This window comes from Antechinus flavipes, chromosome 4, assembly GCF_016432865.1.
Source record: "Antechinus flavipes isolate AdamAnt ecotype Samford, QLD, Australia chromosome 4, AdamAnt_v2, whole genome shotgun sequence".
NCBI lineage: Eukaryota > Metazoa > Chordata > Mammalia > Dasyuromorphia > Dasyuridae > Antechinus > Antechinus flavipes.
The window spans coordinates 113,485,716-113,557,804 of record NC_067401.1 but is presented as its reverse complement, the minus strand read 5'-3'; the positions used below and the strand labels follow the sequence as shown (position 1 = coordinate 113,557,804).

General features: G+C 38.1%; 1 protein-coding gene and 1 long non-coding RNA gene across 3 annotated transcripts in view; both read left to right on the top strand.

Annotated features, from left to right (window-relative positions):
* The window catches only part of LOC127559915 (uncharacterized), a 2,639-nt gene extending 990 nt beyond the window's left edge, over positions 1-1,649 (top strand). For both annotated transcript variants that reach the window (XR_007953227.1, XR_007953228.1), the window contains exon 2: positions 959-1,649. This is a non-coding gene — a long non-coding RNA (uncharacterized LOC127559915). The remainder of the gene's footprint in view (positions 1-958) is intronic.
* Positions 1,650-42,386: 40,737 nt separating this feature from the next.
* Positions 42,387-45,345, top strand: IVL (involucrin). Its single transcript, XM_051994066.1, has 2 exons — positions 42,387-42,489; positions 44,067-45,345. The coding sequence occupies exon 2, from the start codon at positions 44,090-44,092 to the stop codon at positions 45,281-45,283; it is 1,194 nt and encodes a 397-aa protein (XP_051850026.1). The 5' UTR covers positions 42,387-42,489; positions 44,067-44,089; the 3' UTR covers positions 45,284-45,345.
* The last annotated feature ends 26,744 nt before the right edge of the window (positions 45,346-72,089 follow it).

The following is a 72,089-nucleotide window of genomic DNA, read 5'->3' as shown; positions in this document are numbered from 1 at the left end:
GGAAGTAGAAATTCTGACTTCAGCTCTCTCCTATTTTGAGACCAGATGTTCTATACTATTCTATACTATATAGTAGGGTTTTTGTGGTGCTTCCTTGAAGCCAATACTGCAGAAGAACATGGGAGTGAAAGAAGGTGAAGAGGGTTACTCATAGATATCCATTTGCATCGTACTAGAGATTGGACTTGTGATTTTCCTGGTCCAAGGAACTTCTTGCCGAGGAAAATCTCTTCTCTGCAATTCTTAATGAGTTGCAGGGTCTCACATCTACTATGTGTTAGAAGCAAGACTGGAACCCAGGTACTCCTGGGTCGAGATAGATTTTTTTATCTACTATATCATACTGCATCTCTCTGTTTGTATGAAGAATATAATTCTTGAATTATATTCAATTAGTCTGATTTCTCTCCATCCTAGAGAGTTTGCCTCTTCTACCATTATTTGTCTGAGATAAAAAGGCAGTGAGGAGGTGCCATGGTTCAGAGAGTGCCAAGCCTGCAGTCAAGAAGATTCATTTTCCTGAGTTCAAATCTTGCCTCAGCTACTGACTAACCATGTGACCCTGGGCATGTTTGTCTCAGTTACCTCCTCTGTAAACTGAGATGGAGAAGAAAATGGCAAATCGCTCCAGTCAGTATCTTTGTCAAGAAAACTCCAAATGGGGTCACAAAGTACCAGAATGATTGAATAACAAAATTTGAATCTAAAAAGACACATGATGATTCCTTTGATCTATATAGGATTTTTTCCCCCTGAGGCAATTGGGGTTAAGTGACTTGCCCAGGGTCACACAGCTAGGAAGTGTTAAGTATCTGAGTCCAGATTTGAACTCAGGTCCTCCTGACTTCAGGGCTGGTGCTCTATCCACTGCATCACCTAGTTGCCCCTTGGTCTATGTTTTAAAAAACAAGTGAGGTATATATTTATTGAACTCTAAGACTTCTGTATTTTCTTTTAGGTTCTCTGAGCTCCTGCAAAGATGAACTGCCAGCAGAGCCAGCAGCAGTGCCAGCCCCCTCCCAAATGCCAGACCCCCAAATGCCCTCCCAAGAATCCTCCCCAGGTCCCTGCTCCAATTCCTGATCCATGCCCACCCCCAGAGCCTTCCTGCTGTGAACCAAGCAGCGGAGAATGCTGTGGTCCAAGCTCAGGAACCTGCTGTGGGCCCAGCTCTGGAGGATGCTGTAATTCTGGTGCTGGCACAGGGGGTGGCTGTTGCCTATTTTCCCACCGGCCCCGGAGGTTCCCCCGATTCTGGAATACTGGATCCAGCAGCAGCTGCTGTAACAGCGGAGGCAATCAATCAGGCTCTGGGGACTGTTGCTAACCCTGTCCCCTTGTCCCACCCAAGGGGTGGAAGAACCACATTGGCAGAATCTTCAGCATGGAAGAACCAAAAGCCAGCATCCTTGCCCCAATCTGCAGCTTTCCTTCCCACCTCACTCCTCCTGGAGCTGCTGAAATGTTCCAGGAAAGGATTTTCAGCTAAGCTGTATCTATCATGAAGATCCCTAGTTTCCCACGTACCTACCTGCCTTCTAACCTAATAACCCTTTATCTTGCCTCTGTAAACCTGGGCTCTGGATTATTTTAACTCTCAGCTGGCTCTCTCTCTGAAGGATAATAAAATTCAATGCTCCCTGACTGAATCAGTAGTTTCTTGTCTTTCCTTCCCATTCATTCCTCAATCTCTAATTCACCTTTGGTTTTTTTTTTTGGGGGGGGGACCTTTAAGAGAGAACAGACACAGAGAGCAGGTCAAGTATTACTTTGATACTATGGGGATCATGACAGCCACAGTGGGTGTGTGGGCTTGGAGGGGGGGGTAGGGAGTGGAAAGTGTCTCCCCTGCTGGGTCTGTGTAAGGTGGGGTGTGGATCTCGATAATCTACAGTTAGATCTCTATAGTTAGCACCATTTTGGTCCAAACTGATGGGGATTTATCCCCTTCCTGTTCTGTTCCAGCTGTTCCAAAGGGATGCTCTAAAACAGACTGTCCAGGGAAGCTCTAAGAGATTGAGGCTTTTAGGCTTTCTGTTCATAGGGAAGTCAAGTTTCTATCTCTGAAGTGTCTGAACCTTGGGACCACATTTGGGGCCCTGTTTCCTTCCTCCATCCAAACATTTAGTTAACTTTCCTATTCATATTACTTATACTCCAGTCATTGTCATCCTCTTCCTTCTTCTTCCCCAGCCTCTGGCTACCCCAATATATATGGACTGAGAACAAGGTCTCCAGTCACTTAACATTCACCATTTCTCAACCATGCCCCTGTGGGCGAATTCTGTCCCTTTTCCAACTTTAAGTTCGGTATTGTCTCCTCCAGTGGTGAAGGGAAAGAAATGAGCATTTATTCGATGTTCACCATGTGCAAGAACACTGGGCTATGTGTTTTACAAATATTATCTTTCCTATAGGAGAATTATCATGTGTTGATGGAAGGGATTCTTCCATTTATATCCCTGGGACTTAGCACATAGAAAATGCGCTCTTTGTCTTTCTGTCTCTGCCTTTCTCATTTTCTGTTTATATCTACATACAACGCTTAGCCCAAAGATGGGAAATACTGAGGTAAGGCAATAGACTCACTTGAAGAGCTGGAGTTAATATTATATAGATTCACAAACACATACACATTTCTTAGCTTGTTATCAAAGTAATAAATATATTTACTTAGCAAGGGGTTATCCCGAACATAGGTACCACATTATGGATAGGCAAAGTAGTTGACCATGTTCCAAGTGTCATAAGGTATTGAGATGGCACAGTGAATAGTGTGTTAGATGTAGAGTCAAGATCAAATTCTGGCTCAGTCACTTACTTAGCTGTATGTCTCTGGGTAAGTCACTTAACTCCTCTCAGCCTCAGTAAAACTGTTTTGAGATAAAAAGAGAATTCAAGACAATAAAGGAGGTACCTTTTTTTGGTTCTTTTAATTTTCTGAAATAATTTTTATTGAAAAAAATGACATAAACTTTTCCTTATTTTAGAACACCAGGTTAAGAAAGATAGAGGAAAACAAAATGCACACATATACATATACCAGCGTACATACAAATACCTGGTGATTATATCATGTTAATTTCCCTATTTTCAAAAAAAAAGGGGGGGGGATGTTCAAACAGTAAGAAAAAAGCCAAAGACAATCTTTTTTTTCCCTGTAATTATTTTGCTGTAATTGTCTGTTGTTGCTATTGTTTACTTGTGTCTTTGTTACCCTCATGGACCATTGCACCTATTTATCCTCCACTAATTGGGGACATCTGTCAAAGTTCATGTTAATTGTTTTTATTAATAGTATTTATCCATTTCATCCTCTGCCACCCCCCTTTTATTTTTACCTTTAATCTTTCCCAGTCTCGAGGTCTTTTTCAACAAGTCCCATTTTCCCAATATGTTAACAAAATATTTGAACTTCAGCTTTAGTTTTTGGCTTGCTTGAAAGTAAAGTGAAGCTTTTGATCTGATTTTTTCTTGTGCAGCATGATAAATATGGAAATATGTTTAATCTATATCAGATTGCTTTCTGTCTTGGGAATGGGGAGGAAGGAGAGAGAAGAAAAAAAATTTGGAGCACAATATTTTTCAAGGGTGAATGTTGAAAACTACATACATTCTAACAGCATCATCTTTTAGAATTTTAAATAGCTGAGCTGGAATTCTATCACCTCCAATTGCCTTGTTGTTTGTAATGCTTCCTAAGGCCCATTTGATTTTTTTTTCCAGGATGTTGGGGTCTAGATTGGAAATCACACCATCTTGGTTACCCAGTGATGTTAAGATCTTTCTTGTATAGTTCTATTGTATAGTCTTCCTACCTCTTAATCCCTTCTGCTAAATCTGTATCATCTTTACCTTTTATCATCTCCCTTTTTCCATGAAACTTTCCCTTGATATCTCTCATCTTCTTGTAGAGATCTCTTTTTCTTCCCCATTCTATTGTTTTCTTCTATTTCTTTATATTGCTCATTTAAGAAAACCTTTTCATCTCTACTTTCTATTCTGTGAAATTCTACATTCAAAAGGGCTTATCTTTTCTTTTTTCTTTTTCCTTTCCTTCTTCCCTCAACTATTTATAAAGTTTCATCAGATAGCCATTTTGCTTTCTTGTTCTTCTTTCCTTTGGAATATTTTTTGTTGTTGCTACCTCCTTTGCAATATTGTAAATCTGTTCACAGTTCTTCAGGCACTCTGTTTACCAGACCTAATCCCTTAAATTTATGACCTTTACTTTATATTCATAAAGGATGTTATTTAGATCATGTCTTTGTGGTCTGATGGTTTTCCCTACTTTCTTCAATTTAAGTCAGAATTTAGCAATAAGAAGCTCATGATTTGGTTTTAACTGACCTTGTAAGAACTGTTCCACCTTTAGCTGTAAAATATATAATAAATTTGACTTCTATATTGACCATCTGGTGATGTCTATGTCTGGAGTCATCTTTTGGGTTGTTGAAAAAGAGTGTTATTACCAGCAAGTTATCTCAACAAAACTCTATTAGTCTCTGCCCTACTTCATTTTGTACTCCAACATCAAACTTGCCTTCTATTCCAGTTATCTTTTGATTTTCTATTTTAAAATTCCAATCTTCTATGATTTTGGCGGGTGATATTTCTAGAATATTTTTCAGATCTTCATAGAACTGATCAACTTTGGTATCTTCAGTGTCAGTAGTTGGTGCATAGATTTGTGCTACTTTGGTAATGATTGGTTTGCTTTGGATTTGAATCGATGTCATTCAGTTATTTTTGAGATTATACCCCCGCATTGCTTTCCCCCAAATTTTTTATTGACTCTGAGAACTATTCTATTTCTTCTCAGGGATTCTTGTCCACAGTAGTATATGTAGTAATCAGTTGGATTAATTCACCCATTCCTGTCATTTAAATGTTGATATCTAATCTTTCCATCTCCCATTTGATTACATCTAGCTTACCTTGAGCTTATGTTCAAGATTTCTATATAATATTGATTTTACATATTGGATATTCCTTTCCTTATTAGTTACAGCTGAAACTGAGCCTCCTTTAGGCTTTGGCCCCATTGCTTCATTACCACTGGCACTACTTGTACTTCCTACTCTCCCTCTCTCCTCCCATCCTCTTCCTTTTTTTTCCCTATCTATCTCCCCACCCTTTCACCCTCTGTTTTTCTGCAATAGCTTCTTATTATGATCTATTCCTTCTCTGAGTCTATCCTTCTTTCCTATTAAGTCACAGACTTTCTATTCTACTCGATTGGCCTTGCTCACTGCCTGGCCAGGAAGAGTAGACATAAGAACTCAGCTTTCCAACATAGTAAAAGAGGGAATTTCTTGTTTCTGGGGAAAAGGGGTTGGGGAATGGGGGAAAGCACATCATCTTGAATTATTAATGAGAGTTCATGAATATTAATCAAAGCGCTCCTTTTGAATCCTCAGTGAATATCATTCTGTAGCTGACAGTGGAGGAGGTCCTGGATCCAAATTGTGTTCTCTGAGCCATTGGTTAAGCTTTGCTGTAGCAACTTAAAATGCTTTGCTCCTGAAGGTCCTTTGAAGGAAGAGTTCAGAACTGGTATCCTGGAGGAATACTATTTATTTCACAGGGTAAAAATGTATAATGAGAGAATCCAACAAACTTGACATAGTAGAGCCATAATTAAGAATTTTGTGCCTGGAAGCAAATACCCTGTGGAAGGGGGCTCAGAGAACAGTATTCGCTGGTGCAATTGCAAAGGGATATGGTAGGTTCACATGAAGAGTCTGGCACAACTTTCCATTCCTTAAATCTCATACCCTGGGATAAGACAGAATGGGGGAAGGGAAGACCTAATAAGAGACTGTCATGACAATAGAATTCTGGGGGAGGCTGTCTAGGACTCCCTTTATAAAACAGGGATGCAAAGATGATTCAATATCAGGAAAACAATTAGAATAATTAAACATAAGAACAACAAAGATAAGAAAAACACATGATTATTTTAGTAACCATAGGAAAAATTTACAAAATTGGATGTTCACTTTTTATTAAAAAGAAAAGGCATTTATTAGACATTATGCATCAAGAACTGAACTAAGCACTGGGATGCAGATAGAAAAAGCAAATCTATCTAAGATAAGATACAAGTATAGGAATGGGAGCCAGGGCAGTATGTTTTGGTCAGGGAAGTCACAAGAATAGTGAGTGGAGTCATAAAGTAATGGGTTGACATGCCTTTCTAGGAATGGTGATATTGATTTTTACTATTATTCCTAGAGCTAGAGGTAGAAAGGGGTAGTGAGGTGTTGTTCAGGGTTATATAATGTGACTGCTGCTGGAGAGGAGCAGAATAGTTTCTAGACTGGGCTATGAATGGGAAAATTCATTAATCAGAAGCTAAGGGACCCAGGGCAATTTGAATACTTAGCTAAATGATGACAGCTTCGAAGCTCTTTCCAATTTCCAAGTAAATTGCTTGTTGTTGTTGAGTTGTTTCAGTTGTGTTCAACTCTTTATGACCTCATTTGGGATTTCCTTGGCAAAAATACCTGAGTGATTTGCCATTTTTTTCCCAACTCATTTTACAGATGAGGAAACTTCACTGAGGAGAAGTGACTTGCTCAGGGTCACATAACTAGTAAGTGTCTGAGACTGAGTTTGGACTCAGGTCCTTCTCATTCTAGGATCTATGTGCTATCCATTGTACCATCTAGCTGCCCAAGTCTTTTAGGGAAAGACTTTAGAATATAAGATTTCATTCACTTTTGTCTGCTTCCCCAGTTCTTGACAAAGAGTAAACATCTGATAAATTCTTGATGGCTGAATACAGTTTAAGATGAGATAGGACAAGACTATGTTACTTCCATTCATGCTTTCTTTCATTACATCTAGGTGCTGATTAGTATGAACAATGAATCTTGTGAAATAATCACATCATTAAAATTTCATAGCATATTGCATTGGATTGGAACCAGTTACTATAATTTATATAATTAAAACTTGGAATGATGCTAATTTGAAAAATGTAGCTTCTTAAGATTCATTATTCTCAATAATTGAGACCTATTTCTCTGCAGATTATAGATGTTTTGTTTTCCAAATGTGATTGGCAAGAAGGCTAGGTGGTATAGTGGACAGAACACTGGCCCTGGAGTCAAGAGGAATTGAATTCAAATCTGACATCAGATATTTAATGGCTTTGTGACTCTGCTCAAGTCACTTAACTCTGATTGCCTCCCCCCAAAATGTGATTGTCTATTACTTTATATAATTCTATAAAATATCCCCTCAGTAATTTGATGAGCATAGCAGAAAATCCATCATTTAAGTAGAAAACTTTAAAGTTTTTATTATGTTAGCACAGTCCAACTATAGGAAATGAATACTTTTCAATTGTCTCTTCTAATTCGTTTTTAATTGTAGTTAAATGTTTTACATGTTTATAGACAGGAAAATTCTCATGGATTTTATCATATGATTACATGTACACGTACCATGTAATTTCCCCTTTTATCTTTTATCTCTGATTTGATCAGAAATATTCTTCACCATTTTCTAGTCAGGACCACATCCCTAGACCATACTCTTGAGATCCAGATTCTATTTCTGGTCCTTCACTCCACTGTAGCTCTCTAGGTCATTATACTTCTGCCCTTATATTGCTGTTCCCAAGCATCTTCACACTATGCTATTGTTTAAGTATCTCACTCTGCAACCTTTCTATCTCTAGCTCTGGGAACACTTCCATTCTCCAAAAGGAGAATTTTCTGACTTGCCCTGTGTCTTCCCTAAGACATGTAGCCCTGGCTACCACTCTTTTTTTTTTATTAAAGTTTTTTATTTTCAAAACATATGCATGGGTAATTTTTCAATACTGACCCTTGTAAAACCTTGTGCTCTAAATTTTCCCCTCCTTTTCCCCACCCCCTCCCCTAGATAGCAAATAATCCAATATACATTGTACATCTTAAAATATATGTTAAATCCAATATATGTAACATTTATACAATTATCATGCTGCACAAGAAAAATCAGATCAAACAGGAAAAAATGGGAAAGAAAACAACATGCAAACGAACAACAACAAAAGAGTGAAATGCTATGTTGTGATCCACACTCAGTTCCCACAATCCTCTCTCTGGGTTTAGATGGCTGTCTTCATCACAAGATCATTGGAACTGGCCTCAATCATCTCATTGTTGGAAAGAATCACCTCCATTAGAATTGATTGTCATATAACATTGCTGTTGCCATGTACAATGATCTCCTGCTCATTTTACTTACCATTATGTTAAGTCTTTCCAGACCTTTCTAAAGTCATCCTGCTGATTGTTTCTTACAGAACAATAATATTCCATAACATTCATGTAGCATAACTTATTTAGCCATTCTCCAGCTGATGGGCATCTACTCAGTTTCCAATTTCTTGTCTGGCTACCACTCTTGTATATCTGTTGCCACCACTGGACCCAGATGGCTCTGGAGAAGAAAATGAGGCTGGTAACTTCTCATACCTTCCCCCTTACTTAAATCCAATTCACTTGCATGTCATACTATGAGTCCTCTTCAAGAACAAAGGACAAACAACAAAAATAACAACATTTGTGTCCCCACCACTGAACATTGGACCTAATACATAGCAAGTGTTTTATAAGTGCTTTTTCATTCATTTATCTAAATATAGGCAGAAGATATACAAAATGAAAATAAGGTATTTTGGAGGAAGGGATGCACTAGCAGTTAGAAGTTCTAGGGGGAATAAAAGGTCCTAGACTGAAAATAGATTAGACTAAGGAAATTGGAATAAGGATATCCAAAATAAGAAAAGTCACTTAGATTTGGGGCTAATGTGAAGCAAATTTGGTCCAGTGCCTGTTGCTATTCTTCCTGAATACTTATTGTGAAGAATACTGAAAAAGAGAGATTTTAGAGTATCTTACAGTTAAGAAGATTTGCTACAATGAGGGTTACAGGAAAAAAAAGGTGGGCTAAGCTGTTTCAAGATTCTTATCTGGAAAGACTTTGAATTATGTTAATTAAGGCAGAGAGTAATTAGCTAAATGAAACAAAAGATTGCTGCTAATGGGGGAAAAAACTAGGATGAACATGGAGGAGACATAAATCCTACTCGCAAAGGATATTCCTGTGAATCAGTTTTCCCAAATGACTGAGGTGGTCAGAATACATGATCTCGAAAGTACCTTCTAACCATGACATTCTACAAATCTTAAGATCAGGTGAATTTGTATCATTGATACAATTTATTTTGCAATAATGTTCTCAGGTTAAATATTTATATTTATGCAATCCTTTTCTAAATTTCTTTCTCAACTTTTCATATAGCAAGTTTTATATCTGAATGAAAATATGTATCATTTCAGTAGAAAAGGAACTCAATCTTTTTGGACCTCTTAGGCAGTTTGGTGAAGCCTGTAAAATCCTTTAAATATGTAAAACAAACTACCTAGGATTATAAAGGAAATAATTTATGTTGAAATATAGTTACAAAAATTTTAAAAACAATACATTCATGGATTCTAGATTAAGAATTCTTGTTATAGATACTTATATTGACATAAGATTATATCATTTAATATAATCAGTTCAACAAACATCTAATAAGGGTCTCCTATGTACCAGGAACTGTTTCAGGAGCTGGAAATACAGAGACAAAAAAAAAAGTTCAACAAGTTTATACTCTATTGAGGGAATAGAATATGTGTCTGGAAAGTTATAATAAAAGGCATAATAAAATAATATATATAAATATAATATGGTAAATAAATATAGTATAAATAAATATGATACAAAATGTAATAATGGATTGCAGAGACAAAAGATAAGTTTAGGCATGGTCCTTTAGGAATGTTTTAGAAGGGGAAAAACACTTAGAGCTAAGGAAATAGGGGAATGCTTCATAGAAGAATTAAAACTTGATCTGACTTGAAAAGGAAGATAAGATTATGAAAGTCAGAAATGGAGAGAATTACCCTTCCAGGAAGGTGGTCTATGAAAGCATAAAGGACTGGGAGATAAGAGACAGCTAGATAGCACAGTATATACTGATGATGGAGTCAGGAGAACTTGAGTTCAAATTCGGGCTCAGGTATTTAATACTTACCAGCTGTATGATCCTGGGAAAGTCACTTAACCCCAATTATCTAAACAAAAAAGAAACAAGGACTGGGATATTGCAGAGCAATCTAGAAATAACTAATAGCTAATAGCTAGTGATCTAATTTGGCTAAAACACAAACAAAATAAGAAGGAATCATGAAATAAAGCTATAAAAGTAGATTGATGCCAGATTTTGGAAAGTCTTTTATGATAAACTAAAGAGGTTTGTATTTTATGGCAAGTCAAGTCAGTTCCAGTCAAATGAACATCTATTAAGCACCTACTATATGCCAGGCATTATGTAGCAATGACAACATTCAGATCTATGCTACAGAAAGATGATTTTGGTAGTTGTATTAAGAATGGATTAGTGAGGGAGAAACTTCAATTAGGAAGATCAATTAAGAAATTATTGCCAGAGTCCAGGTGAGAAGTGACAAGGGCCTGAATTATGGTGATTGTTGAGAGAAGGGAAAAGAGATGTTCTTGCAGGTAAAATTGGCAAGACATGGCAACTAATTAGAGATGGGATGAGATTCAAAGACACTAGTGTCTAGCACTAACATGACTGGGAGGATGATGAATAGAAATAAAAACAGAACAGAAATCAATAGAAACAGAAATATTTAAAGGACATTTAGAGAGGAAGACATTTAACTTAGTTTGAGATGTACTGAATTTGAAATAATAGGGAGACCTTCAATGAGATATATTCAACACACCGGAAGGGATACAGAGCAAAAGCCCAGGAAGAAAATAAAGGATTCATAAATTCAGAAAACATCTTGGTAGAGATGGAAATGGAACCTATCAGAAGATGAGATTAATAAGGGAGAAAGTATATGAAGAGACAAAAGAACTCAGGACAGTGTCTTGGGGAAAACTCTATTTTCCCCAAAGTTAGGGATCAGGAAGTTGATGACAAAGCAGCAAAATAGATTGATAAAAAGTAATTAGGTGATTAGGATAACCAAGAGACCAAGTGTTATGGAAGCCAAGGGAGGAGATAACATTCAGAAAGAGAAGATGCTCAATAGAACTGAAAAGTGCAGAAAAGTCAAGAAGAATCTGAACTGAGCAAAGATCATAGGATTTAGGATTAAAAGACCTTTGGTAACTAGGGAGACAGTAATCAAAGTACGATTATTGGGTTATGGAATAGATTAGAAGTGGTTGAAGTGTGAATAGTGACAAAGTAGACAAAGCCAATGTGGATTATACCTTTTAGGAGTTTAGAAGTGAAGAGAAGGGTAGATATGATGGAGACCCGAGACAATATTTAAATGTGTTTGTGAGGCATGAAGAAAGTAGGAGATTGAGAGTGAAGTGGGAGGGAGGGAAGGAGAGCAATAAAGAAAATGAGAAAGAGAGAGAGAGAGGGAAACAGAGACAAAAAGAGAGAGTCAAAAACACACACAGAAACAGAGAAACAGAGAGGAAGATCCATACGAGAGAGAGAGAGAGAGAGAGAGAGAGAGAGAGAGAGAGAGAGAGAGAGAGAGAGAGAGAGAGAGAGAGAGATAGAAGGAAAAGAGAAAGGTGAGAAAGAAAGAGATTAATTTAGAAGAGGCAAGTGTTGGGGAGGCAACCAGGTGGCATAGTAATTATAAAGACAGTTCAAATCTAGCTTTAGACACTAACTGGATGACCTTGGACAAGCCAGTAAATCCTGATTGCCAAAAAAGGGGGACAATTGTCACTTTATCTTTAGGAAGAATATGAAAAGAAATCCAGGATTCAATTCAACAAACAGTCTTTATACATTTTTACTTATAATTTTAGTGCTGCTACATTACATTAGTTTCCAAACATAACCTTCCCCTCCCCTTTACTGTCACAAGGAATAGCAAGAAACAGCAATTTTAAAAATCCAGCTGAACATATCATCTGAAAGTACATGCAATAGTTTATACTAATAGTTCCACCTCCACCTCTACAAAAGGAAGGAGTTTTATATTCTCGACTCTTTTCCAGAACTTTATTTCCTTATTCTTTTCATGATCATGTCAAGAAGCATTTATTTAGCCTTGCTATTGCCAAGCTTCAAGTAGTTTACAAACTATAGGATGAGGGGAACTTGTTAATAAGTAGATAGTGGTTAAAAGGAGGTTGTAGTACAAAGGAGGAAGTGGATTAATTGAATTAGGTAAGGATGAGAATGTGAGCAGAGAAAACACAGCTTTTCACCTTGGCAGATAATGATTGTGGGTCCTAAGGAAGAAAAGTGGAAAGTAGGAATCTGCTAAGTATAGAATGAGGGAAATATAGAGAATCTTTGGAAATGCCATTCTCTACAATTCTCCTTTATTACTCTTGAATAATCTAGTAATTTCTTGAGGGACGAGACAATACATCTCTCTCTTCCTCTATTCTACTAGATTGGGGTCCTTGAAGTTAAGGACTATCAGTTGATTTGGAACTTCCTAAGGAAGAAACCGTCTCTTCCCTTAAAGTTCTTGAGTCAGAGGCATGTTCATTGTTCTGCCACCAGATGGCAGCAAGTGAAATGATGAGACACATCTGCCTGGTAATAGGAAGCTTTAAAGGTGATTTCTGACTCTTGAGTCCCCTCAGGTGGCTGGAAAGTAGAAATGAAGACATTGCTTGATGCTAGCTCAAAGTAGACTAAGGGCTACAAAGACAGAGAGAAAAGAAAGATATTGAAAAGGCAGAGGGGTGGGGAGAGTAGAGAAAGAAAAAGAGAAAAAAGAGATGAGAACAAAGATTAGTTTAGAAAGTTAATGTTGCTTATAATGTTGTTACATTTGTTTCCAAACATTACCTCTGTCCTCCCTTGTGAGCTGACTGTTGCAAAGATTATTTAAAAGCAAGAGGAACAAACAGTAGTTCAGCAAAACTAGCCAAGCTCATCAGCTGAAAGTATATGCAATATTTTCTACTAAGTCTTCCTACTTCTGCAAAAGCACAAAAGTTTATTTTCTCAACTCTTTCCTACCCACAACTTTATTTTCATAGCAGAGGAGAGAGACATACACAGAAAGACAGAGAGACAAGAAAGAGAGAGAAAGGAGATAGAAAGAAAAGACAGGCAGGATAGAGAGAAAGAGGAGGGAGGGGAGAGAAAGCAAGGATGGAGGAAAGAGAAATGGGGGAGAGAGACACACAGAAATAGAGATAGACAGTCACACACAGAGAGACAGAGATAGACATACACAGAGACAGAGATGAGAGACAGATACAGAAATACAAAGAGATTCATAGAGAAATGGAGAGACACAGAGATAGAATAAGAAACAGACACACAGAGACAGAGAGAAAAGAGAAAAAAAGCAGAGACAGAGATAGAGAGATATCTAGAAATCCAGAGGAAGGCAGTGAAACAGAGAAATTCTATGATAGAGAAGAAAAGGGTCTTGGGAGACAGAATCATAAGGAATCTCCAGACTTTCTCACCTTATAGACCAGGGGTTTTTTAGCTTATATTTGTGTCTGTCTGGTGAAGACAATTGAATCTTTCTTAGAATGATGTTTTAAACACACATAAAATAAAACACAGAGAATTGCAAAGGAAAATAATTATATTGAAAAATAGCTGATACTAAAAGCTAGAATTTTTGTAGTACTTATAAGTTTGCAAAATGCTTTAAAAATATCATCTCATTTGATTCTCACAGCCCTGGGAGGTAGATGCTATTATTATCTTCATTTTACAGATAAAGAAACTGAGGCTGAGAGAGGTTCAATGATTTGTGTAGGGTCATGCAAATAATAAATTTCAGAGGCAAGATCTAAACTCAAGAAGATAACTTCAGATCTAGCACTTTACTGCAAAATACAATACAATGCTAAAAACGGAGACAGCTAAGTAGTGCAGTTCGTCTAAAGTCAGAAAGACTCATCCATCTGTGTGACCCTGGGCAAGACATTTAACCCTGTTTGCCTCAGTTTCCTCATTTATAAAATGAGCTGGAGAAGGAAATGACAAAACCACTTTGGGATTTACCAAATCCCAAATGGATTCACAAAGAATCAGATTTGACTGAATCACTATCTTAAAGGTCAGATCACGAAGGTAATAGATTATTTGATACCTACTCTTTCAGTCTTCTTACCACTTGCCCTGTGCCAATATCCTGCATGCCCCTTTAAGAAGAAGGCCATTTCTGAGTGCTGGAGTTGGGAAATTCAAGGGAAAGAAATGAGGCTCCTTTCTTGCTGAATTCCATTGTTAAAGAAAAACACAACCACAGACCTTGGAGAACAGACCATTAGCAGAAGTTATAATAAGTTTTCTCTAGAGTTTACTGTGCCAGGAAGTGACATGGTCAGATCTTTGATTTAGGAATATGACTTTGGTTTCTATGTGGAGGGAAGAAGGAAAACACTGGGAGATCAATTATGAAATTTTTGCAATAATCTGGGTGAGAAATGAAAAGGTCTGAACCAGGTGGTGGCTGAGTGAGTAGAGAGAAAGGAATTCATATGAAAGATGTAAAAGTAGATTTGACAGCTGATCAAATATGAAAGGTGAAGGAGAATGAGGAGACAAAGATCATTCTGAACTTGCACACCTGAGTAACTGGAAGGAGGGCAGTGGAGCTCAGGAGAGAACAAGTTTTTTTAAAATGTAAAAGTCAACTGCCTAGACATCAGAGCTGGGAAGCATAGGATGAGGTCCAAGAGATATAGTGTAGAAAGAAGAGGACCCTGGACAGAGCCTTATATTACAATCACAGTCAGCTTGCAAGGTATGGGTGATGATCTAGCCAAGGTCAGTCAGGAAGGAGGACAATGGAGAGACTAAATTCTCAAAAACTCAGAGGGAGATACCAGATTGTAAGGCACTGAAATGTGAGGGAGCAGAAAGGAAAGTAATCGGTAGGAGAAAGAGAAATTTGGAAGGTGGCGATGTTGGGAGGCAATATTCTAGAGGAAATGAGAAGGAATAGGGACAAGGATAGAAAAAGAGGGATTGCTTAGTCTTGATGATGAAAAGGCCCACAACTTTATTAGAATGGAGTAACCTGGGACTATATAATTTACAAAGCACTTTCTTTTAAAAATGTTGTATTGTGTTGTGTTGTGTTGTGTGTGTGTGTGTGTGTGTGTGTGTGTGTGTGTGTGTTGGGAGGATCTAGATCTGTAATTTCACTGTTATGGGGAACTCCTAGTGTAAAAATTTCTTTCATAGATGCAGATAATCAATTCATATTGCTATAAATTTAGAAAGTTGTTTGGGTTGAGACATCAAATTTGAACCCAGGTTTTTCCTGGCCAGAAACTGATATCTAATTGCATGTATGAATATGCCCATTTTACAAATGAGAAAACTGAGGTTTATAAAGGTTATATGATTTATCCATGATCACAAAGTTACTAAAGGATCACAGAATCATAGAATTGCAGTACTGGAAGAGTCCTCTGGGGGCATCTAGCCCAATCTCCTTTCTTTAACATCTCCAAAAAGTGGTGATCCAGTCTTCAATTGGAGAAACCCTCTACCTCTCAAGACATCTCATTTCATTATTGAGCAGCTATAATTTAGGGAAGTTTTTTCTTGGTAATAAGCCAAAAATTGTCTCTCCATAACTTCCAATTACTGTTTGCCCCCCTGAGATTGAGCAGAATAATTTAATTTTTTTCTCAGAAAACTCTTCCGCATTCTGTCTGTCCTTATTAAAATATACTAGATAAAACAGAAAAAAAAATACTGTAGTTTTTGCCTCCTCACATGGCAAAGTAGATAGTACAATCACATTTCTTGTTTACTATGTGCCTTTCCATGTAATCCTAAGCTAACATTTAACTATGCTTTATCATTCTTTCACTTGTATGGATCTCACAGTCCACTTTCAGCACACTTGACCATCATCAGTAGAAGATGATAATTAAATCCATGGGAGCTGATGAAAACATTTAGTGAAGTAGTATATAGAGAAAAGATCAGGACAAAATTCTGAGGGACACCTATGGTTAGAGTGTGTGATCAGGAGGAGGGTTCAGCAAAATTGACAGAGAAGGGGCAGTCAGATAGGGAGAGGAGAACCAGGAGAGAGGTATGCCCTGAAAGAGAATGGAATATCAAGGAAGAGAGGGATATCGACATTGTCAAAGACTGCAGAGTGATCAAGGAGAATGAAGATTGATAAAGGTCATTGGATTTGGCAACTAAGAGATCATTAATAACTACAGAGAGAAATTCCAGTGGAATGATGATAAGTCAGAAAGTGATTTTAAGGGGTTAAAGAGGGTTTGAGAGGACAGAAAATTTTTTTCTTTTTCCGCCAATACTATTTTATTTTTACTATACATGTAAAGGATAGTTTTCAAGATTCATTTTTGTAAAACTTTATGTTCTAAGTTTTTCTCCTTCCCTTCCTAAGCTCCCTCCTTCTCAAGATAGCAAGCAATCTGACATGTTAAATGTACAATTCTTTTAAAATTGTCCATATTTGTCATGTTATGCAAAAAAATCAGATCAAATGGAAAAAATTATGACAAAGAAAAAAACCAAGCAAATAATAACAACAAAAAGGTGAAAATGCTATATTTCAATCCACATTCAGTTTCCATAATTTTCTCTCTCTGGATGCAATGGCATTTTCCATCCCAAATCTATTGGAGTTGCCTTGAATTACCACATTGTTTAGAAGAGCCAAGTCTATCACAAGTGATCATTATATAATCTTGTTCTTACTATGTACAGTGTTCTCTTGGATCTATTTACTTCATTCAGCATAAGGTCATGTGAATCTTTCCTTTCCAGGCTTTTCTGAAATCAACTTGCTCATCATTTTTTACAGAAAAATAATATTCCATTTTTTTCATATACCATAACTTATTCAATCATTCCCTTCAACTGATGGGTACCTGATACTCAATTTCCAGTATAAATAGGCTTTTTAAGGAGTACTTGTGGAGTTCATTTTAAAAATCCCCAATAAAAAACTTTACACTTATCTCTAAATTTCATTTTTAAAAATTAGCTTTGTTTTTTTGAGATAGGTTTTCTTTATCTTACCCAAGATGGAAATGGAAGGGTAGTAGTCATTCTTAGATTCAATCCCAATACTGCTCAGTAGAGAAGATTTCACTTGTCCCATTTTTTTTCCTTCAATCTGAGCTGGTTCATTCTTCTATGGGCAGCCTACGTGGTCTTCATTACTTGGGGTCATCATATTCATGCTGACATCTGATTGTGAGGATATTAAATGCAGTTCAGGACTCCTGACCTCAAGCAATCCACCAGTCTCCATCACTTCCAGTAGCAGAAATGTTCACTACCATAACCAAGAGTTTCAGTTTTTTGTAAGTTGTCAAGCTAGGAAAAATATTGGAAGTTGTAGAGAGTAAAATTAAGGCTCAATGTAAGGAAAAATTTCTGGAAAGTTAAAAACATTGCCATGGTTGAGTCATGTCTGATTTCTTCATGACCCCACTTGAAGTTTTCTTGGCAAAGATACTGAAATTGTTTTCCATTTCCTTTTCCGTTTCATTTTACAGAGGTGGAAACTGAGACAAGTTGGGTGAATTGACTTGCACAGAGTCACACAGCTGGAAAGTGTCAAAGGCTAGATTTGAAATCAGGGAGATGAGTCTTCTTGACCACAGTTTCAGTACTCTGTGCACTATGGTACCACCTAACTGCCTGTGTTTACTTAGTAAGAAATTGAATGGGGGATTTATCTCAAATCTTCTGACTCCCAGACATTACTCTGAGGTAGTTAATTCTTCCTTAGAGGTATTTAAGCAGAGGCTAGATTACCTCCTGTTGAGATGCTTTAGAGTTGATTCACAAACCAGACATGGGAGTGGGCTAGATGAAATAGGAGTTCCCTCCCAGTGCCATGATTCTGTGTCTAAAATGCTATACCAGCTGGTGCGTGTGAACTAAATACATGGATGTATTTCTAAATTATTCAGTTTCCAAATTTAGCTTCAGCCAAGCAAGTATAAAGAAATTACAATCTAAAATCAAGCATTTCCTGTATTGTGATCCCAAATCCATCTTCCTGCACTAAATTCTGTACTAATATAGCAATACAGGGAGGGGTGAGGGTTGGGGTGAGGGGTGGGGAGAAGGAAGTCCAAGGGCCTAGAAATAAGCTCAATCACCAAGCTCTTGGACCTGGCCCAAGTCTTTGCTCTGAAATCTTTTGGGTTGTAAGTATAGGAAAGCAAATGGCATCCTCTTTTACTGCCTTCACTCAAACATCCCTACCCTATTCCTCCTTGCCCTGTTAATGAGGCTCTGTCAGTCACGCAATTAATTAACAAACATCCATTAAAGTCCAGGTCAGACATTGTCTAGTGCTGGGAGTTCAGAGATAAGAAGTTAATATTCTACTGGGGGAGACAGGGTATATGTGTGTATGTACATATTATATATATATATATATATGTTGCATATTTGCATGTATATATATATAATATAATATAATTTTACAGATGATGAAACTGAGGCCAGGAAAATTAAATACTTGCTAAAAGTTACTCAGTTATTAAATTTCCAAGGCAGGATTCAAGAGCAAATATTTGAATCTCCAAGTCCAGTATGCATCTAACTGCCTTTGTGTAAAAACCTTTCTAGAGGCTCATTCACTGCTTCCCAATTCTGGTCAGCCTTTAGAAAGGATATTCTGTAGGAATAAACAGATACATTTAAAAAGAAAAAAAAAAGATCCAAATTGATTTTGTGGGGGAAGGGGTGAATAGCAGGGAGATCAGAAAAGGCTTCAAGTTGATTAAGCTTATTTGTGCCCTTGAACTCATAAGGATTTGGCTGTGGTACTGGAAGGCAGTATGATTCAATTGAAAGATTGGACATTCCTCTAGGGAAGTTAGAGTTAGAGGAGTGTCTAACCCAAGTAGAAACAGCCATATACAAGGATCTTTGCAGATTGCATGACTTAGGCCTAAAATGTAGTGTTATCTATGGGTTTGTTTTTTTTTTTTTTGTATTTTTTCCTTATTTTATTAAATATCTTCCATTTACATTCCAATCTGACTCAGGCTGCAATCAGGAGTTTTAGAGGCCATGTATTTGACAAGTCTGATATGAGGGATGCAGATTCACTTCCAGACTCTTATGTTTACTATGTGTGTGATCTTGGGCAAATCACAGAAGCTCTTCTACAAAAAGGAGAGATGGGAAATTGAATTTCATGCATGAGGCACTGGACCTGGAATCAAATCAGCCCTCAGATACTTACTAGCTATTGACTCTAGGGAAGTCACTTAACCTGTTTGCTTTAGTTTCATCATCTGTAAAATGGGAATAATAATAGCACCTACTTTCCAGAATTGTTGTGAAAATCAAAAGAGAAAATAATTGTAAAGTCCTTAATGAAGCACTTGGTGTATAGGAAACACTATATAAATATTTCCCTGGAAAGGGAAGATAGGGTCAAGTTGTAGACGATTTGAAATGCCTGATATTTAAAGAATAGTTCCCTCAGAATTTGGTGAGTTTAGTGTCTGGGTACCTTCAGGGATTAGCTGAATTCTTCCTACAAGAAGACATGGTCAGTTTAATCTCCTGGATCTCCTGTTAATCACCTAGTCTCCCGGTTCTAATTTGGAAGAGATTTTTTGTCACTAAAGAAGAAGCAAAGAAAACTTCATACTATTTACCTACTAACTTGGAGTACCCTTTCCCTGCACAGCCCTACAAGGTGATGAGGGCATGAAGAATTATAGACAGAAAGAAATGAAGATTCAGTCCCTGGTTTGACTGAGGAGCTGGACTCCCCGAGAGAAGGTTCCAGGCAAATGGAGAACACACAATCCTTCTGCTTAGGGAGGCCTCCCTCTCTGATGAAAGAGTCATAATCCTTGTCATGAGAGAGACTTCTCAGACTGATAATAATAATGATAGTTAACATTTACATATTTTTTGTTTGCTTGAGTCACGTCTGATACTTTGTGACTCCTTGGGGGCTTTCCTAGCAAAGGTACAAAAGTGGGATTTACCACTTCTTTCTCCAGCTCATTTTACAGATGAGGAAACTGAGGTAAATGGAGTTAATGACTTGCCCAAAGTCATACAACTAGTAAGTGTCTGAGGCTGAATTGAACCCAAGTCAGTCTTCCTGACTCTAGGACTAGCACTCCATCCAATAACACCTAGCTGCCCCTGATGATTAATTTGTCCCATTTAAAAGTAATTGCCTGAGATAGAGCACCAGCCTGAAATCAGGAGGACCTGAGTTCAAATTCGACCTCAGATACTTAATACTTTCTAGCTGTGTGACCCTGGGCAAATCACTTAACCCCAATTGTTTCAGTAAAAATAAAATAAAATAAAACAAAGTAATTGCTTTTGTTAAGTAAAAGTATTTCGTTATGGAATTGATCAGAAGTAATAATGAACAGAGCCTGTATACCTACAACAATTAATCAAAGCTACTGTGTAAGTGCTCTGACAAATTTCTCTATCAAATTTGACCTGTAAGGGCCTTTCTATTTATAATATTTTATGAATCTATGTATGAATTTGGAATAATTTGGCATTTTGACCTCATCTGCATCTCTACTTCCTAATACTCAGGAGTCTTCACATCTTCTTGGAGGTATTGCTGCAAATGAAATTTGTTTCACTCTGGAAATTCCAAATAAGAGCCAAATTTCACAGTTAGCCTCACCAGGCCTGGTGGCACATACAGCTCCCAGGGAGAAGCTGACTTTGACACATCTCTTGGACTCAGAATTTCTGAGCTTCAGTGAGCAGTGAGCTGATTGGGTGTTTTTACTAAGTTCAGAATTAAAACAGTGAAGCCCTCCAGGAGAAAGGGATGTCTTCAGGTTGCCTAAGGAGAGGTGAACTAGTCTAAATTGGAAACTGGGTTAAATTTCCCAAATTGTTTAATAGTGGGAACAATCCCATGAGTAAACCCTATTCTTTTAGTCTAGAAGAAATGTGGAAAAGTAGCTTTTTTAAAATTAAAATTAAAAAATCATAAAGTCAAAATGCTCTTTCTCTTCTTCTTCCTCCTCTTCATTCTTGTCCTCCTCCTCTCTCTTTCTTCCCCTCGCTTTTTTCCTCTCCTCTCTGTCTCTCTGTTTCTGTCTGTCTCTCTCACTGTCTTTCTCATTCACACACACACACACACACACACACACACACACACACACACACAGAGCCTCCCTTTCCCTCCTTCTTCATTCCCTTTTTAGCTAGTTAACTCTCCATGTCAGAGAAGTAGCATCATCTTGACTTCATGGAGTTTTTTCTGGGGGGAGGATCTCAGACTATACCCCAGACACATTGTTAATGCTAGGCTCCTAAGGCCATAGAATTAAGTGCCAGGAGGAACAGAGAGCCATTACAACAGTCCTTACAATAATAGGGACAGAAGACAATGCTTTGATTCCCTATCTTTGGAGTTTTGGAGAATTTATTCTTAGAAGCAGAATTGAGTTTAGCCATTCATGGTCGCTGCCTTCCTATTGCTCAACACCCCCTTCCTCCCCCCCCCTTCCCCCCAGCTGGGAAGTGAACCTGTGGCCTCCAGAACAAGGGCTGGGCTAGGATAATGGTAAGGAATGCTTAGAATGTGAATAATGTCTCTCTGGGAGGCTGAGTCTGAGACTGGAAGGTTAGAAACCCTTGATCTACCTGCCTTCTTCCTGGTCTGTGGTCAGTGACAAGGGTCAGTCATTTAAAAAAAAAACCAAAACCATTTATTAAGCTCTTCAGAGCCCCATTCTTCCAGAAGCGCTACTTCCCCCAGCTTCTTGTTTTTCCACACACTGTCATCCATTGTGCATTTTGAATGCAGCTCAAAAACTTCAGCCCTGGTTCCAGAAAAGTTCATTTGACTTTAGTATATTTTAGTCTGAGTAAGGAGTGGGGGAAATAGGGTAAGGAGGAGAGGTAAAAGAAAGCTTTGTTTTTGCTTTCATGTATAAAATGTTCATAAAGTAAGAACTGGAAGAGATTTCAGAGGTCATCCAGTCCGATCTTCTTCTTTTACAAATAAAGAAACTAATACCATTAGTAGGTCTGTGCCCCCCAAAAGATCATGAAAAATGGAAAAGGACCCTTTACAAAAATATTTAAAGCAGCCTTTTTTTGCGGTGGCAAAGAACTGGAAATTGAAGGAATGCTCATCGATTGTGGAATAGCTGAACAGAATGTGATATATGATTGTGATGAAATACAATTGCTGTATAAGAAATGACGGGCAGGCAGATTTCAGATAAACCTGTAAAGACATAAATGAACTGATACAAAGTGAAGTGTGCAGAAGCAGGAGAACAGCATACACAGTAGTAGCAATATTGTGCTGAAGTTTTTTGTGGGTAGGTGGCTGGTCATGGGGTAGTTCCTGTTGGACAATGAAATTGCAGTGTATAGTCTCCTGGCTTCCAAATAGTGGTAGTAGAAGGGTCATGGGGTGGTCAGCACGCATAGCAGGAGGAGAAGCAGCAAGAGCAAGAGGAGGGGTGGTGACATAAGCAGCAGCAAAGGGAACCAGGCAGAGGTAGCAGCAGGGGAGGAGCAGGGACTCCTGGCAGCTTTGAGCCCTGGGAGGTGCCAGAGCTGTGGGCCATAGAGGATGCAGGACTGCAACTTCCTCCTCCATATCTAGCCCATTTCCCCTAAGGAAACTTAACTGGTGTGGATTGGGGCAGGGGAAGTATATTTTCCTCTCAGAAAGTGAGTTGGGTCAAGAGGGAGAAGCCTGGATGGATTGAACTGGGTTGCCTTGTTTCTTCACCATTGGAATTTCTACATGCCTCTTTGGGGAATTGGATGGGGAGGGATGGTTAGGTTGCCAAGGAGAGATCTAATCCTTATGGGAAAAAAATCACTGGGTACTTGTCATTTTCAATACTTATTTTGCCTTCTGGATCCAATTAATGACAAATATGGAGGTACCACTGTATAAACTATATCAAGTCGTTTACTGTCTTAGGGAGAGATGAAGGAGAAATTTAAAATTCATTTAAAAAATGAATGTTAACAATTTTCCTTACATATAATTGGAAAAAATAAAATACTATAAAAAAACAAATGATGAAACTATTTTAAATGAGTAATCTTGGATCACATAGTTAATAAATGTCTGAGGCAGGTTTCAAACCAAGTGTTCCAAACTCCAAGTCCAGCATTCTATCCACTTTATCACACTGTCTTTATTTTCCTAAAGGAAGGGAGAAGAGGAAAGACTTGAGGAATATGGGGAATTTTAATGGAGAGTGATTTTTGAGTCTCTTGGACAACAAGGAGATCAATAAGTCAATACTTAAATTAATTCAGACTACTCACTTGAAGGTCAAGTTCTGCAGCCGAAATTTAAATGCTTTTGATATACAATGAGAAGACAGTATTCATTGGAAAACACTCTGATACTGGGAGGATTGAAGGCAATCAAATGACCAAAAAATTATTTTATGGAGATAGAAAAAATAACCCAAAATTCATTTGGAAGAACAAAAGTTCATATACATCAAAGGAGTTAATGAAAAAAAATTTGGTCTAGCAATATCAGATCTCAAACTATATTATAAAGCAGAATTATTGAAATTATCTAGTACTGGCAGGACACAGTAGTAAATAACTATAGTAATGTGATATTTGCTAAATCCAGAGATCCTAGCCTTTGGGATAAAAATCAACTATTTGACAAAAACTGCTGGGAATTTGGAAAACAATAGAGTACACATAAGATATAGACCCACATCTCACACTCCATGCCAAGATAAGACCAAAACAAGTATATGATTTAGACTAAAGGGTTATACCATAAGGTAATTTAAAAGAGAAAGGAATAGTTTACTTGCCAGATCTTGGAGAAGGAAAGAATTCACGACCAAACAAGACATTTAGAACATTACAAAATGTAATATAGGTAATTTTGATTATATGAAGTTTAAAAGCTTTTTCACAAAGCCAAATGCTACCAAGATTAGAAGGAAAGCAGAAAGCTAGGAAATAATCTGGAAACAATCAACAAGTATCTGATAAAGACCTCATTTTTCAAATACATAGAGGATTGAATCAAATTTGTTAAGAATACAAACCATTCCCCAACTGGAGGCAGTTTTCAGATGAAGAAATCAAAGTTATCTAAAATCATATGAAGAAAAGTTCTAAATAATATTTGATTAAAAAAATGAAAATTAAAACAACTCTGAGGTACCACCTCATATCCATAAGATTGACTAATAGGACACACAAAAAAGGAAAACAATAAATGTGGAGAGGACATAGGAAAATCGGGCCACTAATACATTATTAGTAGAGTTGTGAACTGATCTAACCATTCTGGAGAGCAACTTGGAACTATGCCTCAAAGGCAATCAAATTGTATACCCTTTGATCCAACAATACCACTACTAAGTCTGTATCCCAAAGAGATCATAAAAAAAAGGGAAAAATAAAATATATGGAAAAATATTTATAGCAGCCCTTTTGGTGGTGGCAAAATGTTGGAAATTAAGGGAATGCCCGTCAATTGGAGAACAGCTGGACAAATTATGGTATATAAATTTAATGGAATATTATTGTGCAATAAGAAATGATGAGTAGGCAGATTTCAGAAAAATATGGAAAGATTTGTATGAATTGATGCAAAATGATACAAAATGAAATGAGCAGAACCAAGAAAACATCGTACATAAGGGCAGCAATAGTATATAATGATTAACTGTGAATGTCTTAGCTCTCCTCAGCAACACAATAATCTTAAACAAGTACAAAGGACTCATGTTGGAAAATGCTGTCCATATCCAGGTAAAGAATGGATGGAGTCTAAATGCAAATTGAAACATAATTTTTCAGTTACTTTATTTTTCCATGATTTTTCCTTTGATTTGTTTCTTCTTTCACACTTGTGACTAATATGGAAACATGTTCTACATAATTATATATAATCTATATCAAATGGCTTACCATTTTAGGAAGAAGGGATGGGATGGAAGGAGAAAAATTTGGAACTAAAAATCTTGTAAAAATGAATGTTAAAATTGTCTTGAAATATAGTTGGGAAAAATAAAATGTTATTAAAAATGAAAAACAAAAAAGGCCATCCAGAGACAAAGTTCCAAAATGAGATTCATTGGGTGTTCAGGGAACCCAAGAACAAACTAAGGCTGCCTAAGCTCCCACCTCTTCTCTTTCTTTCAGATTCCCTCAGACCACAGATGAGTAATCATTGTCTAAAATACTGTCAACTAGTCAAGTGCCCAGACCCCAAATTATGAAGCCTATGTGTGGTGTTCAAATATGTTGAGCCCAAGTGGCTTCCAGGTGTGTGGAGCCAAAGTTATGGGCCATCTAAATATTTGAAGTTGAATTGTGTGTGTCTAAGCATGTGGAGTATAGGTACCCAGAATACCAGATGAAATCCCCAGAGTCCTGAACCAAGATACCTGTGCCATAGAACTAGAAAAAATAACAACAAAATTTATTTGGAAGAACAAAAGGTCAAGAATATCAATATCAAGAACACTGGTCAGCAGAATTCTAAGACAGGGATATGATAAAGACGGAAATGGCAAACTATTCCAGCAACTTTTGCCAAGAAAACTCTATGTCCATGTCCATGGGATCACAAATAGTCAGATCTAGCTGTCCTATGGCAAGAATTTTACTGGCTTAGAATCTGAAATATGATTAGGCTAACTAGATATAATGGGCCATATGAATTTTGGTTGACATACTCAGAGGCAAAATGGATAACAAGAAGATAAGTGGGATGAACTAAAAATAAAAATACCATATCTATGCTCTATAGCCAGGTCATAGGGTCAAAGAATGTTAGAGACAGAAAAAATCTCGGGGACAATAAGATATAGAACTGTTTTTTTAATTGTTTTGTGTGTGTGTGTGTGAAGCAAATGGGGTTAAGTGACTTGCCCAGGATCACAGCTAGTGTCTGAAACCAGATTTGAATTCAGGAATTACTGACTGACTTATTCCTCTCTCCAGTAAGCCGCCTACCTACCCCCAAAAGGACCATAAAGATAATTTAATCCAATATCTTCATTTGACAGCACTGAAATTTGAGGTCTAGAGACTCATCCAAGTTACTCATCCAAGGTGACATAGGTAAGAAAAAGAAAAATGAAGGTTTTGAACTGAAATGATAGGATCATAGATTTGGAGGTAGAGGGAACTTGAGAGGCTATCTAGTTAGACCCTTTCATTATATAGATGAGATCCTCTAAAGCTAAATTCAGCCCCTTCATTGTACAGAGAAAAAAATTGAGGCTTATATTGTGAAGTTACTTAGCAAGAGTTTCAGTGCTGATTAGTAGGAGAATGGAGACTAAAATCTTGGTCTCCTAACTAGAAGAACCTTCCTAACTCACAGGGCTGAAGAGTGCCGATTACTTATGCTCTGGACTTTATTGATTCAGATGATTCAGAAGTAACATTGGTGGTTCATGGTTTGTTCAGTCATTTTGGTCATATCTAATTCTTTATAATGCCATTTGGGGTTTCTTTGGTAAAGATAGTGGAGTGGTTTGCTATTTCCTTCTCCAGCTCATTTTACAGATGGGAAAACTGAGGCAAACAGTTTTAGTGGACTTGCTGAGGGTCACATAGCTAATAAATATCTGAAGTCACATTTGAACTCAGGTCTTCCTGACTCTAGATCTATCTGATGTGCCACCTAGCTGCCATTGCCTCTTAAAGGAAAATTTAGTTTTTGGCATTAAGTAATTTACAGTGGATTACATTATAATCCTATAACTAAACTATAACTAAAATGAGGCAGAAAGGGATTGAGTGACTTGACCAGGGACATACAACTAGTAAGGTTTGAAAATGACTTTAACTGAAGTTTTCCTGTCTCCAGGCTCATCACTCTATTCATTGTACCACTTAGCTGCTTAAAAAGGGATTCCATATTCCTCTCCTCTAAAGGGAGACTGAGCCAGATATTTATTCTGGCCCTTTCATTAACCAGTGAAAGAGCTAAAGAAAGCAATAAACTAAGGGATATTTTTTTTTATAGAACAATCAAGACTTGGGGAATGAATATGGGATATAGGAGAATGCTCTCATGGAATAAAAGAAATTCAAGAATTACTCCCATCATTCAAGAATTATGGCCCAAGAAGAACTAGAGAAAATTATAAAATGCAAAATGGATCATTTTGATTATATTAAATTTAAAAGTTTTTGTACAAACAAAACCAATGTAGACAAGATTAGAAGGGAAGCAGAAAATTGGGAAAATTTTTTATATCCAAGGATTCTGATAAAGGCCTCATTTTAAAAAAATATATAGAGAATTGACTCAAATTTAATACAAGCAAGCCATTCCAATTGATAAATGGTCAAAGGAAATGAACAGACACAGATGTAGAAATTAAAACCATTTATAGTAATATGGAAAAATGCTCTAAATCACTGTTGATCAGAGAAATGCAAATTAAGACAACTCTGAGGTATCACTACACATCTCTCAGATTGGCTAAGATGACAGGAAAAGATAATGATAAATGTTAGAGGGAAAACTGGGACACTAATACATTGTTGGTGGAGTTGCAAAGTGATCCAACCATTCTGTAGAACAATTTGTAACTATGCCCAAAGAGCTATCAAATTGTGCATACCCTTTCATCCAGCAGAGGAAACTGCTGGCCAGAAACTGTTTCACCTTTATTTTTGTATAGTGGACATAGTACCTGAGACAAATCAGTGAACCCTAGAGCTACTGATGACTCAGCAAAGAACATTTTTGCCATCAAAATCTTTCCCACTGTTAAATGATTCAACATCAGAAGCTGACATGATTTTATCAGTGGAAATGGTATTTTAAAAGGTATGTTATTATTTGTTCTGCCCCTGCATGCCAACCACTATGGGAATTTTCTACATGATTTGCACTTGAAATCTTCCATGTGTGTTATTGCTCTCATTAGTAGGTGAGCCCCTCTAAAGCAAGGATGGTTTTAGTTTTCAATTTGTAAATCCAGTGCTTTGTAAATCATTAAGTGTTTAATAAATACTCATTTGAATGAATAATAGTTGACTAATAAATTAAATTGAAAACTCAGGGTTGGGTTCTAACTGTCTTGGTTGTCTATGGTTATCTTGAAGTATTTGAAGACACGATGTGGAAGAGGCGTTTCATTTGTTCTATTGGGCCCCAGTGGACAAAACTAGAGGATGGAATGTACAGAAGTTGCAAGAAGGCAGATTTTGGCTGGATGTGAAGAAAATCCCTAGATCTTTTCTCCAACTCCAAGTAGATCAGACTATCTGAGGAGGCTTCTTGTCAATCCTCGAGAGCTTCAGTCATAGTTAGATGGGTCAGGGTTGTGGCAGAGAAGCTCTCTGTTGCAGTATGGAGGGACAATGCAGGTGACTTCTAAGGTCTTTCCCAGCTCTAGGAATCCATGATGCTGGTATTCTGGAGTGACTCTCATGATGGAGTAGAACAGAACACCTTGGACTGAGGAACTGGAATCTTTTTGTTTGATAGGAGGTTGTCCATGGAAGGAGGTGTCCATTTAGTGCTGAAAGGCTTTGGTTGGTACCTTAGCCAGTGCTAAGCTGCAGTCTCGCCATACCTTGCCTTCCCTTGCTATACTCTGGTTTGTTCTTGCTCTTGTTGCTTTCTTTTTAATTCTTCATTCTGTTAATTGAGTTTGATGAGCAGGAATTATTTGAGCCTGGGAGATAGGAAGCTTCCTGACATTCCATGGAGCTGGGAGGAGACAAGTCATACATACTTGTTCAGGCAGACTTCCAAAATAATAGGTACCCCAGGCAAAGGGCAATAAGAATGCAATGAGAAAACACTTTTAATGTGGATAGAGAATAAAGGAATAGTCAGACTGAGTCAGATATGCCTTCCTGAGAAGAGGAATATTTTTAACTGGATTTAGAAGGATCAGACAGAGGGCAAATGGGATTATTTCATCAGAGGTAGGGGGGGGGGAGAAAAAAACATTTATTAAACACCTACTCTTCACCAGACACTGTGCTAAGCATTTTACAAATATTGCCTCACTTGGTTATCACAACAATATTGGAAGATGAGTACTGTCATTATCCCTATTTAACACTTGAGGAAACTGAGGCAGAAAGGGATTGTGTGACTTGGCCAGGGCCACACAGCTAGTTAAAAGTTTGAGAATGATTTTAATTGATGTCTTCCTGTCTCCAGGCTCATCACTCTATTCATTGTACTACTTAGATGTTTAAGAAGGGAGTCCCTCTAAAGGGGGACTGAGCCAGATATTTATCCTGGCTCTTTCATTAACCAACTGTTTGACCTTGGGCTTGAGAAGCACCATGGTATAGTAGAGAGACAAGAAAGCCTGAGTTCAATTCCCATCTAACAGCTGTATTGTCTTAAGTCCCTTAATCTTTATATGCCTCAGTTTCCTCATATGTAAATTTTAAAAAATTGGATTTAGTGGTTCTTTCCAGTTCTAAATCTATGATGCTTTGAAATCATTTGTCTTGACTTTTGCTCTCCACATCCATAAAATGATTGTGAGAAAGAAAGAGATTTGTCAAATGGTGAATTTACATTTGATGACCTCCTACCTGCCTTCTAGTCTGCATCTAGGCTATCCATATGTGTTAGGATGAGAGAGTGGTAGTGGTGGTGGGAAGGAGGGAGAGAGTGGGTTGAAAAAGGTAATTGAAAAGGAAGGAATGTGAAAGAGCAAAGACTCTGGTTCAGAACTAGAGTTTCTGGAGAGCTTTCAGCAGAAGTGAGATTAGGGGATTTGGGCAGAAAGGGAAAAGCTTGTTAACATACATTAAGAAGTATATATTTGCTTTGGAAAACTCTGAGCTCACATTTTCTCTTTGTCTACTTTCTTTCCATTTTTGGTTTAAAAAGGAAAGGGCTATAATAAAAGCATTTTGCACTGCTACAGCATATTGGGACCCCATCTTTCCTATGTTTTTTCTCCCATCTTCCTAAAACAAAGTTCAAATCTTATTCACACCATTATTGGGACAGCTTAAAGTTAAATCATCATCCAAATCTTTACTAGATCCCAGTAGATCTTCTAAAAAACCCACTATTATTGGGACAGCTTAAAGTTAAATCATCATCCAAATCTTTACTAGATCCCAGTAGATCTTCTAAAAAAATTCCTTTTTTAAAACAAGTGATTCCGTTTTATTAAGATATACATATCGTAACTGTGGAAAATCCCTCCACCAAAGCAGATTGCAACTTTTTTATACTTTAGTATATTTTCTCAATGAATTGGTCTTGATCTGGTGCCCAATTATATAATAATGACCTATCCAGAACATAACTGGGCTGATTTTAGTCCTTACCAAGTCTCCTGTGGTCAGGGACTATGTCACTTCCATTAGATTTTTTTTATATCAAGTCATACCCTCCTTCTTCAGATTCCCTTCTCCCTTTCTCTGTCTTTCTCTCAGTCTCTCTCTCTCTCTCTCTCTCTCTCTCTCTCTCTCTCTCTCTCTCTCTCTCTCTCTCTCTCTCTCTCTCTCTTTCTCTCTCTCTCCTTCCTATGAGAATGTCCCACTTAGGGCAGAGACTGTGTCTCCTCTATCAAACCAAGAGCCACTTGGGAACAGGGAATGAATCTTCCCCATCAGATGTCTCCATCATGCTGGAGGCTCCCTAAGGTAAGAACTTTACCTGCTCTATCAGACTGGGAGTTCCCTGAGGTTAGAGACTGTTCTTTCACCATCAAATTATATCAGTCTAGTATCAGAAATTTCTTCTTCAGCCCTTCTACTAAATGACTACTTGGATACGGTTACCATAATTTTGATCTTGCCCCCTTGGGATGAATTTGTTCTTCCTATACTTTTACCAAGGATAAAGTAACTAGTTCTCTGACTGACCTGACCATGACTGGCTGATATAAAAGGGAATACTTGGCTTGGTATTAAGTCTCTGAGTCTTCACATCAGTGAGCAAGTTACTGCCAGAGGGCATTTGGCTGAACTCTAGGTCCCTAAAGGACTGGATCTAATACCCACTCTACCCAGTTCCCCACCCCCTCGGAAAGGTCTTTGAAATAGTTCTCATGAGCAATTTAGGAAACAATTATACCTGCCAAGAGGCAGCTGATGTAGTCAGGTGATCACATCCACACCCCCTCACTCCCTAATTAGCTCAGAGGAAGGGATAGAGGAGGGTGACATGTGGATGATGGGTCTGAGTGTTATGATTCCAATATGAATATTCCATTGGGGGTAGGGTACAATATTTGAATAGATAAGTAAAATCAAAGGGAGTTTGAGAAGGGAGATAGCATTAACAACTAGAGGGATTAAAAAAGGCAACTCCCTCCCCCAATACGAGATAGTATATGAGGGGACCCTAAAAGGATTCTAAGAGACATAGGAATAGAAATTATATTAGAGGTATATAGTAGTTCCCACTTACAAAGGCAGGTAAGTGAAAGATGACATATTCAGGCTGGGAAACAAATAAGGGAATGTAATGGATGGTCAGTCCCTTGAAGAGCTATCATATGGAAGAAAGATCAGACATGAATTTCCTGGCCTTTAAGAGTGCAACTATAGGCAATGAGAAGTTGCTGAAGCAGATTCAGTTTTGGAGGCAGTCAAGAAGTAGAGAAGCTAGAATGCTGGCTTGAACTCAAGAAGACAAATTCAAATTCTTCCTTAGACACTTATTAGATATGCAACATTGGGCAAGTCATACCCTCTTAGCCTCAGTTTCCTCATTTGTAAAATGAGGATAATAATAGCATTTCTCTTACAGGATCGAGTAAGGTAACTATAAAGTGTTTTGCAAATCTAAAGAGCATTATATAAATGCTAACTCTTATTGATATATTGCTATAACCATCAGTGTTAGGCCAAAGGGATATGAATTGCATTAGTAAGTATAAGACTTCCCATTACTGTTGGTTTTTTAGTGGGGCGGGGGGGGGGTTGTCAGAAATGCTGTACAAAAGATTCTTTCTTAACTACAGAGTGGGCTTGTTGACCTTTGAGGATCCTTCCAATTCTATGCTCCAGGGTGTGCTGGAGCCAGCTTAGACTAGCTAGAAAGCCAATTGTTAAATGATCAGTATATTTTATTTATTTGTAATCTTGGCTTAAGAAAGTGATGGAGAAAATGTTAATGCAGATTAAATTTAAATTTTTATCCTGCTTACATTTCTCCCCAGAGATCTGATTTTTAAACATTAACTAGCACTATTGCTTCACTTGGTGATTTCATCAGCTCCCACGGATCTAATTACCATCTCTACATTGGTGATTCTCAAATTTACTTTTCTTACCATTCTCTCTGCTGACCTCTAATCTCACATCTCCAATTGCTTTTCTCTCAATTGGAACTGGATGTCCAGTAGAATTCCTAAATTCAACATATCCAAAACTAAACTCATTGTCTTTCCCCTTAAAAATGCCCTCCTTACCTTCCCTATTACTGAGAAAACAATATTATCTTCTTAGTACCTCAGGCTCTCAAACTAGAAGCAATCCCGGATTTCTCCAGCCATATCCAAACTATTGCTATTTGGTTTCACCTTTGCAACAATTTCTTGAAAATACCCCTTCTCAATACTACCACCACTTTAATACACGTCTTCATCATGTCATACCTGGATTATTGCAATAACCTGCTGGTGGGTCTGCCTAACTCAAATCTCTCCCAATTCCAATCCATCTTCTATTCAGCCATTAAAGTGATTTTTCTAAAGCATGGATTTGATCATGTTATCGCCTTACTCAATATACTCCATTTGCCTCTGAAATCGAATATGAAATATTCTGATATTCAAAGCCCTTCATAACCTAGCCTTTTTACAATCCTCTTATACCTCACTCCCCAATACAGACTCTTAGATCCAGTGACTTTGACCTCCTGTCTATTGTTCAAACAAGACACTTTATTTTTTGAGGGAATTTTCTCTGGCTTATTCCCATACCTGGAGGTTTTCTTCCTTGACTTTCTTTAAATCCCAACAAAATCCTACCTTAACCTTCAGGAAGCCTTCCCAATCCTTCTTAATCCCAGTGATTTCCCTCTTTTAATTATTTCCTATTTATTCTAAATAGAGCTTGCTTTGTATATATTTGACAGTTGTCTCCTCATTAGATAATAAAATCCTTGAGGGCAGACATTGTTTTTTGCCTCTTGTTATGTCCTCAGAATTTAGCATAGTACCAGGTACATTGTAGAAGCTTAATAAATGTAATTGCTTGCTTGGATCAGTCCCCAAGGGATTTGGGAGTTGCTAATTGTCACGAGATCACAGAATATTAGAAGCAAAACAAAAGTTCTAGGCAGGGGCTGGGGTTTTGGTATATGCCTGTGTCTACAACCATCATAATATTCCCTCACAGCAGTAAATCTTAAATCTCACGTTGCCTTCTTTGAGAAATGGAGTTAACCTTGTGATTGGTGATGGGAATTGCATGTAGACCAAGTATGGCAATACACAATTCTAGAACTTGATGTTTGTGGATGCTGAGGTTAATGGATCACTTGAGATCTAGAGTTGTGAGTTACAGTAGGGCTAAAGATGATCAGGTATCCACCCTATATACAATATTAATGGAGCACCTCTAGACTGCCTAAGGAGGGACAAACCAGCCCAGATCAGAAAAACAGAGCAGGTCAAAGCTTTTGAATCAAATAGTATTGGATTGGGATCCATGAATGGGCACTGTACTTTAAATCCAAATGAAATGGGGGAACCAGTCTCAAAAAATATATATATTGCATGTGCCCAGTGAGGAACAGACTTTTGACATAGTAATGAATCTCAGCCTCCTCATCTATAAAATGGGAATAATGATAATTAACATTTACTATATCTTTAAGGTTTGCAAAATGCTTTCTGTGTATTATCTCATTTGACCATCCCAACAACCCACATGAAGTAGATTCTATTACTGTCCTCATCTTACAAATGAGAAAATTGAGGCTATGAGAAATTGAGTGACTTAGCCACAGTTGGTCTCAAACTCAGATATTTCTGATTCCAAATCCAATATCCTATTCACTACATCACCAGGATGGTACTTATTCTGCCTACTTCACAGGTTATTGTGAGAAAGGAAATGGTTGATAAGACTTAAAATGTCTTAGAAATTAAATTATTAATTATAATTATTATCATTGTTAAAAGACAAGTATCATAATCCTACGGATTTCTTCACTAGAAGATGGAGGACCATCAGCAAGGGTCCTTGAGAACAAAAAGGGGAGTTGGATGTAGAGGTAGGAAATGAGAGTCAGAACACAGGTATATAAAACAATGACTTCTAGGCTTCCCCGGGGGAAAAAAATTTAGTTCCATTCATAGTAAAGCATTGTTGTAGCCAAGTCAAATGAAATCAAGTCAATGAAGATTTGTTAATCATTTGTATGTAATGAGCACTCTGCTAAAGATGGTATTAAAAAAAGGCAAAAATAACTTTTGCTCTCAAAGGGCTCAATCTTAGCCTATTGAAACTTGTTTGAGATCTTTGAGAAACAATATCAAGGTAATATTGCAGAACCACTGAATAATATGGGACCATAGCAGGAAGCCTTTTAGTTTGATCCCTTCTATACTATTCCTAACAAGTAGTCAATCAACTTCTACTAGAAGATTTCCACTGATGGATAGCATATTACTTTTCTAAACAGTCAAATCCAGTTTGAAACATCTCTAATTGTTACACTTGTTACACTGAGCCAAAACCTTACCCACAGCAACTTCTGTCCTTAGAATTTGTCCTTTGTTCTTGAAGAGAACTAAAATAACATCATTATTTTAGAGTTTAGTTAGGTGTCTGATTATGGCTGATCAGATCAATAAATCAGGCACAAATAGTCCATGTGAACATTTTGGGGTGGATTTTCTAAACATTTCATGTTTCTTTTGAGCTACTTCAGTTCTGCTTTGCTCATAGAGAATAGCATCTTCTTTGATGAGGATACACCCATATTGAGTGGTCCTATGCTAGTGTCTCCCATTTCCCATAATGAAGTTCAAAGTTCTCAAAAGAGACATTGAGAGTGTCCTTGTATCATTTTTTTTCTGACCCTATATGAGCACTTCCCCTGTGTGAGTTCTCCATAAAAGAATCTTTTTGGCAAGCAAACATTTGGCATTTGAATAATGTTGTCAACCCAGTGGAAATGATCTCTCTGTGGTAGAGACTAATGATGAAATATGACATGTCTACAGATAATTGTACTTTTATGCTATAAGCCCCATCTAAATAAAAGTCTAAGACCCACCAAAGTTAGCATATAATCCAGACACAGCAGAATAGAGGAAAGAATACTGAGATACTGAATCTGAGCCCACCTGGTACATTTGGAGAGATAAAGGCATCAATTGAAACATGGTGTCCTCAAGAAATCCATTCTCCTGGAGAATGTAAAATTCTGGGAATTGAAACAAAATATACACAAAGGAATACAGTGTAATTCCAAGAAGGAATAATTGCTTATAAAGAGAGTGTGTATGAATAAGCATTAGACTGTAGCTTTTGAACTGTGTTTTTGAAGAAGCTAGGGATTCCATTCTGTAAAGATGAAAAAGGAGTGCATGTATTCCAGTCTCTGGAGGTTATTTGTTCAGTGGGAGAGAGAATAATGAATAGAAATAGAACCTAACCATGAATCAGAAATTGGGACACTCATATATTTAAGAGGACCAATTAGCTTTTAGGCCCCATCACAATCTGAGCTGAGGTCAGACCTTTGAGCCAGTCTTCGATGAGACAAATCAAATCATGAAAACTTGGAGTTAGAAAAGACCTTAGTATTCACCCAGTAATTAATCTGACCCATATAGGTGGGAATTATTGTTATTCTCTTGCCATCTTTATGCCATTCCTGTCCCCTACTCCCACCCTCACAAATACCTTTATTAGCTCTAGTTCTAGTTCTTAGGACAAAAATCAGATTACTATAATTGTTCCTGGAAAAAATTGTGATGACCAAAATTTAGCCCAAAGAGAAATTGAGCTAAATTTCTTCAAGCAAGACATCATTTATTAACAGGGGTATGTTATCTAATAATAAAGGGTCATGACATGCCTCCATTTATACCAAAGATCCAGAGTAGCAGGATAGTTTCTCTTTAATAGGTTTTATGTAATACTGAACAAAGAACAGAACAGGGTAGGTAATATCATGGGATTGAGAAAATGATGGGTTACAATGCTGAGGTACAGGAAACAATATGACTGGTTGGAAGTCTGTCAATGAAGGGCTAGAAATGATCCTCTTCTTCCCTCCTCACCCTAAGAAGTGCTCATTGTTTGAGTCCAGGTGTAAGGTCAAAAGATAACAGAACAGCCTTTTTGGACAGCAAACCAGACATCCTTAAAGGATGGCTTGGTGGTGTTAAAATAAAAGATGGACTCCTTTGTGTTCACACACAAAATCCCCAAGATTTTCTTGAAGTAAGAACAGAACAGTGTGATTAGCTGGAGAACTGGATTTCTAAAGACAGCTGGATTCTGAACTAAATTCAGAGACAAATATCTCAGACTTAAGCAATTATAGGACAAAATCAATTAATTATAAATAAAATCAATAAGAAAATTATATAGGATCAATTTTAATCTTTTCAGAGCATATCAATCATTTGCCGTGTGACTGCACTCACCAGTCACCACTCCTGTGACTTCCCAGTCTAAAACACTTATCACCCGCCATCACTCCCTCACGTGTGTAGTCTTTCCTTATTAGAATGGAAGCTCCTTGAGCACAAGAAGTCCTTCTTTATGTATCTATATTTCCATCACTTAACACAGTGTTAGGAACATGGTAACTATTTAATTTTTTTTTCATTTGTTCCCAAAATTAGATTCTTTGACATTAGGAGAAACAGCTGGGTTGCTCAGTAGAGCTCTGGGTCTGGAGTCAGGAGGACCTGTGTTTGAATCACCTTAGCTTTCTGCATAATAGGGATAATAATAGCATCTACATCCTGTTGTTTTGAGGATTAAATAAGATAATATTTGTAAAACATTTTATAAATCTTAAAGTATGAATATAAATGCTATTATTAGCACTGTTAGTGGGAAACATTTATTTGCAAGACAAGGGTTCTGAATTACAGCTTTTTACTACAAACTAACAGTGTGATTGTGGGTAAGTCATTTTGCTTCTTTGTAGCTCATTTTCTCACTTACAAACTGGAGTGGGCTGGGTGAGTGGAGTGTTGAAACATGGATTGGTGATCTTAAAAGTTCCTTATTTAAGGTCCAGAATTAAGATCCAACTGTAGGGTTTTAGGAAGAAAAAAAGATTAAGGGGGCAAGTAGGTGATGCAGTGGATAGAGTACCAACCCTGAAATCAGGAGGATCTAAGTTCAAATGTGATCTCAGACACTTAACACTTCCTAGTGTGTGACCTTGGGCAAGTCACTTAACTCCAATTGCCTCAGCAAAAAAAAAAAAAAAAAAAAAAAAAAAGAAGAAGAAGAAGAAGAAGAAGAGAAAAGAAAAAAAAAAGATTAAGCGAAAAGGAGAACTAGCAGATGATTGAGTACAAATATGAGAGAGAGAATGTTAATCCCATCCAAGAGTCCATCAGAAGGTCAGGTTTGGAACTGCACTCAGGAAACCTCCGATTTCCCCCATTTCCTGACTTCCTACTTCATTCCTCATGCCCTCCATACCACACACCCAGCCTAGAGAAGGCTCCTGCTCTCTACTTCTTTCTACATCCACTATAGAGGTCGGAGGTTCACTCTGTCCTTGCTGACCTAGCACTTGGGAAAGCCAGGATTAGAGAATGAAAGTGAGTCACTGAAAGACAAAGAAAATGAAGGTGGCAGGAAGAAGGAAGAAGGGAAGGAAAGCCAATAATGTAACAGGCCAAGGAAGCAAGCTCAGTTGGGGATAGGGAAGACTGAAGCACTAGGTTTTCTTGTTTGGATCCCTCAGAGTGGTTCTCTTTCCCCCTTCCCCCTTACTCCCATTCTCTTTCAAAGTTTTCTGGGACCAGCTCAAACTTTCTCCATGAATATCTATATCTCAAAAATCAGCAAATTACAAATCAGGGCTTGCTTTGTTTATTTTGCTGTTGATTGTCTAGACTAATGATGGAGAAAATGTTGTTGTTGCAGATTAAACTAAAAAGTGTGTTGTGGGCACATTTTTTGAGAGTAAGTCAGAGAGCCCACTGTTAAAACATTTACTAGCATGCCCTTTCCCTGTCCTTTCCCCTTGAAATCCAGCTATCGTTTTGTTTGGTAACTTGCTAACCCCGGTATCATATTATAGATTATACTTAGTGCAAGTACCCTAACTAGATGATGAACTCCCCAAAGGACTGGACCACGTGTGACTCAGACTCTGCATGTGGAGCAAATGGTAGCATAGTCTGCACGGTGAAGGGGCTTAATACTTGTTATCCTGTTCTCAGAAGGGATCAAAATGATATCACTATGTTAGGGTTAAATTATAGTGCATCCGTGTCTGACTGTGGCTGATCACACACAGGTTGGGCACAAATAATCTATGACAACATTTGGAGTGGATTCTCTAAATTTTCACTATCAGTCTGACAATAGTTTTTGGATCTTTTCTCTCCTTTCTCTGTCCTTGTCCTTGGACCCTAGTGAGACCCATGAATAGAGGAGGCAAGTGAGATTTAGGTGAGAGAGCAGCCTTTATCGAGGAACAAGCCCAGGGTTGGGCCAAATTTGATGTCTTCTCAGAAGGAGCTGTGGGCGTCAGCATATCTGGATGGTGAGAACATGTTGAAAGCTGTCCCTGCCTCCCCTCTTTTCTCCCTGCCCTTCCCCTTCCCACTCCTCAAACCTAACCCAAAGTCTGACTCTAAACTTGACCAGAGGTGGAAGGAAGTTATGAGGTCTGATACTTAGGTGCTTTCCCTCTTTTCCTTCCTAAATATCAGACCCCAAAATGCTCACTACAGATAGAAACCAATAAATCTCCTGTTCCAGAAAAGCAACTGCCAATGACCTCCTTGGGCTCCTGAACCAGGCTGAGACCTAATATTAACACAGATACTCTGGGATAACAGGGGAGAAGATCACAGAAGTCTTAGGTGTCATGAGGTGTGAGTTCATCTTAGTGATCCAGGGTGGGGGCTGGACAGTTACACTCATCATGTGAATTTGTAGACCTGTGAGGTCAACCCTAAGGCAGGTGAGGCTAATTTAAGATTAACCCACTCAAGAGTGGTTCCCTCAAAGGGCAACCAGAGAAATGGGGAGCCCTGAAAGCAGAATCTGGGGTGTGATTTTTCTAGTTATACTTGGATTTTCTAATTTCATCTTCTCTCTCACTCTGCTCCATCTTCTCCTCCATCCTCTTCCCCGCCCCACCCCCACCTGTTCTTCTTGATTTTCCTGGAATGATCAAATACTCACACAGCCACACTCCCCTCAGGGCCCTCATTATGCTGTGAATCACAGGGCATTCATCTCTCAGATACCCCGGCCCAAGAAACCCATTCGACCGGTGTGACTTCCTCTTGACAGCTGCCAACTCCTCTTGGCTGTCATGGAGTTGCTAGGGCCATATTTCACCTGTGAGCTCAGCATTCAGAGGTAAAAGGGACAGGGCATTATGCATGCAGATGAGGCAACCCAGGTTCTTTGGAGGATCCCAGTTTCTGGGCTTCTTTGAGTTGTATTATTTTGGATGGGAATATTCAGTGCTCTGACATCACCCCCACTGTCACCACCTTAAGTCCTGGATTTTTTTTCTCATCCCATAGATGGTCCTTCTGCTCTCTCTGTCTCTATCTCTCTCCTTTCCTCACCCCTCTTTAAAACTGGGTCATTGTATTAGGTGAAAAGGAATGCTGTATGGCATTAAGATGGGGGTCTGGCTCCTCTGACTCTCCCTTCCCTTAGGAAGAATTATTGGCGTTTTGGTGTAGGCAAAAGGGACAGGGGGAGAGATAAAACATGGATGAGATAGGGATGGACTGTTTATTTCCAAATTTAGAAGGTCAAAAGCTCCTCTTTCCTCCCTTGCTCCCCTGCTTTGAACTCAGTAAGATTTATGTCAGCCTTGGATCCCAGAGAAAAGCTAGGAAAGAGAAGATAGGCTACAATGAAAGGATATCAGCATGGAATATAGGAGGTGAGGAAGATAAAGCAGGGGGAGAGGAAAGGAGGGTATATAAAGAAGGTAGTACCCAAAGACTGTGGGATGAGTTTGGGTATTGATATGAAAGAGGTAAGTTGGGGGAAAAGAAAGCTAGTAATAGAAGAGGGAGAGGAGTTAAGAAAAATCTGTGTTGAAAGGAGGCTGGGGAAAAAGGAGGCTGGAAACTGCCACTTGAAGGAACATGTATCATGTCTCAGAAAAAAGCTCATGGTTGAGGGAGAGATGAGATTTTTCCATCTCATTAACCTTTCTGAAGAACACATTTCCATCAGTCAGACAATAAGCATTTATATTTGCTTACTATGTGGCAGGTACTATGCTAAGTGCTGGAGATATGAAGATAGACAAATACAGTCTCTGATGTTTAGAGGCTTAAATTCTAGAGAGGAAGACATAAAAAAAGCAAATAAGTGCACTCTACCCCATATATGTGCGTATGAGGTATATGTGTGTACAAACACACAGAAGAGATATAAGGTAACTTTTGGCGGGGGGAAGAGGCTACAAGAGCTGTGGAGAAGGGAAAGGAATTCTGTAGGAGATGGACTTGAAGCTGTTTTGATGGAAGCCAGGGAAACTGAGGCAGAAGTAAAGAGGGAGATAATCCCAGGCATCATAGACAGATAGTACAGTACAAAGGCTGTCCCACAGAAATGGGAAAAGGTGTCGTTAAACCAGTGTAATTGAATTTCAGAGAATGGAGCTACATAGAGTTTAAGAAGACCAGGAAGGTAGGCAGGTACCAGAAGAGATTTAAATGACAAAGTAATTGATATTTGATCCCAGTGATAATTCCATCATTCTCATCAATAATACTCCCCCCCCCCTTTCTCCTCTCTTCAAAGTTTTTTCAGGTATTCTTTTTTCATTATTTAATATTTTATCATTCCCTAGTTACATATAAAATAATTTTTAACATTATTTTTTAAAACTTTGAGTTCCAGATTCTCTTTCTTTCTCCCTCTCCTCCACTGAGAAGGCACATGTGAAATTATGTAAAGCATTTCCAAAATTCATGTTGTGAAAGAAAATATAAATTTACCCCACTCCCCAAAAACCCCTCAAGAAAAATGAACTGAAGGGGAAAAAATATGCTTCAATCTGTATTCAGATACAATGAGTTCTTTCTCTGGGTATGAATAGCATTTTTCATCATTAAATCCTTCAGAGTTGTCTTGGATCACTTTTCAGCAATTCTTGTTCCACAGCTTTGATGCAAAAATTGAAGAAACTGTGGAGAACGGGGAAACCTTATTGGATCTGCCCCAGATGGGAGCAGCAACAAGTTACTTGTCATTGCAACATGTCCATATTTATTGTATGTTCTAAACGAAGAAAAAGAGAGAAGCACAATGTACTTCTCACATCTCTCTATAGCACTGTCATCTTGATCTGTCATCTGGACCCAAATGGCTCTGGAGGGGAAAGTGAGACAGGTAACTTTGCACTGCTCTCCCTCACTTAAATCCAATTCACTTGCATGTCATAGCATCACTTCCCTGATGTCATGGTCCTCTTTGAGAATGAAGGACAAATAACAACCTCTGTGATCAGTGTGTATATAAACAGGGTCCTTTAGGTCTTTCAGCTTCATTGTTTGAATGGGATGCCAGACAATGCCTAGATGGTTTTAGAGACATAGTCGTTGTCCAATTTAAAAGAAAATATCCTTGACTTTATATAAAGCTAGATTACTTTTATAAGATTTTGTTTTATTACTTATGCCAGAGTTTGAGCTAGATGGCTTCTAACATTCTATAATCTGAAGTCACATTTCATACTGGGGGGTCCAAAGATAAACTTCAGCTCCCTCTTCCTGTTCCTTTGTAAAGGGCTCTGTCCCTTTTACCTTTTCTCCCATATCCTCAGATCTTCCTAAGTACCTTTCTTCTTTAGACCCTGTGATTTATCTCACATTTCAGCAAATGTTGTCCCCCCCATTATAAATGAGGAAATGGAGGTACAGAGGAGAGGCAGAGCAAAAATCACTAGGGGAAATGGGGCCCAGCCAGCCCATTTTCCAGGTGAGGAAATTAAGAGGTATGGCTACAGTCACAAGGGAAGAGGGAATAGGGCCCTGGATCCCAGGACTAAATACCTCACCTAATAGAGACCCTAGCAAGATGCCCCATCAGGTGAGTGTCACACTGAAGAAACGCTTCAGTGGCATAGGAGCTGTCCCTAGGAGAAAGAGCCCCCAAGGGGATTTTGCTACCAGATTTGAGTATGAGTCAGGAAGGGACTGGAGGAAGTTGACCAACCCGGAGTGGTGAAACCAGTCAGTCCCCATCCCGCTCCAGTGCCCCACACGTTGAAGGTTGGGCTATAAAGCCTCTCCCACCCCATGCTCAGCATTGTACACTCCTGCAGCCTCCTATTCAGCTTCCTCTGGGGAACACTGGTAAGTCTTAGCCAATGGATCCTGGGGGCCTGTTTTGAACACCTTTGACGTGGTGTTCCTTCCGTTGTGGTCAACTTCATGACCACAGAACTCAGGGAAGCCTGGCTGGTGATTGGGGGGAAGAATGGGTTGAATAGGTTCTGAATGTATTCCAGCTGTATCCAAATGTTTCCCTAATTCAGTAATGTACACGTAGCCTGTGAATCTTTATCTCTGTGCTTAGAAAGGGGAAGGGATAGGACAGATAATCCAAAAATGCACCACAATCTAAAATAATGTATTTAACTAGAAATGAAACATATAATGGGGGTAGGTAGATGGGAGGAGGTGATGGGACCAGTTTGCCCTGCATCCAACCCATCTGGGAAGAGGTGTCTTGTACTGTCAATGATTTCTTTACAGGAATAGAATTTGGAGTGTGGGAGATCAGCATTCTAATATGATAGGATCATAGATTTAGTTCTGAATAGGATCTTAAAGGTAATCTAAATGAAACTTTCCATCTTACAGATGAGGAAACTGAGTCAAAGAGAAGGTAGGTGAATTGCAGAGCCAGAATCCTGACCCAAGACCCTTGACTGCAAATTGAACTGACTTTCCACACACAAAACTGAATGTACCTCATTCAGTGGGTGGAAAATTGGTTTATTCTGTATTTCAAATTTAGGAAAGGAAGAACCTCACAGGGTAGACTCCTTTTCCTTCTTTACTTTTCTTCATATTCTCATTCCACTCTTAATGGTTGAGATACTGTTAATTATAGAGTGCTGGGTCTGGAGTCAGAAAGACTTCTTTTATTGAGTTCAAATCTGGCCTCATAAGCTTTGTGATTCCTGAGCAAATCACTTAACTCTACCTGAGTATCTTTTTCTGTAAAGTGAGATAGAGAAGAAAATGTCAAACCACTATGGTATCTTTGCTAAGAAAACCCCAATGCGGGTCATGAATAGCTGGATAGAATTGAAAAATGACTGAATTACAAAAATGTGTTATATTGGAAAGAGATAAATTAGAATAGAATGCCGGTATCCAATGAGACCTTGGAAAAGAAAATTATCTTATGTAAGATGAGGGGAGTAATCTAACTGTCATGTAACCCTAATTGCACATACCTCCTAGAGTTGATCTAGTCTGTGGTTGATAAAGACTTAATCCCCAAGGGTTGAACAGCTATAGGGCACAGTGAATAAAGTGCTAGAATTGGAATCAGAAAGACTTGAGTTCAAATGCCTCCACAGATACTTAATAGCTTAATCCCTGGCAAATCACTTAACCTCTTTCATTTTCCCCTGGGAACAATAATAGTACCTAGCTCAGATGGTTGTGGTAAGAATCAAATAAAATAACATGTAAAGTGCTTCTGCAAGTTTTAAAATTTCTAGGGCTCAAGATGCTAACTTAATACTGCCTATAAGGATTATCATCAAACTACAGTCTTTTCCCACCCCAACGCTAAACTTAAGCAATTGGTCTCCTGATTGCCAGGAAAATAGTAGAGCAAGTGCTGCCTGTTGTTCTTGACTTCAAACCTTCAAACTTCTTGAGCTCTTGTGGTAACTAAATTTTTTTTGTTTTAGGTAGAATTAACATCACCTACAAGATGTCTGATTATCAGCACAAACAGCCTGTGAGCCTTCCCCCTGCCTTCAGCCAGGAGCAGTGTAAGCAGCCCCTGCCCCAGATTCCTGTCCCTGTTCCACAGGAACAAGTGAAGCAGCCCACACTAATACCTGCACCGTGCCCAGTGCCTGAGCAAGTCCAAGATGTGCAAGAAGAGCATACAATTCCTGTGAAATGTGTTCCTGTTCTAACTCCACAGCAAGAGCAGAAAGGAGAGCAGCAAATGGAACAGACAGACTATAGACAAAAGCAGCAGCTAGAAGAGCAGCTGGAGCATAAGCAAGAGCTGCAGACAGAACATAAGCAAGAGCAGCAGCTGGAGCAACAGCTGGAAAGTAAGCAAGAGCAGCAGCTGGAAAGTAAGCAGGAGCAACAGCTGGAAAGTAAGCAGGAACAACAACTGGAAAGTAAGCAAGAGCAACAGCTGGAAAGTAAGCAAGAGCAGCAGCTGGAAAGTAAGCAGGAACAACAGCTGGAAAGTAAGCAAGAGCAGCAGCTGGAGGAGCAGTTAGAACAGCAACTGGAACATAAGCAAGAGCAGCAGCTGGAAAAGAAAGAGGAGCAGCAGCTGGGGCAGCAAGAAGAACAACTAGAGCAACAGTTGGAAAAGAAAGAAGAGCAGCTGGAGCAGCAGCTAGAACATAAGCAAGAGCAGCAGCTGGAGCAACAGCTGGAAAAGAAAGAGGAGCAGCAGCTGGAGCAACAGCTGGAAAAGAAAGAGGAGCAGCAGCTGGAGCAACAGCTGGTGCAGCAGGAAGAACAACTGGAGCAACAGCTGGAAAAGAAAGAAGAACAGCTGGAACAACAGCTGGATCAGAAAGTAGAGCAGCTGGAGCAGAAGGAAGAACAGCAGCTGGAACAACAGCTCGAGCAGAAGGAAAATCAACTGGAGCAGCAACTGGAGCAGCAGCTAGAGCAGCAGCTGGAGCAGCAGCTAGAGCAGCAGCTGGAGCAGAAAGAAGAGGAGCTAAAGCAGCAATTAGAGGAGAAGGAAGAGCAGCAGCAGCAGCAGCAGCAGCAGCTGGAACCACAACAGGAACCTCAAGGGTGTACTGAAATTCCCATCCCTGTCAAAGAGCCCGAGCTTGTCCCACAGATTCCAGAGGAGCACTTTCCTCCTGTGGAGCAGCAGCAGCAGCAGCAGCACATTCAGTGGCCCTTCAAACAACAGTAATTTTCCTCAGCTTCCCCATTGGGAATCTCTTCTTCTTACAAAATGAAGTGTGTGTGTGTGTGTGTGTGTGTGTGTGTGTGTGTGTGTGTGTGTGTGTGAGAGAGAGAGACAGAGAGACAGAGAGAGAGAGAGAGAGAGAGAGAGAGAGAGAGAGAGAGAGAGAGAGAGACAGAGAGAGAGAGACAGAGAGAGACAGAGAGAGAGAGACAGAGAGAGACAGAGAGACAGAGACCCCTCAGCCTTACCTCATGCTTTCTCCAGCCTGGGAGGTCTACCTCATCCTGTGAATGTCCATGATTCCCTTTCTCTCTCTGTATTTTTCATCTATCTCTAGGACAGGGGGCAGTCACTGAAAGAGGGGAGACACTCTCTCTCTTGACCTGCCTTTCCCCTTCCCCATCCCAACCTCATCCACACCTTGGGAATTGAGGCTTTACTCACTGGATTGTATAACCTTTGTGGTGTCATAAATTTCATCCTTAAATTTTGTGTCCTGCTAAGGTGTCTGTGTGACCATCTCGATGTGAATGGGCATTTGTGTTTCTAGCAATAAATCTTGGAATCCCTGAATTACCATGTTGTCTTCTCCTTTATTCACCTATACTTCCTTTGTTCCTAGAACCCTCCTGAGTTCATGGCTGACTTTTCTTTGGCCAATCCCTTTGTTCTTTAACCTGATGCATTGGGATTCAGCAGACCTGGGGTTCAGATCTTATCTCTATCAGTTATTAGTATTTTTTTTATTTATGATTTTGTCTAAGTTACTTCTCTGGGCCTCTGTCTCCTTGGGAGTGGTGGGGGTGGTGGGAACTTCTGAATTAGGTGGACCAGATCCAAAGATGGTCAGAAACTTCCTGCAGCTCCCAAAGATTCCCTATCGAGTCTAAATCTGTAACAATTCCTGGCTTAAAGTAAAACAAACAGGACAAGGACGTCTAAATGCCACTGAAACATTTCCTTGAATGCCCCTTTTATAGCTGAACCTAAGATTATTGATTTACAGCCTGAAAGGCTCTTAGAGATCTTTATATCTAACTTCCTCTTTTTTGCAAATGAGGAAACTCCAGAGAGATATTAAGTGGTTGGTCCAAGGACACTTGATGGCAAGTGAAATTTGGACCTATATCTTCTCTTTTCCAAGTCTGCTGCTCTTTCCACAGCCGTTATGCAGTCTCAGAGATCTGTCAGCTTTATATAATTAGATGACCTCCTCCTATGCTCATGGGTGTGTCTCCGCTTGTCAGTGGATTCTCAGGGAAAGAGTTTTGGGAGAGAGGGAAGAAAGAGGCATAAGGGTCAGCAAGTAAGGGATAGGTCCTCATCCTGGTCTTCATCTCCCCACCTCCCTTATTCTCTACCTCCGTTTCTCTTCCTACATGTGAGGAATGGTTGTTGCCACTCCGGCATAACGGGGGCTGACTAGCTTCTTGGGGTGTAGCCCTGAATTTTGTTAGCACCACATTAGGTCAGTGAAGATTTTCTAAATCAAGGATGTAGTTGTAGATCTGGGCTGGTCCATTGTGACTACTTCCACCAAGAACTTCCCTCCCAGAAGGGAGTACTGAAGTTGGGGGTATTCAGTTTTTCTTTTCCTCCTACCACGAAACAAATTCTAAGTAAATTCTCATCCATTTAGGAAACTTTCTGAGGCATGGGGGAGAGGAAGTTTATGGCTTTTCAACCAAACAACTAGAGGGAACACAATGACTTAATAAATTAGCTATTTCTCCTTCCTTGGGCATATGCTTGTAACAGATTCTCAAGATAAGCAGCCTCTTATTTTGCTAGGTATTTTGCTAATTGTTCATTTGATCCTCACAACAACCCTGGGAAGTGGTTACTATTATTGTCCCCCATACAGTTGAGGAAACTGAGGCAGACAGTGGGGAAATGGCTTTCCCAGCGTTACACAGCTGGTGCCAGAGGAAACATTCCAACTCAGGTCTTCCTGACTCCAGTTCCAGTCCTCTATCCGCAATGTACTTAGCTGCCTCTGTTATAGGAGCTTCTATTTCTACAGCATTTTACATCCTTCATATCTTAGCTTAGAGACGTACCTAATATCATATGGCTAGTTAGGGCCAAAGTCAAACTCCTCTAAACCATGAAGTCACTTTTCTTCTGGCATGAACATTCCACAAAAAACGCAGGTCAGCAATCCCAGAATGTCTCCGAAAGCAAGTAACCAGCTCCACTTAGGGGCAGAGCCTGCCTTAGAACAGTCCCACCCCACTCCTCCACCCGCTCCCTGGATGATGGATCATAGCTATTTCAAACAATAATAATTCTCACACCCTTTCTTGGCACCTCAAAGTCAACCAAGAGCCTCATCTCTTTAGTTTAAGGTTCTTGCTAGGGTTAAAATGCAAATATCCCTGGGAGTCCTTTTGCTTTAAGCTGGTTTCAGTCATTTACATTTTAATGTGAATAAGTAGATTTTACAATTTTGCTGGAGGGGTGAGAGCTCATTAAGGTCAAGCTCTTGAGTGGATTTTTGCTTATGAGGGAGAGAAATCTGAAAAGGGGAGGAAAAAGAGCATGGTTGGGTCAAAATGACAGCTTGGTATGCTTACTTTACAAAAAATGATTACTTAGCGTTACTCCCTCCCAGAAGCCTGTTTCTATCATCCCTCTCACTCATTCTAAGTCCTTCTGTGCCTAATTTTCCAAGAAGTTTTTCATTTACTTCTAGGAAAACCCAGCAGAAAGACATCTGGGTTGTAGATCCAGATCTAACATTGACTGTGTGACTTTAATCAAGTGGCTTCTGAAGTCATGCGACCTGGGCTGAAATCTCAGTTTTTCTGCTTGCTACTCGAGCAACCTTCAGTCTCATGAGATTCAGTTTATAAAGTGAGGAAGTTGGCTTAGATGATTTCTAAGTCATCTTTATGAGTATCTGATCTAGTAACATCTCTCAGGGCCTCATCCAAGGGAGGGGAAATAGCAAATTCATTACATGAATGTCTAGAGGTTTGGTTGGGATTCCACAACCTCCCCTTATCTATGCCATCAGAAAGCTTCCAAACTGACGGAGAATTAGCTTAAGATTCAATGATGAACCAATGAGCTTAATTTATGGTGGACAATAGGGAAAGATTGAATATCCCAAACCAGTGAGGGTGTTCCGGGAGGAAAGATTACGTGTTCCCTGATTTCTTAGCCTAGACATGGAAACCTCATAGATTTAAAATGGGAAAGAACTTAGAGGTCTTCCAGTCCACCATTCTCACTTTACAGATGAGGAAAAAAAAATACACATTGCCCAACATAAAAACAAAACTAATTCAGAACCCAGGTCCTCATACTCCCAATTAAACAGTTTTTCTTCTTTCATATTGAAAGCTTAAGTGCTCATTTCCTCTAGACCAACTTCAGTACTTAATGATTTCAAAATCCCTCCTCCTCCAACTGATGTGAATCACAAACGTATTTTGTAAATCATAAAATGTTTTATAATATGAGTCATTTTCATGATTTAGTAAATGGTCAGATGTTCCCCATGAGTTGTGTGGAAAAAAAAAATCATTACCTGTGGTCTAACCAGGTGATGATTCTTCCTGGATTTAATTAGGATGACCTACTCATGACATATCTCCAGGTTGGGCCTATATATATGTGTGTGTGTGTGTTTTCTACTTGGTAAGACTTGCCTGAGCTTTGCTGACTTAGCCTAAGAACCCAAAGCCATGATGAGGCATTGCAGACATTATGGAGGAAATTTATTTTTTACTATACATTCCTAAGTAGGTAATGTAGTGGAGTATAGTGGAAAGTGGACTGATTTGAATGAAGTTCAATCTTTACTTTGTTACTACCTCTGTGACTTTTGGGCAATTAACAGTCTTTCTGGGTTTCCTTTTCTATAAAATGAGGATGTGGGATTAAGGTCCCTTCTGATGCTACATCTATGCTTGATTAGAGAAGATTTTATCAATTTTCCCTTGCAAATAGACCTTAGAAAAATTGGAAATTGAAGAAATATCTATCCATTGGAAAATGGTTGGGCCAGTTCTCGTATATGATTATGATGGAATTCTATTGTGCTTTTAGAAAAGATGAGGAGAATGCTCTCTGAAAAACTGGAAAAAACTTAATAACTGATGCAAAGTGAAATGAGCAGAATCAAGAGAAGATTGTACCCATTAACAGCAATATTGTATGATGACCAACTATGATTAACTTATGCTCAGCCATAAAGTGATCCAGACAATCCCAAACCACTACAATGAAAAATGCTATTCGTCTTCAGAAAGAGAATTGATGAAATCTGAATGCATATTGAAACATACTTTTTCTTTGTTTTCTTTATTTTTCTTCTTGTTGTTGTTTTTTGGTTTGTTTTCTTTCATAATATGACTAATGTGGAAATAAAAAAAAATGTGCCCTTATGGTCTGGAATATCAGAAACAGAAAGGAAAAAGGGAGTGACTGCTAGAATTATTTCCAACACAATGGATGTAACCTATACCTAGAGCTAGAAAGGAAAAAGAAAGAATGATCAGGGAAATAGGAGAACCAGGACAAGCGATGTCATTAATACCAGGGAAGGAAAGAGTATCAAGTGGTCACCATTGCAATGATCAGAATTCCTAAGTTTTTCAAATTTGCTTTTCTTTACAATGCTATTGTAATTGTTCTCTGAGGCATCTTTTCTGCCCTCAATTCAACCCAAAACATATACATAGAAGAAATGAACTCAAAGAATAAAACCTGATGGAGTTTTTTTTGTACATAGCCAATGTGGGGATTTATTTTCCTGGATTAGATTTCTCAGTTGTAAGGGTTTTCTTTTGTTGTCTATTTGAAAAGGAAGAGGGGGCAAGGAGAGGCTAGTGATGATGTCATAAAAAATTTTAAAAAGAGAAAATGAATCATTGATGCATTTAAAAATGCAGAAGAGGATAAAATAATGGTCAGAAGGAAATGGGGACAAGTAGAGCTTTGAAAGTTGTTTGTTAAATTTCTTATATACTTGAAAAGCAAATTGTTCATACTAGATTATCAGCTTCATGAAATAATAGCTAAAATTTACATAACACTTTGTTATTATTATTATATAACACTATATTAAGATATGCAAAGTTTAAGTCATTTGATCTTTGTGACAGTCTTGCAAGATAGGTGATTTAAAAAAAAAACAACACTTTTTTTCCATTTTCCAGGTGAAGAAATTGAGGTCAAGAGAGTTTAAATGACTTGTCCAGGGTAGCACAGCTAAGCATCAGAGGCAAGATCTGAATTTAAATCTCTCTGATTTTCAGTCCAATACTTTACACAGTGTACTGTCCAGCACTTTCTGGCTGTGTAATCTTTTCCCTCCTTGTTCTACATTGTATAGGAAAAATCTCATCCTAATTGGTGTCGGTTAAATTCAATTAATTTAATTTTTATTTTATAGTATTTTATTTTTCCAAATACATGCAAAAATAGTTTTCAGCATTCACCTTTGCAAAACCTTGTGTTACAATTTTTTCTCTCTCTCCTCTCTCTCCGCTCCTCCCTCATTCTCAAACAAGCAATCTCATATAGGTTAAACATGTATAATTCTTCTAAACATATTTCCATATTCATCATGCTGTTCAAGAAAAATCAAATCAAAAAGGGGAAAAAACCAAGCAAACAAACAACGAAAAGGTAAAAATACTTTGCTTTGATCTACATTCAGCCTCCATAGTTCTCTCTCTAGACAGGGATGACACTTTCCATCTCAAGTCTACTGGAATTGGCCTTAATTACTTCATTGTTGAGAAGAGCCAAGTCCATTTCAGCTGATCATCACATAATCTTAATGCCGTAGTGTACAATGTTTTCTTGGTTCTGCTCACTTCATTCAGCATCGGTTCATATAAATCTTTCTAGGCTTTTCTGAAATCAGAATCTTCATGACCCCTTTTGTGGTTTTCTTGGCAAAGATACTGGGATGTTTTTGCCATTTCCTTCTCCAGCTCATTTTACAAATGAAGAAACTGAGGCAGACAGGATAAATGATTTGTCCAAGGTCACACAGCTAAAAATTATATGAGATCAGATTTGAATTTAGGAAGATGAATCTTCCTGACTTCAGGCAGCTCTATTCACTCTATCTATCTTCTGTACCACCTGGCTGAGGAAGACCTCAGTTCAAACACTACCTCATTCATTAATAGCTATGTGAACCAAGGTAAGTCACTTAATTTCTATCTGCTTCAGTTCTCATCAGCAAAATGAGAATCAGCACCAACTTTTCAGAATTGTTATGAGGATCAAATGAAATAATATTTGCAAAGGACTTTGTAAACTTTAAAATATTATATCAATGCTAGTTGTTACTATTATTTGTTATCCTCATATCTTTTGGGGGAATCTATAAACTTCAGGTTAAGAAGCCCTGGACCAGAACCTTACTGGAGATCAATTTAGAAATATGCCCAAAGGGCTATAAAACTTTACATATCCTATGATCCATCAGTATCACTACTGGATCTGTATCCCAAAAAGATCATAAAAAAGGGAAAAGGACCTACAAATGCTTAAATGTTTGTAGTAAAAAGTAGCTCTTTTTGTAGTGGCAAGGAAATGGAAAGTGAGTGGATTTCCATCAGTTGGGAAATGACTGAAAAAGTTATGTTATATGAATGTAATGAAAATGATGAGCAGGCTGATTTCAAAAAAGCCAGACTTAACGTGAACTGATGCTGAGTGAAGTGAGCAGAATCAGAACATTGTACACATTAACAGGAAGATTTTGTGATGATCAATTGTGATAGACTGGACTTTTCTCAGCAATGCAGTATATTTTCAAGACAAGTTCAGTAGACTTAGGATGGGAAATAACATCTGCATCCAGAGAGGGAACTATGGAGACTGAATGGATACTGATTTTCACTTTTTTGTTTGTTTGCTTGCTTTTTTTCTCTCCTGGTTTCCCCCTTTTTGGTCTGATTTTTCTCACAAAAATAGGTTTAAAAGAATCACACTTGTTTAACCTATATCAGATTGCTTTTTGTCTTAGGAAGGGGAGGTAAGGGAAGGATGAAGAAAAAATTGGAACACAAAATTTTACAAAAATAAATGTTGAAAACTATCTTTAAATGGTCAAAGGATATGAATAGACAATTTTCAGATGAAGAAATTAAAACTATTTCTGGTCATATAAAATGCTCTTGATTAGAGAAATATAAATAAAGACAACTTTGAAGTGCCACTTACTATCTCTCGGATTGGTTAAGATGACAGGAAAATATAATAATAAATGTTGGAAGTAATGTGGGAAAACTGGGACACTAATGCATTGTTGGTAAAGTTGTGAAATGATGTAATCATTCTGGAGAATAATTTGGAACTATGCCCAAAAGGTTTCAAAGAGTGCACACCTTTTAATCCAGCAATATCACTACTGGGTCTGTATCCCAAAACAGATTGTAAAGAGAAAAAAAAATTGTAGCAACCCTTTTTTGAAGTGGTAAGAAACTGGTAATTCAGTGGATATCCATCAATTGGGAAATGACTGAATAAATTATGGTATATGAAGGTAATAGAATATTACTATTCTGTAAGAAATAATGAGCAGGCTGATTTCAGAAAAGCTTGGAAAGGCTTAAATGAAGTGATATTGAATGAAATGAGTAGAATCAAGAGAACATTGTACAAAATAAGAACAAGATTATATAATGATCAACTGAGATGGACTTGGCTCTTTTCAACAATGAAGTGATTCAAGTTAATTCCAATAAACTTGGGATGGAAATGTCATCTGCATCCATAGAGAAAGCTATGGATTGAAACATAGTATTTTCATTTTTGTGTTCATTCGTTCATTCATTTTTTCTTTCTCATTTTTTTTTCACTTTTGATCTAATTTTTCTTAAACAACACGACAAAATGGAAATATGTTTAAAAGAATTGCACATATTTGACCTATGTCAGATTACTTACTGTTTGAGAAAGGGAAAGGTAAGGGAAGGAGGGAGAAAAATTTCGCACACAAAGTCCTACAAAAATGAATGTTGAAAACTATTTTTACATGTATTTGGAAAGATAAAAAATTATTGAGAAAAAATAAACTGTAGACCTAATTTAAAAAAAAAAAAAGCGCAAAGTTCCTCCCCTCTAAAACCCAAATCCTTTGTTCCTATGAATCACAGAAACTCTTTTATCCCCTAAACCTGCTCTACTTCCTAACTTTCCTGCTTCTGTTCATGACATAATCCTATTGCCAATCACCCAGTTTTGTAATTTCAGTGTCATCTTTGATTCCTTCCACTCCTTCAATGACCACATCCAATAAATCACCAAGTTTTATTGACTCTGCCTTTGAAATAATTTTCAAGTCCCCTCCTTCCCCATTTTCAGTGAAATCACAAAGATTCAGTTTCTCAATTACCTCTTCCTTCAAACACTTAAAATAGAACTCCTAACTGATCTCTTAGCTTCCAATTTTTTTTTGTCTATTCTTTACATGAATGACAAGGTACCCTCTCTAACATATGGGGTAGATGGGTAATGCTGTTCCCCTGTTGAAAATAATTTCCTTTTTGCCAATAGGAGAAAACCCCATCATGATGTCTTTTGTCCTCTTTGAAAATGAAAGATAAAAAATAAAAGACAGGAGAAAAACCAAATTGTTTCTCTGACATCAAGGACCTGGTCTTGAATTCAGCCTCTGATACTTGGCTAGTTATGTGACTCTAGGCAAGACGCTTAACCTTTCTGGGTCTCTCAGTTTTTTCACCTATAAAATGGAGTTAATAAAATCTGTATTGCTTTCTTCAAAAGGTTTTTGTTGTAAGGCTCCTATGAAATAATCATGTAGTTTTTTTTGCAAACCTTAAAATGTCATATAAAATGTCAGTTATTATTATTCTACTTCTATAGCTTTGACCTCACAATTCCTAATGCTTATAATACTTGTCCTGTACAGGTTGAAAATCTATCACATTTTTCAAGTCCAATCACCTCCTTCGAGAAGCATTCCTTGTCCCTCAAGCTGGAAATACTTCCCAATTCCTGTGAATTGCCAAGGTATTCTGCCTGCACCTTTAAAAAATACTTTTTGAGTTTATTTTTTATTTGTAGATATTTGTAAAAATGTTAGTTAAAGTATTCCTGTTATGGGACTTTATCCATATGTACTCCCGGGTAGTCATGCTGATGTAAATCTTTTACTCCTCTCTTGAGTTCTGGGTTCTCCTCAGAGTATCTCTCTTGTATGGAGACTATAAAGTAAGGGAGAAGGGGAAAGCTCAGAAATGTATGTATTTTGATATCCAAGGTCTGATTCAGAACCTTCATCACTGTTTTTCAAAATTGGGATCAATGTGCATAAACAGGGATCCTGGACCTTAAAGCTTATACTCATTGACTAAATCTTAAGGTTCAATGGACAAATGGACTTTATCAGCCTCTGCAGCCCCCTATTCATCTCACGCTCCCTCAAATCAAGGCTCACTTGATTCTAGACACAGATACAAGCTACCAGAGATTACGAAACTCCTGGATTCATCCTCATTTCCCAAAGAACTCATTGGAGTTCACAAGTATGGGAGATTCACAAAGTTAACTTTGTAAACCTCCCATACTTGTGAACTCCAACGAGTACTTAAATACATTAGTTAGAGAATTTGCTAAGTACCATGCTAAATTAGATAATTATTGTCTCTATCAATTCTAATGAGTTAACACTTTGTAAGGATTCCAACAAGAACTGATTCATTATACCATTTCAGACATTAACTCTCCAACTTTCTTTCATTCAACCTGGGTTGGTCTCTACCAATTATGTCCTCTCAATCACCAGTGTCACAAAAACATTTTGTTATGTCTAAGTATGCGTATAAATTTGAAAATAAATGTATCCTGTTGTAGTCTTTAGCTGCTGTACCTTTCAATCCAGTCAGCCCCAGTCTAAAGTTCCCCCAGTGACTTAATAAATGTTATTTGATCTTGTCTTGCTCCTGAGCTTTACTATAACCCAAAATAAGCCTTAGTCCTTGAAGGTTATTCCAAAGGAACACAAACTCTGTCAGGTTCTACCTTTTAAGGTGAAATGTTTTAATTTTAGGCTTTGTGGATTGTGTATTCTAGGTGAATTGTGTATTCAGCTCAGTGTCTATTTAGCTAAACGATTTGAGGCTCATGACTGGAGGCTGTTTTGAGGTGATTTAGCAAAACACATGAATATTATCTGCTAAGGTATGGAGGCTTTGATATGTAAATAGGAAGTCTTCCTCTACCTCCAAAAGAAGCAAACATGACAGTTCATCAAAGAACAATAATAATACCTGTTGACTGCAAAACCTGTATTTTGCTCAATTTGAATACTCTCTCTATAAAAAGCCCTGTTTTTTGCCTCTCTATAAAAAGCCTTGATCTACAATTTTTCCATTTCCTCCCAAATCTTCACCCCCACACTGAATATACTCTTATTCTTTCACCATTTTGATGCCTCGAGGAATTAATTCAAAGACCTCTTTCCTTAAATTCTTTGTCCCTTTATCCTAAGGCTGATCTTACCTTGTCAAGTCTCAGCCTAGCATCTTCAGCTTTCACTCTCACTTACTTAATGAAGTAGGATTAGCACTTAATGCTTAATGAAACTGGAGAAAACCAGGAAACCATGTTGACTGGATTTACTACAGATTTGTTGCATAATCTTAACTGGGCCCTCACTGCCACAAAACAGTTCTTTCACACCTTCTTAGTTGATATGCCATTTACCATGGCAGCTTTTTCAAACATTTTCATCGCTCCTCACATTCCCCATGATTCCTCCTGCCCCCATCCTCTGAGCTGAGAATCTTGCCTAATATTTCACTGAAAAAAATTGAGGCCATTTACCAAAAGCTCCCTGTTCTTTCCTCTTTATCTCACATTACTCACATGCCTTTTCCCATTACTTCTTTCTTTTTCCTATCTAATATGAAAAAGTGGCTTTTTTCCTTTCCATTGCTAATCCCTCTTCATGCACAAATTAACTCATCCTTTTCTTTCTTCCCTGAAATATTTCCATTTCTATAATTTATACGCTTTCAAATCTTCAATCTCTCCTTGACTGCCTCCTCACAGCTTACAAATACTCCAATGTTGACCCCATCCTCAAAAAACAAAACAAAACAAATCAAAAAAGAAAACCCCAACCCCTCTTTTATCCCACTAGCTATTATTTGATACTGGGTGAAAAGGGGATGATAAAAGGAGGTAGTATGGTTAAACATGTGCTTTAGGAAGGCCAGTTAGACTGCTGTGTGGAAGACAAAGTGGAATGAGCAGAGATACAAGACAGAAAGATCAGTCAGGAGGTTATTGCAGTAATGCAGTATGAGGAGAAACAGGGCTTGGATTTTGCAAGAAGGTAATAGCAGTAGCAAAAGACAGAAGAAGCACATGCAAGAAAATGTTAGAAGGGTAGAATTAAAAGAATTTAGCAACACATTGGATATGGAGGGAGGATGATTTGGGTTGTGAGCCGAAGTCAATGGGAAACTAGTGCTACTGTATCGATATGATACTGATACTGATACAAAATTGATAGAATAATGGGAAAATTAGGAAGAGGGAAAGGCCTGAGGAGAAAGAAAATATCTTCCATTTTATGCTTCTTGCATTTAAGATGTCTAAAGAAGGACTTTTTAACTTTTTGCTCTCACAATCCCTTTTCACTCAAGAAATTTTTACATGACCTCAGGTATATGGGTATATAAAATAGATATACATATCAAACATTTATTGACAAGTAAGCCTTTTCTCTGTGTATTCACCTTTAATTTACTCTGCAGTTTCTTGTTTGTACATAGTTACTTATATGTTATCTTCCCATGGTCTGTGAGCTCCTTGAAAACAATGATTGCATTTTTTTGGGGGGGGGATGGTTTTCTTTATTTCCTCAGTACTTAGCACAATGATTGGTTCCTTTATTATTATTCTTAAATTATTTCAATCATATCCAACTTTTCATGATGCCATTTGGAGTTTTCTTGGCCAAAATACTGGAGTGGTTTGCCGTTTTCTTCTCTGGTTCATTTGGCAGATGAGGAAACTGAGGCAAAGAGTATTAAATAACTTATCCACATAGCTAATGCTGGAAGCCAGATCTGAATTGAGCTAGTCCTGATTCCAGATCCACTACTTTATCCACTGTGCCACCAGACTTAGTAAATGCTTGTTAATTGACTAATGACTGAATTGGCACCTAGCATTAATGCCCTGAGGTGTTCTAGTATTGTGACCCATTGGGATTTTCTTGAGGAGACGAATGGTTTGCCATTTCCTTCTCCAGTCCTGGGCATAGTAAGATTGTAGGATTTACATTTGTTATAGTTGGAGCTTAAAGTGTATCTGTGCCTTGGTTTCCTTACCTCTAAATGAGGCTATTGCATCATGATTTCTTAGTCTCCGTCCAGGTTTATGAATCTATGAATGATTTCTAGGAATACAAATACGATGTGTGGGCGGGAATGGGCTTTTCTTCCCAGGACGCTGTCCAACGTGCACATTTATTGGGGTGAAAGTCACCACATGATAAAGTCTGAAAGATCAAGTCCTTTGGTCACTGAGACTTGTCCAAGTCAGGAAGCCTGGCTCCTGTAGCCCACAAATATATGTGATCATGGGGCAATGGGGTATGTGCCTGGGCAGGGAGAAGGTGGGCTTGGCTCTATTCCCAGAGAGGAGGAAATAGGCAACAGGGAAAGTAGTTAGACAGCTATGAGCAGAGCTGGGCTTTGTGATGCAAACTTGGACAAGTTATTTTGCCTTCACAGTGCTGGGTTTCCTCATCTCAAAGGGCATAACTGGACTCTATGTTAAATCCCCTCCAACTCTGAGATGCTTCTCTGTTCTTTGGGGCCCATTGTAAAGTAGCACCTGGCTCTGCCTTGGGGGCGAGGGTCCCATAGAGTGATCCAAGAGCCTTGAGGTGACTGGTGAGGTCCATTTGCACCAACTTTCTATCTTTTCTTCTTCCATCTATCACTCCTCTCCTATTTCCCTGCACTGTCTCCTATTGCTAGGGAACACAGTGAGCCATAGATGGTAATGTTGTTCAGTCACTTTTCTCATGCCCGACTTGTGACCTTATTTGGGCTTTTCTTGGTAAAGATAATGAAATGGTTTGCCATTTTCTTCTCCAATTCATTTTACAATTAAGAAAATTGAGGCAAACAGAATTAAGTGACTTGTCCAGGGTCACACAGCTAGTAAGTGTTTGAAGCTGGATTTGAATTTAGGTCATCCTGACTCCAGATCTGTTGCCTTGTCCCCTGTACCACTTTGTATCCCATGAAGAATATGGCATATCAGTCCAATGATTCATTTATCCATCAGGAGCACTGTGGTGTTATTGACAAAAACCACTAGTCAGAAGAATTGCATTCAAGTCCCACTTCCATCTATGACTCTGTACAAATCCTTTGATTTCCTCGAGTCTCAGCATCCTCCTCTGTAAAATGTGGATAATAATCTTTGTATCCCATTATCTCATAAATTCTTGCGTTCTACTTAGATAAGACCATTTTTTGGTGACTTCATTCTGAAAGCTGTAGATGCTTATATTAAAGTAAAGAATTTACCGTATTTGGAAACTTACCTATTGCTAGCATCAATTAATTAATTGATTGATTAAATATTTGTTGAGCATTTATATAACATGCTAGCTTGGAAGCAGCTAGAGAGATTCACAGATAAAGTCCAGTCCCCAATTTTGAGTCATTTGTTTCTAATTCCAAAGGGGAGAGCCTTCTCTACCCATTAAGAAGACAAACAATATGTCAATTATACCTACAAAATAACACAAAAATTTCCATATTGTCTATTAGCATTAAAGGGGACAGATTGTGAGCAGTTTCATCTGTAAAATGAGTTATTTATTTATTTATTTATTTAATGTTTTTTACTAATTGACTTAATGAATTGTGTTAGTTCTTTGCGATAAGGGAAGAGGAAAGGACTGAGGCATTTATATAGTGCCTGTTATGGGTTGTCTACCCCAAGCACACAAAGACTTCTCCTGGTTGAATGTGAGAAAGAAAACAATGTATCCCAGTGGCCACAAAATAGGCAGAAACAGGCACTCTGGAGTGCTTAGGGCTTGCTTAGACATCAAAAATGCTAACATAATCCACTGCATCCTGGGTCATTGCCAGTCATCCTGTCTTTGTCCTGCCACCGAACTTCAGGGACTGCAGAGAGAGAGTGGCTGAGGATTTTGTGCAGCTTTGCTTTATTCTAATTAACACACAAGTTGAGACATTAACCTGTGATGTCATTGGTTCTCTTCAAATATGGACAAATAATCACAGCTATGGGCCAGGTCAGTGCTGAGTGCTTTACCTTTATTCTCATTAGATCCTAACCAACAACCCTGTGAGGCAAATGCTGTTATTAACCCTATTTTACAGTTGAGGAAACTGAATTAAATAGTTTAAGTGACTTCTCTACATAATTACATAGTTCATAAAATAGGATTTGCACTCAGACCTTCCAAATTCCAAATCCAGACCTCTTACACTGTGCCCCTTCCTAACTACCTAGCCATTTTTATTCTTTTCTTTCCAGTCCAACAATTATTTTTCTTGACAGAGAAAACAAAAAAAAATCCTTCAGCAGTTCTTCAGTCATTCAGTCATATCTGACTCTTTGTGATCCCATAAAGAGTTTTCCTAGGAGAGATACTAATGTGGTTTGCCATTTCCTTCTCCAGTAGATTAAAGCAGACAGTGGTCAAACACTAGTGTTTGATGAGCATCACCTTTAGCCAATCATAAGAGATTCCCCGGCTTTGGAGACTGACCAATCAATGAATTGTAATGCCTAATTCTATTTTAGTGATCTCTCTATGTCCATAAAAAGGGCTGGAATCCATAGCAGAAGGATCCTTGGTCAAAAAGATCTTGGATTCAATTGCTTAGGAGGACTACCAGTCTCCTTAATGAATTGCTATGTTTTCAGAGCTCTGCTTTGGTTGCCTTTTGTTGCAAATTGAATTTTTTTCAACCCACACAATAAATCCCCATACAGACCTTCTGGGGAGAGCATTCCCTCAAAAATAGTTTATCCATGGCCACCAAAAAGAAAGGTGTGTGCTTTCACTATGATCTGGGAGGGTAGACTTTTGTTGTTGCTTTTGTTTATATTGTAGTCATTATGTATATTATTTTGTATGTTGTCATTATGTATGCTATTTGAGCTGTTCTTTTTCATTATGCATGAAATATAATTTTTCACTTTACTGTTTTTGCTTTTTTGTGACATGGTCAATATGGAAATGTTTTACATGATTTCATATATAATTAATATTATATTATTTGCCTTATGAGTGGGTGGGAGAGGGTTTTGAGGGAGGGAGAAAATTTTGAACTCAAAATTTAAAAAGTGTTAAAAAATAAATTGCTATTATTTTTAAAAGTGACTTCCAAATAATCGGCTGTTTGCTAGCTATCTAACAGAAAGCTGAAGGCTGTACTGAAAGGGAAGAAGAACTTCTGCACTGGTTAAATGCTGGTTCCATTTTTTTCCCCTCAGTGGAAACTCTTTAGGGCTGTGGTAGTCTGGTGCCCTCTAGTGTCCATATTTCAGAAAGGTCTGTTGCAGTCAAGTTAGATTCCTCTTAGATTATCCAACTCCAAAGAGATACCTCTTTTTAAGTCTAATTCTGGGGATATGCAACCTAGATGGGAGAGTGAGATACAGTATTCAATGGCAATTCTCCCTGTATTCCTCTCCAAACAATTTTGAAAATATCAAATCAAATCAAATTTTAATAATTCAGCATAATAATAATAATAATAACAATAATAATAATAATAAAAAGGTCAGGTGAGACATTTTCCCAGCTCAGGACAACTTGGGACACAGGAGGAGAGATCTGTGGCCCTGGGGCAGGGGCTGCCAGGAGCAGAGTATTGGCAGCAGGGTTACTAGCAGTGGCAACAGCAGAAGCTCTTGCCACCAGAAATGGTAAGGAGATTGGATAACTGGTCAGAAAGAGATTCTGAGGGACCCTGTACTGGGTGCAGGACTGAGTTCTGTTTTACAACTACATTGCCTTTTATGCAGTTTGGGGTTGCAATTCTGGGGTGGAGAAGAGTGTCTGTCATAACTAGGCAGTAGGGGTCTTAGTTCTGGGTCCCAGCTCCAGGGTGAAGAGTGTTAGTGCTTGCAGTTACAAGTGAGCAAGTTCAAGTCCTACCTAGGTACCAGTCACAGTTCCAGGGAGGATTAAAGTTATGGATGCTAGAGAACAGGATCCTTCCTGCATAAGGACCAGAGCCGAAATACAGACCCAGAGAACAATGACCGCAGCTCTCCCTAGATTACAACACCTTGGAAACACCGAAAACTTCTAGACCCTCAGCACTAGCTGTGTGTGTGTGTAGGGGACAAAGCCTGAAGCTTAGAAGAGTGACCTCCTCCCTTGCCCAAGACCCACCTTTTACCATTAAAGATAAGTACAACCCAACTCCCACATAACATTCAAAGTCAAGAAATAGTCTGGGGAAAAACTGACCATAAAGTCCTTCCGTGGTTACAGGGAAGCTCAAACATAGAAGAACACGATAAAGTGAAAATATGTACAAGTCAAGCCTTAAAGAAAAATGCAGATTTGACAGAAGCCTAATAAGAATTTCTAGAGCAGTTAATTAAAAAAAAGAACAAAAAAAAATCAACAAGAACATTAGAAGAAAAATTGAAAAAAGAAACTAGAAAAATGCAAGAGAATTATGAAAAAGGAATTAACATCTTGGTGAAAGAGACATAAAAAGTTATTGAAGAACATAGTACCTTTAAAAATTTGATTAAATGGTAAAAAAATATCACTGAGGAAAATGATTCTTTAAACATCAAGTGGAAGCTGAATATTTCATGCAATATTAAAACTGGTGCTGGATATTATAGAAAGTGATAAAATAGGTGTAGTCCCTATTTTTATCCCTCCAGAGAAAATAGATAACCAGCTCTCTACTCTTGGGAGCTTACAATAAAAAAATCAATATAAAATGACATCATTCCAATAAGCATTTATGTGTCTATTGTGTACAGGGGGCTGTGATTGCTTTCTCTCTCTCTCTCTCTCTCTCTCTCTCTCTCTCTCTCTCTTTCTTTCTGTCTCTCTCTCTCTCTCTCTCTCTCTCTCTCTCTCTCTCTCTCTCTCTTTCTCTCTCTCTCTCTGTGTCTCTATGTGTGTGTGTGTGTACCTAAAAATATATGTCATAGGCTTTACCTTCCAGGAAGTTATAATATAATGAGGGGGTATGGTGTGACATATGAAGGCAACTGATAGAAGGCAGAATGTGATAAGGGAAAAGGTAAAATTGAGACAAAATGCTATGGAATCAGAGAAAGGAAAGCGTACTAACAAGGTATGGGGAAAAGCATTTTGGAGGAGTTGGGCTTTCACTTAAATGTTTCCAGTTGGGGCTTGATTGAGCGTATTGTGTGGATATATGATCAAAAACTTCCTCTTTCATTCTGCTGGCTCATTCCCTCATTATGTCTCTTTCTGTGTTCAAAAGCAGTCTGGAGCAAAATTATCTTTAACCAACTCTTCCCCACAGGAGTTGAAAGTGAGGAAAATTTCCTCTCCCTTCAGAGTTAGTTTGTTCTTTATCTCTTACATGTTTATTGGCGTGGAAGAAAATCACTGTATCTATATTCCTTAAGAATAATTTTAAATAACATAAAAACATTTACAACCATTGAATTCAGCAAAAAGCAGGCCATATAGCCAAGAAAATTGTGTCTCTTCCCTCCATCATCCATCTTGTCCACTATCTGGATGGATAACCATGAAGAATGTACAATAAGTAAACAGAGTGCTGTTTCAATGAGTAGTGTTCCAGGGAAGGATGGGAAAGATTGGTGTCATATAAATGCTCTTTAGCTTACCAAGTTTCCATGGCAATAGTTTAGGGAGCAGCTACAAAGGAAAGGGATTCAGCAAACTGAGATGGGGAAAGCCAATTACAGGGTAAATTGAAGTGGATGATAACAGATTGTCCTATGCAGAAAATATTCAGGTGGGGTGAGATACAGAATAAAGAAGATGGGGTTAATCTGGGCAGGCTTATTAGAGAATAATAAATTTGATTTTGAGCCCTGAGGGAGGAGTCTCCTAGCTTTGGGGGCCCAGAGAGCAAACTATCTAGGTCCTAAGCATTAACACATAACTCAGATACTTGGGGGGATTGTGTGATTTTCAAAAAGCAATAAATAATAGCATTTACTGCAATAGTTTAAGGATTTGTAATCCAGGAGGCAAATTGCATAATGGATGGAGCGCTAGATCTGGAGTCAGAAAGACTCCTCTTCCTACTTTCAAATCTGTCCTCAGATATTTACTAGCTGTGTGACCCTGGGCAAGTCACCTAACCCTGTTTGCCACAGTTTCCTCATCTGTCAAATAAGCTGGAGAAGGAATTGGCAAACTACTCTAGTATCTTCGTCAAGAAAATCTCAAATGGAGTCATGAAGAATCAGTAATAACTTAAATGCCTGAACAACAGCAATGACAATCTCTTGGAACTATCCATCCCTCGTTGCCTTCATGAGTAGTTCTATGAGTTACTATGATGAAAATAAATTGGTCTTCTGGTGGCCAATGCTGACAATAAGCCCTTTTCAGTGTAGGGAAACTGATGCTTCCTCCAACCAAAAGACCATCTGTTACCAAGAAGACCTGTGTCTGAGATCTTTACAACTTGAACGGACCTGCCAGAGATTGTGTTCAAGCTGATGTAGCCTAGAGTCCTCCGCCATAGGTGGGAGGATTTCATAGGTTCATAAGTATAGACTGTGAAGGATCTCAGGGGCCAAATAGTCCAACCCTATCATTTAACAAATTATGGAAGTTGATTTCCTTGGAAGTTACTCCAGAGCTCATGTTCTTCACATAGTTCACTTTAATATAGAAATTTACAAAATATTTCTGAGCTACTTATGCCATTTGATTGTCATAGCTATTTTGTGAGGTCAGGTGTCCAAAGTAATATGAATATCAGCCTATTATGATGATGGATATTATGATTGCTAGTTAATAAATAGCAGAGGTGAGATTCAGAAGAAGACGTTTCTGAATTCAAAGCCATCATTCAATTCTCAACATTGGAAGAGTCCAGTGTATCCCCCAAAAGTATGAAAAGTTTGTCAAAGATTATGGGGAATATCTGTCAAATAGTAACATTATACTATTGAAATTAATCTATTTTATTTCTTATGTGCGTGCCCATGATAAATTCTTAAAAATTTTTTTGTTCAGTTTGTGGTTTTATTATTATTATTATTTTTTATTAAAGCTTTTTATTTACAAAACTTATGCATGGGTAATTTTTCAACAATGACCTTTGCAAAGTCTTTTGTTCCAAATTTTCCTCTTTTTCCCCCACTCACTCCCCTAAATGTCAGGTAGTCCAAATCATGTTAAATATATTAAATCCAATATATATATATATATATATATATATATATATATATATATATATATACATATTTATGCAGTTTTGCATAACAAATTCTAGAGTTTATTTCCTTTCATATTGAATAGTGAGCATAAGAAGGTTCATTGAAAACTAAGGATGATGGGAACTGAGAAAGCTGGAAACTCTTACTCTATACCACAGTGTCAAGTCAGAGTGGTGAACAGGAGTTTATTAGTCACTTATTATGAGCCAGGCACTGTGCTAAGGTCTGCAAATACAAATACAAGCAGAAAAGAAAGACAGCCCCTATCCTCAAAGAGTTTGCATTCTAATGGGGCAGGCAACATATGAAAGGAAGCAGGAAAGGGATTAGGGGTAGAAGATGCTCTGTGTAGGACAGGATGGAGAATTCCCAAGGAGTGTAGTCTGCTGGGAAATAAAGAGATGGCTGTTTTTGGAATCCTTAAATGGAGGCTTTGGGAGTAACACACTCCACCCTCCAATTAAAGGGAGAGGCCCAAGGGAGGAGGGAGCATTGCTTCTCCGTTTTTGTCATTCTATGACTCTTTGTCAGCCTAGTACTTTAAGATACTTTTCCTTTAGATTTCTGTTACAGCCCCTGAATCTTAGTCCTACTTCTTACTTCTGCTTGCTCTGCTTCAGATGAGGGAGATCCTTCTCATTCTGTGGGATGTTTGAGCTGTTCTGGAATGAGATCTTCTAAGGCATCGATATAGTCTAAATGCCTTATTCCAGTAAGAACAAGATTTTTCATCTTTAAATATCATATCTCCCATTTTGTTGAGGAAAAGTAGTCTCAGAGAGGTTTCAAGTGATTTTTCCAAGCTTCTTCAGCTAACAAACAACAGGGCCAAGATTAGAACTCAGAAGTCAATCAGATACCCCGATGAGTCTTTTCCCTCCTTAATATTCACTTAACAAAATCCTGAGATAGGGATCCTGAGGTCCATGAATCCAGATACTGGGCAGTGCCACAGGTCCAGCTCATTCCAATCTTTTCCTTCTCCTGGAACCTTTACTAGAAGGAGGATGGACTGGTTGTGGCAATCATAGGTTATATGTAATGTTAGAACTGAAAGGAATCATTTAAAATCATGTGGTCTAACTCTTTTGTTTGATTGAATTGAATCGGAAGTTTGGCAGGAGTATGGCCGTTTTCCTGTTCCTTGCATGTGAGATACTCTGAACATTTTCACTGATTGTGCCCCATGCCCACAACGTTCTCTCTTTTTGTCACCACCTCCTGGCTTTCCTTGGCTTCCCTCAAATCTCAGCTAAAATCCTCCTCCCTTCTGCAAGAAGCTTTCCTAGTCCTTCTTAATACTGGGCCTTCCATCTACACCTACCCCCAGTATATTCCTTATATATTTGCTTGTACTTATTATAGTTCCCTAGCTAGATTGTGAGTTCCTCAAGAACAGTAACTGTTTTTTTTTTTTTTTTTTTTTTGCCTTTCTTTCTATCTCCAGCTCTTAATAGAGTGCCTGCCTTGTAGTAGTTTAGTTGACTGATGGATGAAGTAACCTCCAGAGAATCCCATATATTCCTAATTTTAGTGACATCCATTGCATGGGATGGAGTTGTGTTATGTCTGATTTCTCCCGGGTAAGTAATTGTGGGTTTAACAATGGAGAGGGAATGTTGTATTAAGCCCCTCCCTTTTGTAATCCATTCTCCCCATAGTTACCAAGTAGACATTTTAAAAGCACAAGTCACTTCCCTTCTTAAGAAACTTCTTTGGCTTCCTATCACTTCTAGGATAAAATACAAACTCCTTTTAAGCACGTAATATATTTTTATTCATTTTTATTTACTCATTAACTTGGGGGGTGCCTGATACTCCACTCCCCAGTAATAGGAAGATCTTGTGGATGTAACAGTAAGATTATATGATGATCAATTGTGATGGACTTAGCTCTTTTCAACAATGAAATGATTCAGGCCAGTTCCAATAGAGTTGTGATGGAGAGAACCATCCGCATCTAGAACTATGGGGACTGAATGTGGATCATAACATAGTATTTTCACCATTTGTTGGTGTTATTGTTGTTGTTTGTGTGATTGTTTTTTTCTTTCTCACTTTCCCCCTTTTGAAGTGATTTTTCTTGTGCAGCATGATAAATGTGGAAATATGTTTAATTGTACATGTTTAACCTACATTGGATTACTTTCTGTCTAGGGGAGGGAGAAGGTGGAAAAGGAGGGTGCAAAATTGGGAACTCATTTGCAATATTTGAATTTTGAAAATTATCTTTGCTTGTATTAAAAAAAATAAAAAGCTATTATTATTTAAAAAAAAAAGATCCTTGTAGATTAGGACTGCTTTGTTTTTGTCTTGGTATTTTTTGCACCTCATAAGTGCCTTAATGATAGCACTGCCTTAAGAACTTTGTAATTATCACTGGAAATTGAATGGATGCTTGTCTGTTGGGGAATAGATGAATAAGTTATAATTTATGAATGCAATAGAATATTATTGTTTTATAAGAAATGATGAGCATGTTTATTTCAGAAAAGTCTGGAAAGACTTACATGAATTGATGCTGAGTGAAGTGAGCAATTACCTAAATTGATCCTTACAACAAACCTGGGAGGTAGATACCATTATTATTCTTATTCTGATTTTATAACTGAGAAGACTGAGGCAGATAAGTGGCTTGCTCTGAGTGATATTAGTGTCTGAGGCTAGATTCTGCCACCAGGTTTCCTTGCACATAGTAAGTGGTTAATAAATGCTTCATCATATGAATGGAAGTGGAGGCCAAAAAAACAAGTCTTTCCAGGGGAAGGGAATAAGCATCTATATAGCGCCTACTCTTCCTCAGACAGGGTGCTAAGTGCTTTACAAATGTTATTTCCTTTGCTTCAGTGATCTCCCTACATCCTCACACCAGATGCCATATAAGAGAGCCACCAGCTCTATGACCTGACTCATAGGATCAGAGGTTTTAGAATGGGAAGACAATTTAGAGATCATCTATTCCAATTCCTTCACTTTTCAGGTGAGAAAATCGAGTCCCAGGGTCCGAGCTACATCACTTTCCCAGAGTCACACAACTAGTATCAGGGACCACACCCTACGCTCAGTCTCATGCTCTAGATGAGAAGCCCTGTACAGTCTCGTGACTGGAGCCCTAAGGGAGTGACAGGGAGTGCCTGAGTCACCAGGATATCATTCTATTTATACTCAGCTATGGAAACAAAATTGTATTAATAGATCAATACAGAAATATGCAGGTATACGTACCCAGTGGGTGCTGTTGAATATCTGCATATGTTGGGGGTTGGCTATATTTGTATTGTTATAGGTATAGAACTCTCCATTTTTTCTTCCTCATGGTTTGATCAAATCTCATATCAACCTGTATCAAAGCAAGAATCCCCTCACTAGCATCCCATCCTTAACAAGAAGTCAAGTTTCCACTTGAGGAAATGGTTCCCAATGCTTCCTCTTGTGTTCCATTGCCCTTTGGGATAGCTTTAATTGTTAGCAAGTTTGTGGGGACATCCAACCCTATTTTGTCTCAATGCAGCTCCCACCCATCATTCTTCATTATGCCCCTTGGGGCCCATGAAGAAAGAATCTAATCCTTCTTCCATATCATTGCCCTTCAAATACTCAGAGACAACGATCATGTGATCTCTTCTCCAGGCTAAACATCTCAAAGTCTTCCAGTTAATCCTCACATGGCATAGTTTCCATTTAAACTCATTTCAATTTAGTATCAATATGCTGATAGGAGTTTAGTGTCCAGTCCATTTATAAGCCTGGTCATCTTCACAAAGTACAGTTTGAGCTCAATATGCTTCCTAAAAGATGTGCCCAGGACTAAGCAGAAGCCTTTAGATTGGTATTTTTTCCTCAGAGAGATTAACTTTTAGGGGTGACAATTAGACTCAGATTGATAAGGCAGAGGGTTGCATGGCAACCACCCTATACCCTTTTTCTACTCATCATCTACAGGTTCTGTTTAGACCACATTACCTTACTGAAATATTTGGAGAAGATGGAGACTGTCTCAACTACTTAATTTTGCTGTTTTTCAGTGATGCTGACTCTTTGTGACCCCCATTTGAGGTTTTCTTGTCAAAGATATTGGAGTGGTTTGTCATTTCCTTCTTCATCTACTTTTACAGATGAAGAAACTGAGGCAAACAGAGTTAAGGGGGCTTGTCCAGGATCATACAATCAGTAAATGTCTGAGACTGAATTTGAATTCAGGAAGATGAGTCTTTCTTATTCTAGGCCTGGACACTCTGCTGAGCCAATCTAAGGCCTTTCTTCTATTAAGATTTGGTATTTAATAAATATTTGTCTAATCTCTCAATTGTTTCTCCTTGTTTTCTTGACTCCTGTATTACAGCCATTATAATAATATTGCGGTCCTTTTTGAGACAATTATTTTTCACCCCAACCCTTTGTTATAACCTCATATGTGGCTTTTGTTTTTGCATCTATTATCTTTTAGAGACTTGAAGTGATGTGGTGTGATGTTATGGAAGGAATCTAGGATTTGGAGTCAAAAGACATGACTTTGAATTGTCACTTTTCCACCTGCTATTTGTAGGACTTTGGGCAAGACATTTCTCTCTAGCTCTTATGTGTAACTTTCCTTATATGTAAGGTAAGGGGGATTTTGTAATTGGAGCTTAATATAAAGGAAGCTTACTATGAGCCAGGCACTGTGTTAAGCACTGGGGATAAAAAGAAATGAAAAAGCAAAACAAAACAAATGAACAAAAACCGCCAATTGTCCTTCTGCTGACAAAGAGCACAAAGATAGCATTCAATCCACTATGTAAAAACAAGACACAGACAGAATGAATTGGTAATAATCAGCAGAGGGAAGACACTAGAATTGAGAATAATCCCAAAAGACTTCTCATAGAAGGTGGGATTTTAGCTAGGACTTGAAGGAAGCTGTCCACGGGCTATATTAGGAGATAGTGGATCTCTCCCTCATTTAACCTTTCAGGTACTAGTACCCTTCCCCTCTACCCAAAGAATTATCTTGTATTTATTTTCTTTATGGTCTTATTGATGTATTTGTTGTCTCTCTGGATAGAAGGTAAACTCCTTGACGGCTGTGATTATTTTATTTTTTACTTTATTCAGGATCTTTTTTGCACAATGCCAGGCACCTAATAAATGGCCAATAAATACTTGTTAATTAGTTTTTTGAAGGAGATTTTGAGGAGGATATGAGTTGAATCATCAGGTTGTTGAGTAGCTTTCTCACCCAATAGTCTTTGATCCAAGTTCTATGATTCTGGTGTCAATTCTACAATCTCTAAGATAATTTTTGACTCTAAAATCTTGTGATTTGATGGTCTGGACTTCAAAATCTTCCATAATTTCAAACTTGGTATTTCTTTCCTGTGTCATGTTCTTTATCTTCAAGGCTCTGCTTCATAGAGACCTCTAGTTATTCAGTCTCTACTTGGACCCTGAAACACACACACACACACACACACACACACACACACACACACACACACCCCTAAAGTACAGAGAACATTGTACTTAAAGTCAGGAAGACCTGAATTAAAAACCCAACTCAAGCATGAACTATGTAATTCTAAGCAAGTTGTTTTATTGTTATCTATCTCAGTTCCTTCCTCTGTAAAGTGAAGATTTTAACAGGTAGGGGCACATAGATGCACAATGTATAGAAAGCTGAGCTGAACCTAGAATTCAAATCCAGCCTCAGATAACTTATTAGCTGTGTGAACCTGGGACAGTCACTTACTTCTGCTTGTCTCCATTTCGTTATCTGTAAAACAAACTAGAGAAGGAAATGGCAAACCATTTTAGCATCTTTGCCATCTTTGTCATAAAGAGTCAGACATGACTGAAAATGACTAAACAACAAAAAATAGCACCTCCCAGGGTTGTTGTAAAGATCACATGAAATGATATTTGTAAAACACTTTGAAAACCTTACTCTATAAATGTTAGCTAGTATCATACATAGTCATCTGTAAATATAAAGATATATATATTATATATATAATTTATAGACACACTCATTCTATATTACACACACACACACACACACACACACACACACACACACACACACCCCTAAAGTACAGAGAACATTGTACTTAAAGTCAGGAAGACCTGAATTAAAAACCCAACTCAAGCATGAACTATGTAATTCTAAGCAAGTTGTTTTATTGTTATCTACCTCAGTTCCTTCATCTGTAAAGTGAATATTTTAACAGGTAGGGGCACATAGATGCACAATGTATAGAAAGCTGAGCTGAACCTAGAATTCAAATCCAGCCTCAGATAACTTATTAGCTGTGTGAACCTGGGACAGTCACTTACTTCTGCTTGTCTCCATTTCGTTATCTGTAAAACAAACTAGAGAAGGAAATGGCAAACCATTTTAGCATCTTTGCCATCTTTGTCATAGTCAGACATGACTGAAAATGACTAAACAACAAAAAATAGCACCTCCCAGGGTTGTTGTAAAGATCACATGAAATGATATTTGTAAAACACTTTGAAAACCTTACTCTATAAATGTTAGCTAGTATCATACATAGTCATCTGTAAATATAAAGATATATATATTATACATATAATTTATAGGCACACTCATTCTATATTACACACACACACACACACACACACACATACTTTATCCAGTGTACTATTAACTTCTACCTTTTCTCCCCTTCATATATATATGCCCCATAACAAGGGAAAGTTAGCACAGAATTAATAATTAATAAATTACTTTTTATTAATAAATTATTTAATAAAGTACTTTTCTAAAACACTGAAAAAATGTAGTAAATTATTTTGCAGATGTCATAAAAATGAAAAAAGAAAATTTACATTCAGAAATTAATAAAAGATAAAAATGAAGTGGATATTATCAAATTATTTCATTTAGCTGTAAACCTCCCTTAAGAACCCTTAGAATAGAAATGAAATGGATATTTTAAAAAATATTCAACTAATTCTCCCTCCTTCCCCTAATCTCTCCAGTGTCCCATTTCTCTGTTACTAAGTCCAATCCATAATCACCATGGAAGGAAAGTTGTAGCTCAAGTAGAACCATTTAGAAAGCTTCTTCTTGATGGCCCAGCTCCTTGTGCCCTCCTCCCACTTACCTTTTGTTCATTTTGTATATATTTTGTCTCCACCCAATAGAATATAAGTTATTTGAGGGGAGACACTGTTAAACTTTTGTCTTGGTATTCAAAATATTTAATACAATGCTTAGCACATAGTAGGCTTTTAATAAACACTTTTTACCAAATTCATTCTTTCTGGCTTCCATCCAGCTCTCATTTGTGCTTGAAGAACTTCTTATTTTTCTTATTTTTTTAAATAACTTTTTATTGATAGAACCCATGCCAGGGTAATTTTTTACAAC

Excerpts from the sequence above, each read along its gene's own strand:
- IVL (XM_051994066.1), top strand. The coding sequence starts at position 44,090 with ATGTCTGATTATCAGCACAAACAGCCTGTGAGCCTTCCCCCTGCCTTC.